General features: G+C 33.4%; 2 protein-coding genes, 3 long non-coding RNA genes and 2 pseudogenes across 5 annotated transcripts; 3 read left to right on the top strand and 4 right to left on the bottom strand.

Moving 5' to 3' along the window:
• Positions 1–18308: 18308 nt before the first annotated feature.
• LOC142618048 (uncharacterized) lies at positions 18309–21687 on the bottom strand. The gene is made up of 2 exons (XR_012841141.1): positions 21147–21687; positions 18309–19558 (listed from the first exon to the last, which is right to left on the bottom strand). It is a non-coding gene; the product is annotated as an uncharacterized LOC142618048 (long non-coding RNA).
• A 10273-nt stretch (positions 21688–31960) lies between these two features.
• LOC142618047 (uncharacterized) lies at positions 31961–37170 on the bottom strand. Its single transcript, XR_012841140.1, has 4 exons — positions 36029–37170; positions 35715–35953; positions 32802–32890; positions 31961–32482 (listed from the first exon to the last, which is right to left on the bottom strand). It is a non-coding gene; the product is annotated as an uncharacterized LOC142618047 (long non-coding RNA).
• A 5448-nt stretch (positions 37171–42618) lies between these two features.
• Positions 42619–47239, bottom strand: LOC142616754 (wall-associated receptor kinase 2-like). The gene is made up of 3 exons (XM_075789542.1): positions 46360–47239; positions 46021–46189; positions 42619–42763 (listed from the first exon to the last, which is right to left on the bottom strand). The coding sequence occupies exons 1-3, from the start codon at positions 47237–47239 to the stop codon at positions 42619–42621; spliced, it is 1194 nt and encodes a 397-aa protein (XP_075645657.1).
• Positions 47240–54717: 7478 nt separating this feature from the next.
• On the bottom strand, positions 54718–55975 carry LOC142616753 (rust resistance kinase Lr10-like; annotated as a pseudogene).
• Positions 55976–59524: 3549 nt separating this feature from the next.
• Positions 59525–60920, top strand: LOC142617597 (putative F-box protein At4g22030). The gene has a single exon (XM_075790504.1). The coding sequence runs from the start codon at positions 59560–59562 to the stop codon at positions 60796–60798; it is 1239 nt and encodes a 412-aa protein (XP_075646619.1). The 5' UTR covers positions 59525–59559; the 3' UTR covers positions 60799–60920.
• Positions 60921–61998: 1078 nt separating this feature from the next.
• On the top strand, positions 61999–64042 carry LOC142615456 (uncharacterized). The gene is made up of 3 exons (XR_012840762.1): positions 61999–62145; positions 62778–62833; positions 63757–64042. It is a non-coding gene; the product is annotated as an uncharacterized LOC142615456 (long non-coding RNA).
• A 3751-nt stretch (positions 64043–67793) lies between these two features.
• LOC142617636 (putative F-box protein At4g22030) lies at positions 67794–69225 on the top strand (annotated as a pseudogene).
• Positions 69226–72089: the final 2864 nt, after the last annotated feature.

Genomic DNA, 72089 nt, shown 5'->3' with positions numbered 1-72089 from the left:
ATACCGGCCCATAAGAACTTCTTTCAACTAAATATTGTTGGTAGACATGTCTTGAAACCTAATTTACAAAATGATTTTTAGCAGTCATAATTGATAAACGATAGGCTATGTTCAATTACATCGCGTCAAATCTGATATTACACTACCAAATTTCTATATATTGGCTAATAACTTTTTTTTTTTAGGGAAAATATTGGCTAATAACTCTGTTGAACTTACTGCTAGTTTAGGGATTTTTTTTTTTTTTTCTATATCCATCATGATCATCAAATACCAAGATAATTAGTGATTAAAAAAAATCATTCTATCAATAAATTATTAATAATTTACTTGTTTTAATTAAGTTAAACCCATGCACTTGTAAATTGAAAAGTAAATGGCATTTGAATGATAAATAATAGCAACATGAAAAATATGTGAAATAACAGTGAATTGACAAAAGATTAGTCTAATATAAAGTTATGGAAAGATGTGGGTGTATCTTAAATCATACAAAGCAAAATAAGTATTGGCAACTCTACCTCACCCCATGCTGAAGGACCATAATTTGTTGCTCTCGTTTATCAAATTAAACCATATCAAGCATTTGGAAACACTAAATGGAGCCATAGAGTCATGATGGTTATTGTGTGTGAATAAAGAGAAATATTTTTAAAAATTAAGAAAATTTTATATTTTGATAAAATATAGTGTAAAATAGATAATCATGTTTTGAAAAATGAGATGCAAAATAGAAAAAATAAGATCTTACGCTAAAATATACATAAATTTTTGGACAAGTTGATACCAATGATCTAGCATTGGAGATGAGATGCACATCTATAAATTTAGGGACAGAGTTACCATTAGACTAGGGGCCCCTCATTTTTTTTAAAATATTATTATATATATGTGCACTAATTTTAGCAATTTTATTCTATAAAATTACATTCTGTTTCCCTTAAACAATATCATTGATTCTTTTAAGTGCAATGCTATACTCACAAACACAACATATTTACAAACTATTTTAGTAGCAAATTCTGATTAGTTCGCATATGGACCCATCACTCACATCAGTAATTTATAAAAAAGTTTGTAACTCTAGCATTTTCCTTATTTTACTGATCAACAAAATATACAAGCCCAAAAAATATAGCTTAACAACAAAAATTATCAATAGTAAAACTAAAAAAAAAATTAAGATCAATTAACCAATTTTATTAAAAATAAACAACCCTGCATTTTTTAAAAAATTAAAAAAAAAAAATTTGTTCTTACCTACAAGAAAAAAAAATCTCAGTGGCTAAGTAATAACAGAGTTAGAGGTTGAAATTGCCGTACACAACTAATAATAACTGCGCCCCTTAGCTCAAAGTTCTGGCTCCATCCTTGCATAAATTGTCCCATTGATTAGTGACATTACCATTTGAATGATCAAAGTTCAATCGTCAAGCATATTTGAAGTCAATAAATTTTGTAGTAACTTAAAGTACTCATTTGTAAAGCCTATACATATAGACATTTCAAAAACAGTGGACGGATTTAATTTATTTATAATTATAAAACTTGACTTAAAAATTAAATATTTTAAAAAAAGATTATTGCTATTTATCAATACTTATTAATTAAGTATTTATCACAAGAGATAGGTTCAAGTTACACGTAGTGTAACTCTAAAGAATTACACATTTTTTAAATCATTAGATTTAAGTAGATCTAACGGTAAAAAATAAACCCTCATTAATATTATTATTCTAATTGATCTCATTTATTATCTCTTATTTAATACATTTCATACTTATTTCTAAAAAGAAAAATAAAATCTCAGTAATAATCATTACTTGAGTTCTTTCTACATTCATAATGGCACAAAATTTTTTTTGGCTTTAGTAATAATCATTTTTGCATTTGAAAAATAATGAATCTAACTATTAAAGTATAAAAACATGTGTGCTGCTCACAAAAAGACACCAACAAAAATGTCTAGAATATTGTTGAAAGAACTACGTTGCCATTATTACTGAGATTTTATTTCATGAAACAAGATTTGGAGTGTTCATGTTGATGAGGCAAGGAGCATGGTGGTGAGATTGAAAATTAAGAGAAATGCAATGAAATTGAGTTGGAGAAAAGCAATGGAGGAGAAAAAGAGAGCAAAGAAAAACGTGATTATGGAGGAGAGAGAGAGAGAGAGAGACGTAGACTTTTTTTGGGTTTAGTGATAGATATAGAATGTAATAAATAAGGGATAATAAATGAGATCAATTAAAATATTAGCATTAATGAGGGTTTTTTTTTTACTGTTGGATCTACTTAAATCCAATGGTTTAAAAAATGTGCAACTCTAACCCATCTCATATATATATAAGAGAGAGACAAACGGAGAGATAAATGGAGAGAAAGAGAAACATAGAGAGAGAGAGAGAGAGTAAGACATCAAATTCTGTTGAGTTTAGAGATAGATTTAAGCTGAGTTTGGATACAGCTTATGCGTCCGCGTCTGCTGCGTTTTGCGTTTTTTTTTTTTTTTTTTTTCTTCTTCTGCTGCTGTACGGGTCAGGGGACAAAGGCTACTGTTCATGCACTGTGCATGAACAGTAGCCAGCTTTTGCTGACTTTTCAGCACATTTGTGGGTCCCGTGTACTGTTCACGGGACCCACAAACTTCACTTTACAGAATTTTTTTTATTAAAAATGGGTCCCACGACACTATTCACACATTTAAAAATTATTTTGGTACATTGTTTTCAGTTTTCAGTTTTCAGTTTTCAGCAATAAGCTCTATCCAAACGGACCCTTAGAATGTAATAAATGACGGTAGTTAATGAGATTCTAATAAAAATATTAGTAATAATGAGAGGCTTTTTTTAACCATTGGATCTACTTAAATTAAGTGGTTTTAAAAAAGTGTAACTCTAAAGAGTTGCATGAAAATCTGCTTATTCTCAAAGAAAGGGAACTTCAATTGATGAATTTGCAAGCAAACTTTTCTAATTTTAGTTCTGCACAGACTTATTCTTTGATTCTTTTGACCCAAAAAAAATTTGTATATCCACGTAACATTGAAAAGGGTTTACTTTGATTCTTTGTAAACTCAATGAAATACTGAAAATGTTTTTAGCCTATCTGATATGGCTGAAGGCCTTCCATTTATAAAGGGATTGTACAGATGGAGGAATTTGAAATATAATAGAGTTTCAAATAAAAATGACTCTATCCTATCTTGAGTTTGAAAATACAAATAACTCTATCCTATCTTATCATAATCTAGAGTTGTTACGATTTGTATTTGGTATATCGTAACTAGAATACTGCTAGTGATTAACTCTAATCCTTATCACGCCCCTGCAAGCTCAACTGTATTGGAAGAACATTGAGGTTGGTCTAAAGAAAAGCAAATCTAGATGAAGATAGGGGCTTGGTAAAGATGTCAACTAGTTGATCTTTACTAGACAGAAAATGAATGACGAGTGAGCCATCAGCTACCATATTCCTGACAAAATGAAAATCAATCTCAACATGCTTTGTACAAGCATGGAAGATAGGATTGGAAGATAAATAAGTTGTGCCAATGTTGTCACACCATAAACTAGAGACCTAGGTATAGGGGTACCAAGCTCATATAAAAGAGCACACAACCATTTAACTTCAGCAGCTGCATTCGCAAGAGCTTTGTACTCGGCCTTAGTGGTGGACCTAGCCACGGTGTTTTACTTTTTACAACTCCAAGAAATAAGATTATCACCAGAAAAACACAAAAGCCCCCAGTTGAGCACTGATCATCACGACAGCCAGCCAAATCAGCATCAAAAAAGGCTTGGAGGGTATTGAACTTAGAGCGTTTGTGCTGAAGACCAAGATGAATCGTTTGTTTAAGATAACACAAAAAGCATTTGGCAGATTGCCAGTGAAGTGATGTGGGGTGATGCATATATTGGGATAGCTTGTTAACAGTGAAATTATTGTCAGGGCGAGTAAGAGAGAGATACTGTAGAGCCCCAACAGTACTTCTATATAAAGTGACATCATCAAGAGGATCCCTTTCAAACGCAGATAAACTTGTGGATTGAGCCATAGAAGAACTAATAGGCTTAGCCTCCAACATCTTGGTTTTATTTAAGAGATCAATCATGTATCTTTTCTGAGATAGGATAAGCCCTTTAGAATTTGGCAAAACTTCTATACCAAGAAAGAAGTTAAGATTGCCCAGGTCCATAATAGCAAAATCAGATTTTAGATGTCAAAAATGATCATCAATGGCTGAAGGTTGAGAGGCAATAACGATAAGATCATCCACATAAATGAGAAAATAAATTGTTGCAATAGCACTATGATAAATGAACAAAGAAGAATCAGACCTCAATCCCCGAAATCCCAAGTTAAGTAAACAAGAGGAGAGGTGAGAAAACCATGCTCTAGGAGACTCCTTTAATCCATAGAGAGCTTTTTTTAACTTGCACACATGATTGGGGAATTGGGGATGTGAAAAACTTGGAGTTTGAGACACATAAGCATTTTCAAATAAATGGCCATATAAGAATGCATTCTGAACATCAAATTGACGAATAACCTAGACTCTTGAAACAACAAGAGATAGAACTATATGTACCATGGTTGGTATAATCATAGCATTGAACGTCTCACCAAAATCCACACCAGGTACTTGATGAAATCCCTTAACCACAAAACGGGCTTTGTAGCATTCAACAGAGCCATTTACGTATCAATTTCTTCGAAATACCCATTTACAGTCGATGAGATTTCGAGCAACACAAGGAGGAACAAAAACCAAAGCTTGGTTTTTGAGTAAGGCATCAAACTCAAGATTCATAGTAGCATGCCAATTTGGGTCTCATAGCCGAAGTGTAACTTGTTGGTTTAGGGCAAGAGACAACATCAACAAATTTGGCAAGCGGTGCACTTGGAAGAAGGTACCGAACAGTGCTATCAGTAAATTTCTTGGGCTTGATTATATGGTTCTTAAATCGAGTAACCATGGGATGAGAAGGTGGTTGGTTGATGGCTGGAGAAGGATTAGGTGTGACTAGGATGATGTGGGTAGAAGCTGGGAAACTTTGTGTGACTTGAACGCTCTCTGTTTGAACAAGTGTAATAGGGGAGGTATGGACCAAACTTGGTGGGCTGAGTGGGGCATCTTCTTGGGCTGAAGTAGTAACTAAATTTGATGTTGAAGAAGGAAGCCCAATAGATAATGGAACTGTTGACCGAGTCTCAATATATTGGTTGTACTTGTAAAATAGATGTATCTGAAAGTGTAGTGAGCTGATTATGTAGTGGAATAGATTGAGTAAAGAGAAATTGTGTTTCATTGAAAAGGACGTCACGAGAGATATAAACACAATTTGAGGGAAGATGCAAACATTTATAGCCTCTGTAAAGCAAACTATAACCAAGAAAAACACATTAAGTTTAGCGTGGCTAGAGTTTATTAGAATTATAAGGCCATAAATTAGGTCAACATTCACATCTAAAAACATGTTAGAAATTATAATCAGGAATTTGGTTAAAGAGTTTTTCAAAAGGAGATAAATTTTTAAGAGTGTAATTAATTATGGTTTAGAGTGTGATACCAATTTGGGTTTGGCTTATATTCATCATTCCGCACATATATTGTTTAGAGTGTGTTACCAATTTGTGTTGGTAATTTTGGAATTGGGGGTCTAAACGTTCATTAGAGTTTTACACGCTATTTGAACTTTCACCACATTTCCCCATTGCGTTACCAAAATAATATTTTTACTACAAAACTTTCGAAAATATCATTTTAGCTCCTAAACCTTTCAAAAATAACATTTTTAACCCCAAAAATTTTCAAATATTATATTTTGACCCCAAAACTTTCTAAAAAAAATTGACCATTGTGTTTCCTTTGTTTTTGTTTCATGTGACTTGGATTGCGTCTCATGTGCATGTCAGAGTGGCCTCAACTTCACTTCTTCAAATTGTTAAGCATGGAGCCAAGTTAAAAAATTGTGTACTATTCTAACACCACTGTGGATAGAACATTTTGATCCTCGCCTTATTTTATCAACTCAATTGCACAATTTCATGGTTTATGATATCGCTTAGTTTTGGTTATCCAAAATATTTTAAAAATGAAATGATTTTTTGTACTACGAAGTATATAAGCCAAATAAATTTCAACATTCATTAAACCTTTTTTTTTTCATTGACATTTGAACAAAAGTTATGTAAGGAACTAAAAGAAATAAGGAGAGAATTTGAATAGCTGACATCGCTAGAAAGTGTTATTCTTGTGAGAAGGCTAACAACTTTGAAATAACATTTAGAGCCTTGTTTCAAGTACACACATTTTATTTCAATCTATATATATAATAATAGGTGAAGCTAAGAGAAACTCAAATTAGAATTCCAATTTTGTGCCATGTGTCATAAATTATTTATTTTAAAGAGTTTTATTTCTTAATTTTAGAATCAAATGTGGGACCACATCATAAATATTCATCCAAATGAGTTATTAAGTACAAAAATCAAAGAGTTTAGAATATATGAATTGCAACAAAAAAAAAAAATTCTTCACAATAATTAAAAAAAAAAACATGAACAATTTACATTTTATACCTAATAATATCCTTACAAAATTTTTTAAAGAGTTAACAAAATATAAAAATGACTATCAATAGTTTTTAATTATATATATAAGAATTATATTATGCATCTTATTGTATATCTTTAAGTATATCCATGCATATGCATTACAAGCTAGTTATTATAGTTATGGTGCTTGCATATTGATTTGGTTCATTTTATCTTTTGGTACTATTTCTTTGTAGATACATATAGGAGCTCAATTAGTGGGATTTCAAAAGGTGAGTTTGAAAAATCCCAGAGATTTTACTGTTATTGGAATCAATATGATTCTAGTAGCTTCTGCATTTTTTGACCACTCACTTGAGATTCCTATACACCCTAATGCTCGAGCAATTGCTTCTTCTTCAAATTGTAACACTAACTCAATTAGATAGGATTAGTTCATGCAATGGTAATTGATTTGTCATTACTAAGGACACAAGATTAACCTACATTAGATCAATATTACTAATTCAACATGATATAAGTGCCTATTGTTAGGATGTGTGCCCTTAAGTCCTATTGTATGATGCAATGTATGACATTGTGTATGACTTAATATTATGATTAATAAAGTTGTTTTATTATTGTAAAGTTATGATTTACAACTGGTTTGTATTGGCTTTAATTCCGTGTCAAATTTGATTGTAATTTTATTTAATCTTTTATACCCTGTATTTTATGTGGGATTTTATTGTAAGGGTTGTGTGTGAGAGAGAGTGTGTGAAGACTCAAGCTTTTGAAGGCAAAAGAATTCTCACAGGTATCTCGCGACTAAGCATCTCGCGAAGTGATGCATGTGCCCTGCACATGACTGGAATGCGAAGAGTCATGACAGATGGTGACAATTGGTTTTCGCGAGTGTCTCGCGAGTAAGGCCTTCCCGCGAGACACCCGTGAAACAGTTTATTTTGCTATTTTGTCCTATCTGCTCCATTACATTCTCAACCACACTATATATACCATCATTACCCACATATTTAGTAGAGTGCTTTTCAGAAGAGAAAACCCTAACCTCCACCCTTGAGAGTGTGAGATTGTCATACCCACAATTCTACACACAATTCTTTGTGGTTTCTACTCTTACCTCTTTATTTCTAAATCCTTTAGAGGTTGATAGCCCAAACACTTACCACACCCTTTCAGAGTGTCAAGTGAGGATTTGGTGCTGCTGGGAAGCATTGGAAGAAGCCAAGCTTTGGCGGATGCAATCGGGCGTATTGTGGGATCTAGAGAGCTAGACAAGACACGGTTCCGAGTAACCTTGTTGGAGTAGGAGCTTGGAGGGCTTAGGTACATCGGGTAGATTAGGCTTGAAAGGTCTCTTGCTAACCCATGTATCCCAACTAATTTTCTAGTGGATCGATTACCGCTTGGAGGGCGGCGAAGAGGTTTTTTGCCGAGTTCTTCGGTTTCCTCTTCGATAACACATCGACGTGTTATCTTGTGTTTGCATCTCTCTTCCCTACTCTTTTACATTCCATTATACTATTGTGTTGCTATGATTATGGATTAGAGTAGCTTGTTTGTTAATTCGTTCGCATTTACACTATTCCGCACTTAGTATTAAGTTAGTGTAAAATCAATCGAGCCGTAACTTTAATTTGGGGGTCTAAATAGCTCTTGTGTTTTAACACAATTCCAAGCTTTCAATTGGTACCAGAGCGGGTGCACTTGCTGTGGTTTTATTACCTAAGTGCGATCCAAGACCCTTTTTGTGATGGATCGGTCACAATCTCTAAATGCTCCACCATACTTTGATGGAAGTAACTATGCATTTTGGAAAGTTCGCATGAGGGCATTTCTTTGTTCTATAGATGAGTTTGTATGGGATTTCGTTGAGTATAGGTATGTTAGACCCACAACAGCCAAGTCTGAATGGGACAAGGCAACTCTTGCTTGGCAAACGCCAATAGCAAAGCAATTAACGCTATATTTTATGGTGTGTCTACTAATGAATTCCACAGGATATCACATGTGAAAATAGCTAAGGAAGCTTGGACGATTCTTAAGACTACCTATGAAGGTACCAAGAAGGTCAAGGACACAAAACTTCAGATGCTTACCACTCGACTTGAAGAGCTTAAGATGAGTGACGATGAATCATTCGACTCATTCTATGGGAAGCTCAATGAAATCATGATTGCCAAGCTCAATCTCGGTGAAAAGATTGAGGATGCTAAGGTGGTGAGAAAGATCTTGAGGTCCTTACCGGAGAGCTATCATGCGAAGGTTACTACTATAGAAGAAAGCAAAGATTTGGATAAGATTAAGATTCAAGAGCTAATTGGATCTCTCCAAACATATGAACTTGGACTACCTTCTCACAAGCCAAGCAAATCTCTTGCACTTAAAACCATCAATGAGAGGATGGACGAAACTTCTGAAGAAGATGATGTGGAGAAAGAAGTAGCATTCCTTGCAAAGAATTTCTAGAAATTTATGAAGATGAAGAACAGTGGGAAGCCCTTTAGCAAAGGAAAGTTCTCATCATCCAAAAGTGGTAGAAAAAAGTTCAAGAAGAAAGATGGGAAGGACTCTCATACCTCCCAAGAAGTTGTGTGCTTTGAATGCAACAGCCATGGATACATCAAGAAAGAATGTCCCAACTACTTGAGAGGGAAGGGCAAGTTGCTCGCCACTACTCTTAGCGATTCCAAAAGTTCAAATTCAGACTCGGAAGAAGAATGTGACAGCGACGGGAACTATAGGGCTTTCATGGCAATTACCTCCATTGAATCTAAAGATGATTTGAGCAATTTGGTAAATGAACTTGGTAAGCACTCTGAGGGTGAGGAAGTTGAAGAATCAGAGGATGAAGATATATGTCAAACTAAAGGAGAGAGCAATCATCAAGAAGCATACGATTCTTTGCTAGAAGATTGCAGAAAATATGCCAAGGTTGTAAATCATGCTGTGAGAAAGATGAAGAAAATTGAAGAAGAGTATAAGTGTACTCTTGTGCAACTCAAGGAGGCAAAATGTGAAGTTGAAGGACTCAAGGGAGAATTAGTGGAAGCTTACTTTAAGATCAAGTTTCTAGAGCTTGAAATAATTCAAGCCAATATCAAGGTTGAGCGTATCTCCACCAAGAAACTTGACAATGTGTTGTCATCACAAAATCTTCACATGACAAGATCGGTTTGGGCTATACTAGAGAAGGAAGCTCCAGCAGCGAACCAAAGAAGGAAGTAAGGTTCGTATCAGCCAAGAGTGTAGAGAAACTTAAAGAAGTGATGACTGAAACTGAGACCCCAACTGCTAAGAAAAGAACCAGTGGTGTTAGAACAAAAGTTAAAGGGAAGTCATTACCCAAAAATCAGAGGGGGCCTCAAGTGAAGCATGTGTGTTATCATTGTGGTGTTCAAGGATATACAAGACCCAACTGTTTCAAGCTACATGCACTCAAGAAAGCTGATTCGATGCGTGGCCAAGAAAGTTCAAAGAAGAAACCAAAGGGAACTCAACCTCAGGGAGAAAATGAAGGACATCTCATTGGAGACGTCATGGAAATGCTAAAAAATATTTCTCTATGCCTTGCTAGCTTCAATCCGAGGCTGGAAAGCTATGTTAGTCATGCACCTCTATCCAAGGCTCTCACCCAAAACACTCGAAAAGTGTGGGTGAAGAAGGGTACCCTTGCATAATTTATCTCCTATGTCCATGCTTTAATTCTTTTAAGGTGTAGGTCATAGGTTCATGCATCATGTCATGCAATATCTTCTTATGTCACTGCTTCCATTTCGTAGCATGTTTCTTTTGCTAGCTATTTTTGCTTGTGTTTTTGTTGATCTTACTTTTCGTGTTATGTTTTGAGTGTGTTGAAAAATTCAAAAAACTCATAAAATTTTGAAAAATCTTCAAAAGGTTTGATCGCTTGTGTTGTGTATGTCACATGTGAGTTTGGCCTAGTACATTCGTACTAATGGCGTAGTGCATTTACGAGCTTAGCTTGTTTTATATGCACATCTATTTTTGTGGGACAAATCTTGAAATCTATGTGTGATTGTTGTAAGTCGATTTTCAAGCTTGTCATAAATGATTAGTCAATAGTCTTGTTGGTCTTGATACATGCATAGACTTGTGCCTATATCTTTTCCCATGTTTTTATGTTTTTGCTTAAAGAGCTCATCAAATGTCAAATCTCGAAAAGAGATATTGAGCTGCAAAAGTTGTCGCACATACTAGTATTTGACTAAGAAAATGGGTAATCGACTTATATTGAAATGTATGGTGCCTCAAAAAGCCAAATGCTTATTCTCTTACAAAGTTGAAATATCAAAAGTTCAGGCATCGATCTCAAAATGAGATGTACTTTGTTCAAAAATGATCATATGTTATGTTTTGTAAATGGAGCCAAATGAAAAGCTTCAAAGTCGTGTAATTATTCTTGTGGGAGATCATATATGTTCATTTCTATAATTGAGATAGTCCACTTGACTTGGTATTAGTGGTGTATGACTTGATTAAATTGATCATTGAAGCTTCACTCTAGACTAAGGACTATACCACATTTGATACTCACACACAACACACAAGACTTTGTTCAATGGATACTTATTTCATTTGTGTGATTGTACATGATCAAATGTGATGTATATACTCAAGTACTTGTCGATCAAAACCAAAAAGATTTTTGAGTATTTTTATATGTTTTTGAAAGTGTTTTTATACTTTTGTGCTTTAAGTTTTTGTTTCAAAATGCATTGTTGTGTTTTTCTTCAAAAATTGTTTCAGAGGCATTTTCGCGAGTATCTCGCGACTCAGAGCTACTCACGAAAAATGGTTAAGGGAAATTAAAAAAAACTCACATTTCCATCCAGAGAGTCTTGCTACTGTCTCGCGCCTATTTCGCGACTAAACACTTCTCGCGAAATGGTTTTAGGTAAAAATTGGAAATTTTCAAGTTTACACAGAAACTTTCGCGAGTATCTCGCGACTATGTCGCTACTAAAAGCTTCTCGCAAAAGCTCCTATGTGTCTCGCGACTAACTTCATGACTCTCTAACCCGCAAAAAACGCGTGTTTTCAGTTTTTATGTAGTAGATGTGACATGTTTTTCAAACATTCTTATTTCCCTCACTTTGCCTCTCGAACTCCTCTCAACCCAAAATTCTTTCTCACTCAAACCCCACTTCTTTCAAGCAAAAATCACTGCAAAATCACTTCAAGGTATGTTATCTAAACATTGTTTTTCATTGCTCTCTTAGATTTCTGCAGTTTTTATCTTAGGGTTTTAACAAAATTGGGGATTTTCGAAAATGGGTTGGGATTCTAATTTTTGTGCAAATTTCTTCAAAATTTTTGATTGAGCTGAGTCCCATTTGCTATGTTTGTGTTTGTGTTGGCCCCTTGTGGCAATTTAACCATGTATTTAGGTAGATTTCACCATGTTCTTGCATTGTTCATTCTTGTAGAACTCGGTTGCATGTTATGTGTTTGTCAAATTGTCCAAGTGACATTTTTGTGCTATCTTGGACTCAAGTGAGTTCCAATTTTTGGGTTCACCCTTGATTAGACATGCTTGACATGTTTTAACCATTGGACACGTGTTTTACACACCTTTCCCATTTTGTGCCTCTCAATGCCATGTCATGCATCACCAAGGCACACATTATGCAACATCTGCTGCACACACATGCATCAGCACATGCACACACATGCACAGTCATTCCTTTTTCTGCATTGCATTCATGTTTACATGTTTTATTTCTTATAACATGTTATTTTGAGTCTATTATACTTTGTTTTAGTTGTGCTTATTTTTGTTTTGGACTAACTTGAATCTAATCAAGTTTTGTGGTTTGTTTTGTGCCTTTTCTTTTCCTTTTGTGTTCTATGTCTGGTTTTGCAGATGTCTCCATTCAAGAAGTCAGCTATGAAAGGAGGAAGTAGCAAAGGGAAAGAACAATCTGTTTCCAAGAAATCATCCAAGCGTGCTCGCACAGATTCAGACAACTTCAAGTCTATTGAAGCAGACATGAAGTACAACGACTTCTACAAAGGAGCAACTATCATCATGGAAAGGGTTGTTCATACCTGAAGTGTTCAAGGAGAGGACATGGATGAAGTTGTTAAATCCAAGTGGAGTAGTATATTCAGAGATCATCCGAGAGTTTTTCTCCAATGCTAGTGTTGAAGGGGATCATATCAATTGCTAGGTACATCACAAGGAATTTGTCATTACACGGGACAGCATTCAAGAATTTTTGGAGATTCGTCCTCCCTCGCAGCCAATGACAATGCAATACGATGAACGTTTGGAATCCATTGAAGAAATGATAAAAACTCTTGATGGTAAACCAACCAAGAGGTCCATGAACACAATTCCATTCAGTCCAGAGATGAGAACTCTTGCTTATGTGATGATTCACAATTTGTATCCCGTCACTAACCTGACAACGTCGTCCGCTCCAAGGACAATCTTCTTGTATGATCTCTTTACGCACAAGGAGATTGATATATGTGGACACATTTTCCATTTGTTAAAGAAGAACATTGTGAAACAAAACTCTAGGACTATCATGCCATTCCCCACTCTCATTATGGGCCTCATTGCAAAAGAAAAGCTCAAACTTCCAAGCGGCCTCTCTATTGTGCATAGAGACTATCCTATTGGTGGTCACACAATGACTCGAAGCACAGCTCACATCAAGCAATTAAAGACTGGCGCCTATCAATTTCCAAGGGCTGCTGTTCAAGACGAAGGCGGAGACACAGAGGAGGAGATTGATAGATTCACTTCTACCCCGGAGACTTCAGCTCAGCCATCATCTTCAGCACCTACACGAGGATCCGATCGTCTTGATCACCCTCTAGAAACAGTAGATCAAATATATGGCTTGCTTGAGTCTCATGTGCAACACACTACAGACCAATTTGCTTACATTCAGGGACAGATCACTGCTTTATCTTCTCAGATCGAAGATATGTCAATGGCTCATTGATCTGACTCCGAATCCGATCAGTGCTAGCTCTTTTGGCCATTTCAATCAAAAAGGGGGAGAAAATTTTAAGGGGGAGCAACCAAGTCTGAAAGATATATGGCTGATAGAGATTGGGACTTTGCTTTCATCCTAGAAAAGTTGCGAGATTCAAAATGTTCTCTTCTCCTTGAAAGATTCTTCGACTCAAACACCCTTCTTCATGTTGCAGCAAGCGTAGGCCATGATCAGATTTTAGAAGCGATCCTCTCTAAAGAACAGTGCCAAGAACTTTTAACGACAAAGAACTCCAGTGGCGACCTTCCTCTTCATGTAGCTGCGAATGCTGGGCATCTGCCTATAGTTCAACAATTGCTCAATTCGTCTTACCAGTGCCAAGAACTTTTAATGGCAAAGAACTCCAGTGGCGACCTTCCTCTTCATGTAGCAGTGAATGCTGGGCATCTACCTATAGTTCAATAGCTGCTCAAGTCGTCTTCTTGTAGCTGTAAACTACTAAAGGAGAAAAATAACGAGGGGAAAACTCCTTTGCACCTGGCCTTGATTAAAGAATGTAGTTGTTCGGAAGACGAGTACTTTGAGGTGGCCGATTTTTTAAAGGATACAGTTCGCGAAGCTGAAGATGGGGGAGCTTATGGAATTCGAGTCTGGATTTGGTAAGTCAACACCCGGATATAAGGCTTGTTTGGTGCTATTATTTAAATAATAATTTCTAGTATTAAACACCATAATATATATTTTTGTAACACTTTATACTTGCACGTATTTTCACAACACTTAAATAACGAATCTCTTATCAAACGGCCAGACACACTGACATTTTTGGTTTTTAATTCGCAAAACGGACATAATTTCCTACTTCAATGTCTTATATTTATTATATACTGGGTAAACAGGGGCCGAGCCACTGGCCCCCTAAAATTTTTCAAATTTCCTCTAGAGTTGGTAAAAAAATTACATTGGCCTCCCAAAGTTAAGATCCGGCCCCCCCAGATTTTTAGTCCAATAAAACTTCAAACTCAACAAAAAAAACTTCGCCCACAAATCTGGCTGTTTATAGCCTTATTCAATTAATTACCACAAATCTTGGCCCACATCCAGCCCCATCAGCCAGGGCCAGTCCCAATTGCCAAACCAAACAAAATTATCATTTTCTAACCATTGCACTTCCAGCCCAGCCCGAATCCAAAGTCTAAAATACCTAATTAAACGCAAGCAAAAACATTCAATCCTCACCATCTGAAAGAAATCAATCCTCACCGTCTAAACAATTAAAAGAGAGAACAAACAAATGAACAATCAATCTTCACGCCTTAGCATCACCTTACCCCTATGCCTGACCTTAGTTTTTTACTTTCTTAGTTCACGCCTCCAACTCAATAGTGTCACGCTCACCGGCTCACGCCTCTGCTGCCTGACTGTCTCAGAAACGCCGCTGCCTCCACCAGCTCACTGTGACGCCACTACCCTGCCTCAAGGTATCTCATTCATTCTTTACTTGACTTCTCTGATCTCTCTCTTTTTCTCTACAAGACTACAACTGAAGTGCAGGTGCTGAACTAAAATACTGATATTGTATTAGTATTTAGTTCAGCACCTGTGATACTTGGATAGAAATATAAAAATAATGAAATATCAAGAGGTCAAGGATATGTTTCAATGTTTGTGATTTCCCTTTCCCAGCAAAGATATTTATACTTATTACTTTGTCCAAGTCTTTTGTCTTTTGTCTTTTTTTGTTTGTTATATTCTTTATTATTTGATCCATCATCCATTGACTTTAAGACTTAGACCAACCTTTTATTTTCCCTTTTGGCTTTTGTGCGTGCTGTTTGTCTTGTCCCTTGAGTGGGGGTCGGGTGGGGCTTGCTGGCTAAGGCTAGCTTGCATTGTGTAACACAAAGTAAATTATAAAATAAAAAAATCTATGGAAGGAAATTGAAGTAGTGGGCCGTGAGTCTGTCACAGAGCTAAGTATTTGATTAATTGGTCTCTCCCAAGTTAGTTTATTATTTGTGAATTGATTTTTTTTTGGGATTAAAATTAGGTGTCAAATAATGAGCAAACGACAAACAATTGATGCGTTCTTTAAGAAAAAGATATTAGTCATTTAGAACTTAGGACTTCTATAGAAACAAATATTGATACTTCAATGCCTAATGAGCATCCCTCCAAATGTTCAAGAATTGAATCTAAAGAGATAGACTGTGATCCAGGATCACGTAAACAAATATATGAATTCCCTGTCAACGAACAAGATGAAATTCGACGTGTTTATCTCATAGCCGGTCCATATCAACCTGAAGACATAAAGTATCCATACAAAGGACCGGAAAATCATCGCTGGTGTTTACCACCCAGCCCCCCCAAGTAATTATTCCTGGCTATGCCCCTGTGGGTAAACTTTGTAATTAAATTATCTTATTTTGTTAGCTGAATGAATGGAATGTGCAATGCAACGAAATTTCGATCTCTTGATTACAGGAAGAATTTTACCTTTCATTTAATTTTCATGTAATTTCGATAGAAATACAATAAAAAATTCATATAATAAAATCTAAATCTACAAAAAGACTAAGAAAATGAGTTAATGAAATGTTGCTTGAGTTAGTAAAATTTCAACCAGAATTCAGAATTGATTTGAGTGACGCTAAAATGAAACCAGATTACGATTCTGAGAGGAAGAAACATAGTCACTATCCGATGAGGATGTACAGAAGCAGAATTGTAAGTGACGCTAAAATAAGGGAAGCTTTCTCTAACTCAAGCAAATCTGAGCTGGAGAGATATCTCTAGAAGTCAAAAGACGAAGTTACAAGTATGGATCCTAATGCCAAATAGAGAGGAGACTTGCGTTCCTCATTTGGATAAAAGGACACCTCTAGACATTTCTCAACCAAGAACTTGGCCACCTTATTGTACTCGGCTTTCAAAGCCAAATTAGGACCCACTTGGAATTTTTTTATCAAGGCTAGGTGCAAAGGAGTATTCTCCTCCTTATTTTTCTCCATTAGTGTTACACTGGCAGCTAAGAGTTCCACTATTTCCATATTCCCAGCACTTGCGGCTACATGAAGAGGAAGATCGCCATTGGAGTTCTTTTCCGTGACAAATGTTTTGCATAGTTCGATTTCTAGGATTTCTTGAACAAATTGTTTATTGTCTGAGCTTGCAGCAGCAAGATGAAGGATTGTATTTAATTCGGGGGTTTTGCCCGAGAGAGGAGAATGTTCTGTATCTTGAGCTTTATTTTTTATGACATCAATATCCTTACTCTTCGCAATAGACGTGTTTGTTTCAGCGGATTATTTAGTTTTTTAAATAATATCTGTGGACTTGGTCGTGTTTCTCAAAAAAAAAAAAAAAAAATTAATTACTCATGGTTCAGCGTAATTAACAATCAACTGCAAATTCAATAAGCATTGTATATATCTCTAAAAAAAATAAGCATTGTTCAAGAGTGCACTGCCAGGGAGCTTAATTACTAGCGATTGATTGGATGATGGATGGATACATGCCTCTTTTTCAAAATGCACAAACAATGATGACTTCCTAGGTCATTGACACAAGTTTTTTTGCTTGTAGAATTGTTATTGCCCTCTATGCATTTGCATTAGTCAAAATCTCTGTGGTGGTAATAAAGCCCATCTTAAGTAACTTAGACGTATAATCGAAAGCAACATGCATATTATTGACACAAAAGGAAAATGAAACGTAAACCCATATATGGCAGTAATTAATAAAGCCCATCTTTAGGTAATTAGACGTATAATCAAAAGCAATGGCATGAATATTATTGACACGGAAGGAAAATGAAAGGTATTTCCAAAAATAATGTAAAAGCACAAAGAAAAGGGCTAACTATAAACTATATTGGTTGAAGTTTCTTATAATTGTTAATATATAAAATACAAATCATCTAGCTAAGGTAGGTAAAATTTTTGAATCTGAGTCATGCCAAAAGGATATGGAATTTGAATTTCTACACCTCCACAACTGTTCAGGCAATTAGGTAGGGCTGATTCATATGCCACAGATTAGGCTGAAGTTACTGATAATAACGCACTAATCCATGCATGTGACTTGCATAATAGCATAAGCATGTTGTCAAAACCCATAGCCCCCAATATTTCTAAGAATAGGAGATTACTGTGTTTGTGCATGAATTACAAACTTCCTATAACCCGCGTGTTTTGTAGTATGAGTCCATGCATGTTGCATAAGCCAACACAACCAGTATATGAACTTAATTAAATTAACACTTAAGTCCATTGTGACGCTATAATGAGTTACATCTCAAATTAATGGGAAAAAAAAAAAAGAGTTACATCTCAAATGAAATCCTATCAACTCCCATGCTTAATTTGGTATGTCTTATTATTATTATTTTTTATTTTATTTTTTGCAAATATATTCCTTTTTTATCTGAGCAAATAATATTAACACAGTAAAAGCCTAAAATTAGTGCCAAAAAATATAGTATTTAAATTCAAAAAGGAATTAATGCAAAACTCCTTATTTGCACCATTCAATAGTAACATGCCACTTTAGCATATTATAATTCAATGAATAAAGACAAACTACGTAGAATACTTACTCATAAAAAACTCGTCCTCTTGCAATTCACGAACAATTTAACGAAAATACCTACAGTTTAAATCATTTCAATCTCAAGCGACTGTAGTCCCACATAGCTCAAAAATAAATGGCTTCTTGCCAAAAAACCATGTTTATTGTTTAGTAACTCCTGTTTGGCTCCAATAAAGTCGTGAGAATAGATTACAAACGTTGCGTTTGAAATTAAATGATCAAGCACTTGATCAAAAGTTATTCTTACATTTGTTGAATACATTTGAAATTAAATTGCAATCTGGCATCCTAATTCGCAAATTCTGCGGGTTATTTTAAATAATCCACAACTACTCTGCTGCAGAATTATTTGAATTCACAACTAAGGAACTAATAAGCTTTTGGCATTATCTACTCATGCTTGTCTTGCTACTGTTTGAATTGTCTGAACTAGAGATCCAACCTCCCTGTAATTCTTATCTAGAATATGGTAAGCGATACGGATACCATGAATTAGAACAACCCACCGGAAGGGTATACCTCAAAAGCACCATTCAAGGTTCCCAGATTGCAGCTCATTATCTCTTGAAAGTTTACACAAGCATGCTAAGTCAAGTTCCAACATCTAACTTTTAATAAATAAATAAAAAAAGTTCCAACCACATTCTCAACGTCTAAGCTAGGAAAGCCACAGATGGCACAAGCAACTGTATCTAATAGAGATCATAAACAGTTTTCAGATTAAACGATTACATTAACTAAAGACAGTGAACAACCACTATACCCTTTTCAAGGAACTCTAGCATGCAAAATGGTTTTCCATAGAAACAGCAATACCAAATGACCCTTTTAGAGGCTCATAATAGGAATAAACTCTGAACTTACCACTCTGTGTTGACTGCCAACTCAAATTTTCATCTTCTATCGCACTCCCCACCCAATTTGAACTGAACTGATTTAGAATAGAACAAATTCTAAGTACTACTCTCACAAATCTTTGGTTGTAAAATTTTATTACTACATCCTTATCCATTGCAATATAAAACAAGTTAGAGAATGTTAATGTTTTTAATATTAAAAAAAATAAAAAGGCAGGATCTCTTTGAACTATACATCACTCTTAAAATAACTCAACTGCAATCAACAAAATTGAACCTTGAAAACCTTAATATAATATTCCCTCCCAAGCATCCAATACATCCTTTTATAAATTCATTTCATTTTTACCACTCACATTGATGTGTTCATATGATATTTACCTTTTTCTCCTACGGTCAGTTTGTAACTCATCCATCCAAATAACCTTACCTTAGCAAATTTAGTACCTCCCTTCTTGGAAGTTGTTTCTACTTTAATTGGTGCAGGAAGAAATGGTTCAAGGGCTGGGCAGCGTTCAACAAAATGGGCAGTCAAAAGTTTAAGGACTCCCCATACATCATCTTCACAAAATCCTGAAAAAAGAGTGCGTGTAGGAAATATTAGATCACCTGAATCACATAGATCAGCATAACAATTTTCTTACTTCAAATTTATACCAACGCATTAATATCATGTCACCATATATCTCAGAAACTATCTAATTATATCATTTAGAAACTTAAGTACATAAGCACCTTGAACTATTCAAGAAAAGCGTAGGATTATTAGAAAAGCAATAATATAGTCAGAGTATGGCACCTCAGTAAATACAGTGGGAATAATCCATAATCATTCTTTCAAAGCTAAGTGCCTTGAACTATTCCAGGATAAAAAGGCCATTACCCATATGTCCTTGAAAGGGTATATGGATATAGTCCTACCATTCAGTATTTTTGCATGAACAAATCAATATCAAGAATTGGACCCCATGCACTTGCACTCGAAAACTAGAGACTTTTACCATTGCACCTGATGATGGCCCCTCTGTAAGCTGTAACTAATCTAGTACAAGTAGAATAATTACTAATAGAAAAACAAACGAATAAGGAATGTGCAGAGTAAAGGATGAACTTCTGAAGAACACATTGTCTGCTCTTACAAATCAACCAATAGCAAAGAGAAGAATCATGCAAATAAGTCAAGCAAAACAGCCACCCAACTGCAGGGAAACATTTCCTATACCTTAGGGAAAATCCATATGGAATTTGAAATAGAAACTTCTAGACTTCAAGCAGCACAACAAAAGACTCAAGGAAAGTAAATAGTTGATAAAAACTTCTAGACCACATAGGAGAAAAAAATAGTAATGAATGAAAGGCTTAAATGATAAATCCATGAGAATGAATTCAATATCTCTTATGTACAATCACAAAAGAAGTTGGTGGTCATTGAACTTGGCATTTGATCAGCTTAGACTTAAAATTTCACAAAAAATATATAGCCACAATATCAGACATCAAAACTGCACAGGATAGCAACATCATCTAACACATTGATGCTTCAATTTTTAAACACAGAAAACATTGATCTAATATGGAAGAAGACAATTTGAATAATTAAGATAGAAAATTGGCTTGAAGATCCTTAAGAATTTCATTCTTTGATCAAGTTTCCAATCCTGAAAAGAAACCAATTGGGCATAAGTCCTAGTGGAAGGAAACAAACAAACGTTCAGTTGTGGCATAATTACATTAGGAAATAATACTGGTTATAATGACCGGTAAGATGTGTATGAGGTATGAATTATAAATACCATAAGATGGAAAGTGCAACAAGGACATAATTCTATCAATATCAACAACTTCAAAAATCTATCCAATCATAGTATTCTTTAATCCACTAAAAAAGGTTTTCAATATTGATGCTTCTAGTATTGCAAATGGTGATACTTCTATTTCAGCTAAGTATGTGCATGGGGCTGCTATGCATCATCTAATTGAAAACTCATTTATTTGAAATTGCTTGAATCCAATGGACAACATGCTCCTACCAACTCGTTTCATATTTGAGAATGATTTTCTAATACACTCCGCACAAATGATAATATTTAGGAGGAATAAGGACGGCTTATAGACTTGTGGAAATAATATGTATCATTTGAAAGTCACACACAAGAATTACCATGACGTAAGGCTAGGACCAACCTCCATTTCTTGTTTTATATGAAACTATAATACCTCAATAACAACATATACCCTCACCACCTATGAAGCACAGACGCGGCAAAACACCTACCGCACCCGCGTCCGACGCAGCCCGAAGCGGCGACGCGTGAGGGATGCCGCTGCCTGCGCGTCGGTGCCGCGTCCAGTTTTTTTTTTTTTTTTTTTTTCATTTCACGACTCGTGCCAACGCGGCTTACTCTCGGCCAGACTCCCGCTGAATCAGTCCGTATCGGTCGAATTCGCCGAAACACACCATACCAGCGCCGAACAAGAAAATGAAAACTGAACAAGAAAATGAAAACTGAACAAGAAAATGAAAACTGAACAAAAAAATGGATAAAAACTTGTGACTGACTGTCTTTTGAGCCAACGAAGATGGAGAGGAAAGAGGATAGAATTATTAGGAGAAGAAGAAAGAACGTTGGAGAAGAAAAGAAAGTGAGACTCGGAGAAGAAAAGAAGTATCTATGACTCTTTGTGTCTCTCTGTGTGCTAACTGAAGGCAAAAGAAGTTTTATCCAAACAAAAGTAACTGAGAGCAAAAAGGGAAAGAAAAAAAAAACGATTTTCAAAGAAAACCCACGTGAAGGGCCAGAGCTTCGTGGGTGGATAAGGCTGACACAATTTTGGAGAGTTTTTTTAGTCTAGAATTTGGTAGAACCCACGTGAAGGTGGCGGGGTATTAAGGATTTAATTTAATTTAATTTAATTTTGTCTTGAAAAAGGTATTAAGTGGATTGTATTTAATTTATGAACATCATATTGAGTTATTATCTATAATTACTTTTAAATTTGGTATATTTTTATATAATGTGAAAAAGATGCTTAGTAATATATTAAAAATATAAATAAAAATATTTTTAATAATTTTTTAATCGCCGCACTCCGCCGCAACCGCATCCTATTTTTCAAAAATTGCCGAATCCTGCACCCGTATCCGCACCCGCACCCGAATTTGAAAACGCACCCGTGCTTCATAGCTCACCACTGACTCATTCATTTACAATAGGATACATATTAAATCTGCTAAGAGGAGAAACTTGCAAGTATGTAATCTGCTAAGAGGTTGGAGGGTTGATGTTTTAAGTCTCCAAGAAACAAAAATGGAGGGATCAATGTTAAGTTCTTGGTAATTCAGAAATGGACGAAAAGAAGAATGGAGATAAGAAGGAAAATGAGAGTTACTTCGAGGGCAACCACCTCCTGAGCAGTAGAGAGAATTAGAGAGGAATAGAAAGAACAAACTTGGTTATAATTTTTTGGATCTCCCTCTTATTCATTCTTAGCCATCTTATATACAATTCTTTCTTTACAACCCTTAATATTTCTCGCCTAAAGAGTATTAACTAACTAACTGAAACTCTAACATCAGCATAACTAACGAACTGACGTTAGCTTCAACTTATCTAACTAACTAAACCAACACATCAGGAAATACTAGCATACATTGCAATACATGTTAACCTTCAGTACATCACATTTGGATGGATTCCTAACATTAACCCCCCCCCCCCCCCCAAATAAAACATTTTGCCCACAAGATGTGGAAATAGTTGCTGAGGCACCTGCAAATCTTCCTAGGTAGCATCATTTGTAGACCCTCCCTAAACTCTCAAATTTTATGGGTGTAATTTGTAAGTTAGCTAGTATTTAATTCTAGTATATATTTTTTATATATACAAGATAAAATTTCTACTTTAGCCTAATCTAAGTATATATATGTGTATAGCTCTCTCCTGGAGACTTGAACCCCGGCTCTTGCCCCCCACAACCTACAAGCATTTATACTTGTGGAGTGACCACCGCACCAAGAGTGCGCAGTGGTAATTCCAGTATTTAAATGTGAATACATTTTCCTTTTTTCATTATAACAAAATGTATTTTCAGTGACGAAAAAATTCGTCACTAAAAATCCAGAATTTCGTCGCTAAAAACCTTTAGCGACGAAATCTACTAATTAGCGATGAAACTCATTTCGTCATTGAAACCCCATCGCTAAAAGTCCTGGCGATGAAAAAATTTTGTCACTAAAAGTCCAATTTGTTTAAAAAAAAAAAAAAAAAACTTTTAGCGATGAAAATGTTTCATTGCTTAATGTTTTCCTCACTAAAAACACTATTCAGTGACGAAAAAATTCGTCACTAAAAACACTTTAGTTTATTAAATTATATTTAGTAACGAAAAATTTCGTCACTAAAACTATGTTCAGGTACATATAGTGACGAAAAAGTTCGTCACTAAAACTATTTTTAAGAAAATCCAGGCACATATAGTGACAAAAATTTTCGTCACTAAAACCATTTCTTACAAAATTTTTCTATATTTAGCGACGAAATATTTCGTCATAAACAATTTTTTGTTGCTGTATTTGTGACGAAAAAATTTGTCGCTAAAACTTATTTTTTGTTTTTATTTTTTTCATAGCTTTGATATTAACCTGTCATTACATTATTAAAACCTCACATTTGAATAACACATTTATTTCAACAACACATTTATAAAAAAAGATCCATACATTCCACAAGTAAAAAATAAAACAAGTATCCAATTCAAACTCCTTCCATACAATAATTGTTTGCAACACATACAATAACTCAAGATGTTTTATAACAATACAAAAAGTGTAGCATAATATAATTAGAATTAACGAAAAATGTCCTCATATGTCTTCAAGTAATGCCAAAAGTAAATCCCCTAAAAGCCACCAATAAGAAATCTGCACAAATATAAAAACAATACTACATTAAAATCGTAAAGTAAAAACATTTACTATGTTACAAAAAACATTTCTAACAATGCATTAAGAGTAGCCACACCAATGAATTAAAATCACAACTCCTAATGTATAAGTTGTAGAAAGCAAATATAGATTTTCAAGTGTAATATAATACAATTAGTTTCAAATAATGCATTAAAAAAAGTAGTCACACCATGTAGTGTGGGTCAATTGCTAAAATAAAATACTAACCAAAAAGTGTTTTAACTTAAAGTTGAACCACCCTCATAGGTAAGAGCATCATCATAACCCTTGCAAGGTGAATGCTATTTTAGTAAAATAAAGACAACTCATGCATAATTTATTCTAACATCTAAGTCTATAAGCTACTTAGATAAAGTTCTATCTCATTCACGAATACACAAGTCTACATTAATACTTAAACAAATATACATTGCACACACAAATATACACTCCCAATATGAATTTAAACCACCTTATAATACCATGCAAGCCACCCGCTTACTCCAACACAACAACCCACCACAAAACTAATCACAATCACAAGTATAGAGTGTTTACAAGTATTGAAATTAATTAAAATATTATTTATCACATCTAATCAACAAGGTCCATTCACATTTGCAAGAAACTAAAAATACTCCCAATATGAATTTAAACCACCTTATAACACTATGCAAACTACCCGCTTGCTCCAACAAAACAACCCACCACAAAACAAATTTCCAACATCACAACTATAATGCTTACAAGTATTGAAATCGATTAAAGTACTATTCATCACATTTAATTAACAAGTTCCATTCACATTTGTAAGAAACTAAAAACACTCACAATATGAATTTAAACCACCTTATAACATCAATACGATTTTATATGCTTATTGCATACAAATATAAGACAAAGTTTCCAATCAAATATAAGACTTAAAGGGAGACCTAAAAAAAAAAAATTTTAAAAAAAAGGCCTCTACTCGCTCAAAACACATGGAGAATCTGACAAGTGATTCCAAGGCATTTCTTTTTTTTATCGAAATTTGCCCCAATTGAATATTAAATGGGCCATCAGCATATTACACCGATTATTTTTATTAATTGAATCATGTATTAGTGTAAGCATATATAGAGTTCAGTAGTCAACAATAAAAGGTTATTGGCTTACAGCTACATAATACAAAATAATTCACAACATGCCAAATGATGATAACAAAATGGAGAGGAGAAGTCAAACTCAAATTCTCTTCTAGGAAAGAATCGGATAATATGAATGATATAAGCTACAATATAAAAGGAAAAGATTCTATTTTTTAAGGCACAAACATGTCATCATGTGAAAAAAAAAAAATTGTTAAATTAATTAAAGGATATGATAGATCTTTCCTTTTTCTTTCTTTTTCTTTTTTTTTCTTTTTCTTTTTTTGTTGGCTAAATGATAAAAGGAATGCAATAGTCAGCATTTGTACAAATTAATCTGAAATTCGAGGAATGTTCGAGGAAAATATCATTATTTCACGCAGGAGAGGTGGGGTGGTCAGTGGTGACACCGTCCCTCTCATTTAAGCTAAAGGCTATAGGTATCAGAGGCCTATTGGGGACCTATATCCCTCTCTTTCATCATTTATACAGATGATAGGGCATGCACTCCCTTTAATACTAGGGTCATTTATCTTAGGAGCAAATTTATATATAATAATTTTTCTTTTTTTTTGGGATTATATACAGGCTACTGTTGTGTACAGTACATACCATATATATAGATAAAGCCACAGTGTTAATAATCTAGGACCACAGCCCCAACCCCCAGACTCTAGCACAACCAGACACTCGATCCCAGTTGGCTAAATATCCCACTGCTTCATAATTCTTGGTTTCTTCTGCTGGCTTTTTGTCACCTTAATTTGGCTTATCAATTTATTACACATTAAGTGATATTTTGAATCTATGATTTACTGTCTAGTCTCCATTTCATTTTTAAGGGAGATAGTACTATTCATTTTATTTTATTGTTTTGTTTGATGGGAAATCTGCCAATTTTATTGATCAATTAAACTGGATACATTCAAAGCAAGGGCAAAAAAAAATTTGTTTCACATACACTAATCCATATATTCTTACACACAAAAGATAAACTAAAACAATGACTTGAAGTAAAGATTTCAAGCATTTTTCCTAAAAGAAAACTAGGGGTTTCAACTCAGTGGCGCAGCCAATAATTTTTTTATTGGGGGGCCAAACAAAAAAATGTCATAACTATTTTTTTTTTATCTGATTTCATCCTATGTATTGGTTGAATAGTTTCACATTTGAGTGCATAATCATGGATCTCGTTTTAAAGTTCTAACATTATTTTCATTGGAAGTAAGTGGTGAAAATTTTAAATGAATTTTGGTCTAGAATGATTTTTTTTCCTTTTAGGTTAAATACTTCGAGATTTAGAAGGATGCTTAACATCATAATCCAAAAGTGTACTAGTTTTTTAATTATTATTTTCCGTTTTTTTCTTAAAAATGAGTCAGTACTCCAAAACTTGCCCAAGGATCTAGATTTTTCAAATTAAATTATCACCCATTTATATTTATATGGGTGGGTGGGTGGGGACCACGCCATAATTATTATCTCTAAATTAGATGTTTGATTTTAGAGAAGTGTTACGTTTACAATATTTTTACAATATTTTCACAACAAATCATAGGTAGTTAGTTTTTATTGGTTCAAATTTGAATCTAACACTAAGATTACTTTTTTGCCCCAACAACAACAATAAGTAACAACCTGCAACTTAGGATTTATTGTGAAAATGTTGTGAACATATCATTTCTATTGATTTTATGCCACCTATCCAATTTAACTTTTATTAACTTGTTCAAAAAGGGAAATTATTATGCACTCTTGGAGTACCATAAATGCGTACTCCCTCATCTCACATGAATGGTGGGTCTTACTTATTAAATTCATGGTGAGACTCATCATCCATGTGAGAAGAAGAAGTACATATTTATGGTACTCCGGCAGTGTCTAATAATTTTCCGAATAAAAAACCCTCCCAACCTCGTTAATAACATATTTTAGAGAGGGTCTGCTATAGTTTCGCCTATTTTAGTCAAATCCAACTAAAAATTTGGAACAATTTCTAATAGACATATTTTAGGGAGGAATTTCATGTCTTTTTTTAAAAAAAAATTACCTTAAATGGTTGATATCTTTTAGAATCATCTATTGTATTTTTATTACTTGATTTTTTTTTTTTTTTAAATGGCTGAACTGATTGGCCTGTTGTGTATACTGTATACACAATTCACCTCAAAGTTTTTTGATAAACACAATTCACCTCAAAGTTTGGGATTAAAATTTGATTTTTCTTTTTATATTATTATACACACCCCATGATATATTTGCATTATACTAGGAAACGAATAGTGGGACTTGATATCCAAAGTGAAGTCAATCAGATTTAAAATTTTACAGAAATTAGTCTTTTTTAAATGATATTAATATAAGGCCAAAAGCTTATATTCAAAGTGAAATAATTAAAGAGGGATGCATTAAGAAACAGACATAGGAATAGGGTTTTTACCAACAAAAAAAAAAAAAAAAAAAACATAGGAATAGGGGGAACCCACGAATTAAAGAGCCAATAGGACTATGATGACAATGGGAAAATTTTAATATTTTATATCACATCAGATTCTCAAGCACTTACTGAAATCAGCGTCTTATCAAGCCAAAAGGGCTGCCTATGACCTGAATGAGAAGTGAGCGGATCAGATTGTGCAAGTGTAACAGCAAACTCAGCGTGTTGTCCTTGTCCTTTCAATCAAGTAGATTAAAAAATATAACTTAAAATGAATGACTGAGAATCAAGATTCAATGCGTTGTCCTTGTTCTTTCAATTAAGTATATTTAAATATAACTTAAAATGAATGATTAAGAGCAATTGCAGCAGTTGGTGTATAAGTGTGTATAATAAAAGAAATGTTTAAATTTATACATTTTTTATCAAAAACAGCCCATATCAGTTAGTGCATAAGTGTGGATATTTTACATTTTCGTTCAAATTGCTACAGTACCATGTAAATATACACGGTTACTGTAATTGTGTAAATTATTATTTTATATTTTTTTCTCTCACCTCTCTTCTTTCTCCATCTGACTTCTCTCTCTTTGCCTCTCTCTCTCTCTCCCTCTCCCTCTTCCTTTGAACGGGACAAAACCCATCAACAACCAAGCATCGACCATTTGTTCAACCACCACCACAACAACACCACCCACCACCGCAACCTAGCAACACCCACCATCACCACCAAATTCAAAAACAAAAACCCAAAAAAAAAAAAAAAATCAACCAAAAATAAACAAAATAAACAGAAAATTAAACTAAAATCAACAAAAAAATCAACCCAAAATAAACAAAAACAAAAACCAAATTCAAGGATCGGATCGGAGCTCGGTCAGATTGAGAAACAAAGGACGGAGCTGGGATCGGATCGGAGCTGGATCGGATCGAGAAATAGAGGACGGAGCTGGGATCGAATCGAAGCTGGATCGGATCGAGAAACAGAGACGGAGCTCAGATCGGATCGGAGCTAGATCGGATCGAGAAACAGAGATAGAGCTCGGATCGAATTGAAGCTGGATCGGATCGGAGCTGGATCGGATCGAGAAACAGAGACGGAGGGTTGATCTGAAATGGGTAGAGAGAGAGAGAGAGAGAGAGAGAGAGAGAGAGAGATGAATAAAAAATGAATAGAAGGAGAGAGAGATGAATCAGAAATGAACAGAAGAGAGAGACTGTGCGCCAGACAGTTGAGATAAATAATAAAAAATGATGAGAAAATTGATTATTTAATTAATAGAAGTAGTAGAATAGATGAACTGATGTGAGTGTTTTGTAAAAATGAATGTGTAAAATCTTAAAAGTAGGTTTTTTGTGTAAAATAGACGTAATTTTTTAAAGGAGCTGATGTGGTTGCTCTAAGCTTAAAGAAAAAGATCAAGAATCAAGAATTAGCATGTTGTCTTTGTCCTATCAATCCAGTACATTAAAAAATATAACTTAAAATAAAAGACTAACCATCCACAGCCGGGCATGGGTATGCCAAATGCAAGATGAATTTGCCAAATGCAAGATGAATTTAGCAATAAAGGCACCAAAAATCTCCACAATTGGGCTTGTAAAAAGTAAGTATTGTAAAATTTTTGCAATACTGCTACAGTGTAATTCTATCTTTAGAATTGCACTGTAACAGTATTGTAAAAAGAAAAATAATATTTAATTCTACCCATGCCTGAATTTTCTCTCTCCTCTCCCTTATTATTTCTGTTCTCTTCTCTCTCTTCCTTCTTTCTTTCTCATTTGATCTCTCCTCTCTTCGGACCCAATCACCATCCTCCTCCCAACATCAACATCACACATCACACATCACACATCACAGTGGTTCATTTTTTTTGGCGGGTTGCGATCCAGCGGGTTTTGTGGTTGTTTTTTTTTTTTTTTGCTGTGACCGGTGCTTAAAGGAAGAGGTGGGTATGGCTGAAGTGGGTTGCGGGTTACAAAGATCGGAGATCGAAGTGGGCTGAACTGGGTTGCGGGTATCGCTGAAGTGGGTCACGGAGATCAGTGTGGGTCACGAAGATCGGCGTGGGTCATGGCGAGGTCAATGTTTTTGGGTTTCTGTTGTGAGGCTGGGTTTCTGTTGGCGAGTCCGGTGTTGCTGGGTTTCTGTTGTGACACTGATTGTTTTTTTTTTTTTTAATATGAATTTTTGTTCCGGTGGGATTTTGGTGGGCAGTGGTGGCGTGGTGGGCATGGTGGAGGCGCGATGGTGGCGACTGGGCAGTAGAGGCATAGTGATAGAGGTTGAGGGAAGGTGGAGGAGAAAATTGGAAAAAAATAAAAAATGAAAAATATATTTTATTATGTAGATATATTATTTTAATGAGTAGAATAGGAAAATTAAAGTTGGGTTGCTAAAAGTATTGTAAAATGGTATGGTATTAATGATAAAGTGGCTTTTTGAGATGGTAAAATAGAATAGAATTAGAATTCTGGCTGTGGATGCTCTTATAGAAAAAGATCAAAAATCAAGACGAAGAAAATAAAAGAAAAAATATACATAAGAGAGATAGAAAGATGTGAGATTTTTTCATTTAATTTAGAAATTTATAATATCTAGTTAAGTATATTTCAAGATAATTATATTGTATTATTAACTATATTTCAAGATAAAGCAAAATGCAGTTGGTAGAATTGTTAACTTATTGTAAAGAATAGAATTCGCTACAAGGTAAAAAGCATTATGAAAAGAATCTAAAATTGTTCAACAGTTTGATTTGCTAAAATTTTGCCTTCGCCTCAGTATATAAGTTTCATGGTCAGATAATATTTTTGTTTTTTATTTTTATTTTATTTTAATAATTCATAATTCTTAGAGATTTCACGTTATGAAAATCATGAGAAGAATAATTCTTAGAGTTTAATGGTCATAAATTTTTTCTTAAGTTTTTTTTAATTAATGGTTGAGATTGAAAGTTGTTTTTTTGCAACGGTCAATCTCAACCATTTTTAGTAATTGCATCAGTGATCTCAATCCATGCTGGCCACCAAGAAGCTAATTCCAATCATGAAGCTTACGACAACTTTCCTCAACTCTTCAACTTAACACTAATAGTTTTCCTCTTCAATTATTGTCTCTCTGTTTTTCTTTTCTTCCCAAATCACAATGTCAAGCTCTTTTTTCTTAATCACATAGGGGTCTAAATCTAGTCGTTTATCATATTTTTAAAATCAATTAATAATCATTTCTCTCTTGAAGCCACTCAATCAATCCAAAAATAACAATTAAAAATTAAATACAATCTTATAAAATAAAGTGACTAGGGTCTTATAAAACTGAGTCTTATAAACGAATCTAGCTTAAGGCAAGCATTGCCTTGCGGTATCTTCATCATATATTGTCATAGTGAAAGATATGAACTTTGTACAAAAGGGAAAAGATTAATGGCAACATCACTCACAAAAATCAAAAATTAACAAACGATGCAGTTATATAGATACTCTGCAGTCTGCAAAGAAATAAGCCCAATATAATCCTACTTGGTGAATTTTTTACTTTTTACCTCATATAAGTGTAAAAGTTTTTTCTCTAAAATTTGAAAAATCAACAAACAATTCAGTGGAAAAAAAAAAATGGAACCAATGACGACACTTCATGCAAAGGCATGGAATAGATTAATTTGCTATTACCAATCTGGATTTTTTGGACACCCTTTCGATAATTGGCATGTTCAGTCTTTTAAAGAACAATTACTTTTTTTACTGAGTAACCCCATTATTCATTTTAAAGAAGCATAGTCATTAATTTGAAGGGGTTAAAGAAGCAACTCTAATATCACTGATCTTGATGTGATTATGAACTTTGCTTTCTCCTAGTTCTCACTTTTTTTTTTCTCACATTATTTGTTCTTAAATAAATGTATAAGCCCTCTATATGTGTACTCGGCCTAGCCCGACCTTAATGGGCTGGGTTTTACCCGACCCGATAAACAATAGGGTCAGCTTTGGATTTATAAAATAAAACCACGGATCCAGGTTAGGTATGAGTTTTTGCTAAACCCGAACATGACCCGCTTAATACAAAAATTACTAAAAAACACTATCTATATATATATATAGACATATATAGACACACACACACTAGCGTGAGCTGCACGTGCTTGCCTATGCATTGGGTATTTGTAAATACACCCTGAGCTTTGAAATTTAAAGTTGACAACTTATTTTAGTGTTAAATTTTCAATTTCCATCCCATTGTCTATATTAGAGTAAAAATTTAAAAGTGTAATGGACAACTAACCAATCCTTAAAATCCCATATTAATCTATGTTGTAAACCCAAAACTAGCAATACATTTAGTAAAAACAAGTCCTTAAAATCCTATAATAATCTATGTTGTAAATCCATAAGACCCCATAAAAGAAGAAGAAAACAAGATTCTAGCTGATCATTGATGAAATTTAAAACACCTTGACAAAGTATCACTACCAAATATGGTTTTTTTTTTTTTTAATATGAAATAAAAATGTAACCAAGAGTATCGTCTAACTACCAAATATAGTTAAACACATTCGCTACCAAGCACTATGTCTACCTTGTAATCATAGTTGACTTTAGCCAATGGTTATTTACAAAATCAAAAAACAAGGCATGTTTTCTAGCTAAATTCAACCACTCTAGAAACTAAGCTTTTAGATATAGCTCTATGCTAGAAGGTGATAGTATGTAGTACACATTCACATTCTAATGAGTTTGTTTACATCTCGAACCTTCAATAGCACAACACTATGATTTTCTACCATTGTGAACCACTTGATTTTATTGCACTTCATCTTCCACTCTTGTAGAAAACCAAACCTTAGTATCAAGCCAAGGAAGGGTGCTTCCACATCTAATGTGAGAGGAATCTCCTTGATCCTGCATAACCTCTGTGGTATGCTTCATACATCAACCTCTTCGCTACCTGTTCCAGCTCCTAGATTGGTTTTAACCAAAGCGACAGCCTAGAAAGGGGGAAAGAATTAGAGAGTTGAAGCTTTAAAGGTTAAGAGTAATAGCATGTTTGATTAATTCAAAAGTCAAGCAACACCTGACACCCATTCAAAAATTTATAAAATAATAAATAACATTTTTTCCCCTGTAAATGATAAAAATACTAGATTAATCTCCATTGTGTTAGTAATGACTGCAATAAACAGTTCTTTGAATCAAGAAACAATAACCACTTTTGGCCTTTCACAATACACAAGGATCTCAATAAGACGGGAAAACTTAAAAACAACAACAAAAATAATAATTACAGAATCAGAAAGCATGACAAACCTCATATGTGACAGCATCCCACAATTCGTCATTAGCAAGGATAAGATAAGAACCTCAAGGGAAGCATCAATCTTTTCCTCCTGCAAGTTCTATAAGGATGTCAGTAGCTAATTATTCACAATGCCAACTGAAAAAAAGAAGCATGAAAGGGGCACTCTTAACCAGACTAAATATACCAACCAAAGCTCTCTTAAAGAGAGACTTGTACTACTATTGACAGGTGTCAATAAACAATATTCCTCAAGCAGAAAGTTAATTCACACATGTAGGTACATTGAGAAATGCCAGTATAAATTTTGTACATTTTCAAATTAAAAAAGATTATTAGTACGTATAATTATTCTAGCACACACGAAGATAATTACGATGCAGGCATAATAATATCAGCAACTTCATTTGTTTTCCTTCTTAATAATAATAAATAAATAAAGGTGATCTTAAGTTTTCATTTGAATCACCATTTACCATAGTAATAAAGTAAACTTCCTTTACATAGTAAGCATCAAAAGTCAATGTTAAGAAAAACCCGCACCTAAAATTCTGGATCAGCAGCAACATATTACATCGAGAGTCTATCACCAAATGCACAAGAAAGAAAGAAAGAACTCCTTCAACTCTCCTAGTTGGTGTGGTATAATTTTATTCACCAAGACACATGCAATTTACTAAATCACCAAAAATCTTGAAAATTAATGTATGATGAGCCTAACAGCCCACATAACAAATTCACCAGCATTCCTTAATCCATTATGGCTCATTAGTTTGGTCTAGCTTGTGATCTAAAGAAACAAAAATAGTTGCAGAATCACAAGATGATAAACAAATGAGATAACAAGTTAGCAGAATAGGAAACACATAACATTTTAATTGAATCCTCTCGCATTAAAATTTTTTATATATTATATATTGTTTGCTACTCTCCATTATTAAATGGTCAATACATCATCTACAGTGGCACACTTATCAAAGAAACTCATACAATTAAATCAACAAAGTCTCTAAGATAATGAGAAACAAATCCTTGAAGAAATTTCACAGTAGCAACAAATAGCACTCAACTATTCAGAAGTGAATAAAAAAGAAATGACACAATTGAGTATTTTTCCTATAGCAAGACAGTCCTTTGGTGGTGGAAGTAGCTCCAAAAAAAATTGGAAATTTGGTAGTGTATCTCTTGACATAATTCAAAATGAATAAACTCAACTCAAGGGATCAGAATGCATTTTTTGTTTTATCCTTTTTTTGTTCTTTCCATTTGAATAGATAATGAGGGTCGATTTTTTTTGTTTGTTAAACATTACCTAAAGCATTCAAACACATATGTTGAAGTATTTTTATAGTTGATCAATCTTGATATAGGGTTGCATAGATGGAAGCTCCAAACTAATTTATTCTCTAAAAGCTAGTTTCAAAGTGGTCTGCATCACTTAAGTCCCAATATTGCTAGAAAAAACATTCACATGGATTATAAATCCAAACACAGAGAGATATGATTATATAGAGTGTTCCCCAAATAATAGAATGAGACAGAATAATTAGTTGATAAGGAATACCGTCATCCATTTCTTGGTGGGATAATGTCAGCAAAGATGGTTTAAACACGGTAAAAGCTGCTGATTCTAGTTTTTTTTTTTTTTTTTTGCCCCTATTTGCTTTCGGCTGGGATGGTAAAAATAATAATAAAGGCACATTAAACTTTAATTAATTCTTTAAATCATAAGAAATATATAACCATTCCATATCACATTAGACATCATACTATCATACGGCCTTTTCACTTCAAGTTATATAAAAGTCATGCAATTTTCTCTACATATTGGTAAACTTATAAAATCTTTAATCCCAAAACCATGGGGTTTGTATGAAAATACATAATTTTCAAATGGGTAAAATCAAGAACAATTACCATATGTGGAGCTATATAATTGGGCACAAATTTTCTCCCTAAACGTGACCATGAACTCATCTAAAAATTCATGCAAGACAAAAAAATTAGCTCATTAACAATAAAATAAGCTAATACACATCTATTTTTCTAAGATAAAATAATTTAAGTCAAACATTCGGACTCACTATAAAAATAAAATCTTGAAATGTCAAATGCCAAAATTTTAAGGAACTAATTTTAAAGCTCACACAACTCAGCATGAGATTTGATTCCGTGCACTGTGAATAATGGTCGATCACCCTGTCTCTAGTGTCAATCGCATTTGAGTTTCATCTAATTTTTCACCATTTCCATAGCTCAAAGAACAAAGTCTCCTATTTTAACAAATATGTGCTTTGAGGCACGTTGTTTCATTGCGCCTTTAATTGTGTTAACACCAAAAGTGAGAAACTTTTTCACATCTTGAACAAAGAGATGAGCAAGAAAGAAATATAGGATAGGAAAAGAAATACACATTATAACAATAATTTGAGGAGAGAAAGAAGAAGTACGCCATTGACATCTTAGAGATATTTATGAAGATCTTTTCCTCTGTGTTCTCTGGGGAATTTTGTGAAACATATATAGGACTGGGGTGTTAATTTGGAGGGTTCCCTGGGTTAATCAAGAATTGCAAACTGTGTACCAAAATCTTTGGGCTATAAATATAAAAATGGAACCACCCGTTGGTTCATATTACTCTACTATTTCTTCACAGATCAGCAATGGAACCATGGCAAAGCTAGAAGGAAGTGAAATTGAATGACAAAACTTTAGGCAAAATTCAAATACCAACACAAATTAGAGAAGGATATCTAAAACAAGAATGAAAAACCCACTGAAATTTCAGAGAATTGGGTTTTGGCGAAATTCCCAGCCTTGAGACACTACCAGTTTTGTGAAATCAGTACCTCAGTATAATATACAAAAGAAAAAGAGAGATAGAAATCAATCAAACTATTAAGAAATTTAGAGATAGAAAATACCTGTCATGTGAGCTGAAAGAAAACCACCGAAGCCACAAATCAGTCCTCTGCTTTTCTATTTCCTTCTCTCAACCTTCAAAAAAACCATCATTAATATCTGGTGAAAGAAAATTGGCAATTTTGCCCCACTCGGTCTTGTTGCTTCATACGCTTGGCTGTGATCTTGGAAGGGACAGAAGAGGGTATGAGAAGTCTTGGGAGGGTCCTTTCCACACCAACCCATAACACATATCAAAAATCTGGAAGAAAGAAAGAAAGAAATAAATAAAAGCAAAGTATATAGAAGCAAAGAGGAAGAAAGCAAAAGATCATACCTTTCAACTCAAAGCCTTCCCTCACTCCGATCTACCCATCCCCCTTTGCTCTATTCAGATCGGCCGATATACCACCATAGACGTCCAAAAAAAGCCATCGGCAACCATGGCTTGCTCTCTCGGTCCAAAAATTCTCTAGATATTGAGAAAGAGTGAAAAATAGAGGTTGAGAGGCAGAGAGAGTTCCAGATTCCAGATCTCTCTCTCTCTCTCTCTGCCTTCTTTTTCTTTTCTTTTTTTATTTGGTTTTCACATTTCAGCCAAACGAACCATTTTGGCATCACAAAAAGACAAAAAACTATATATCAAACCAAAAAAACCAGGCATTGCCCTCTTTTTATATTGTTAATAGCAATAGAAATAGATATACACACACTTATACACACGCTTTCCTCTCCCTCTCGCTCACTCTCCTCTCCCACTGACTCTCACTCTCCTCTCCTCTGACCACCACAGCCACAACGAAACCTCACTTACTCTCCTCTCTTCTCACCACCACAGCCCCAACCAAGCCCCGAAAACAAGATCCAAGAAAAAACATTCTTCACCGACGAATCATCTCAAGTCCTCGCCGCCGACAAGTCAAAACTCTCACTATCGCCGATCCCACACCGCTCCGCCAACAGCAATCGCCGATCTGACAATTTGTTAGGTTCTTTTTTCTTTTGTGTTTTGTTGGTGGGTTTTTTTAGATTTGCTACTGGGTTTACAAAATTTCTGGGATTTGTTGGATTTCGGGTATGGATTGGTTTGTTAGATGATTTAGATTTTGGCATCCGTTTAGATGGCAAGAAAATAGTCAAGAAAATGTTGTAATGATATCTATGATTTGTGTTTGCGATTTCGGGATTTTTGTGTTTGTGGGTTTGAGTTTGTGAATCATGATGAGGCTGTGTTTGTGATTCTGACAGAGTGTTTGTGAATTGTGATTCTGGGCTGGACGGGGCTCGCCGGGCCCACGGGACCCAACGGGTGGGTCTGGGTGCAAATAAAAAAACCAGTTTATTAGATGGGCCGGATTCGGATATAGACCCGAGGGTTGGGTTTCGGGTATAAAGAAACCCGGTCTGAAACCCGGTCCGTTGTCATATTTAATTGTGCATAATTATTGGATGTATTAGTCCTAACGTTACATATTCCACTAAGCATTTAAATAAAAATAACTTTATAGTTTTTCAAAAAGCAATCAAAGCAAGACTTTCAAGAAATTATGCAGAATGTGTAGGAGTGTAATTATCATCAAAAAGTAATTAGAGCAGGACTTTGAGGAAATTACGCAGAATGGGTAGCAGTTTTAAAATTTTTTTTTGAACGTACTTAGTGTATAAAATTGTGGTTCTAAGATTTATTAGTATATATTATGATTTATTCTTTTGTGATTTGGACTTGATGGTGGTCTGAAGATAGGTATGCGTTATTTCCCTTGTAATCTGCTTGTGTTTATTTCCCTTACGTAATCTTGTGTCCTCGGTGCTAATGGCGGACTGTTCTGCTGAAATGAATACACAACATGATGATGCAATGCAGGAATATCCTGAAAGATATATGGCTGATAGAGATTGGGACTTTGCTTTCATCCTAGAAAAGTTGCGAGATTCAAAATGTTCTCTTCTCCTTGAAAGATTCTTCGACTCAAACACCCTTCTTCATGTTGCAGCAAGCGTAGGCCATGATCAGATTGTAGAAGCGATCCTCTCTAAAGAACAGTGCCAAGAACTTTTAACGGCAAAGAACTCCAGTGGCGACCTTCCTCTTCATGTAACTGCGAATGCTGGGCATCTGGACCTTCCTCTTCATGTAACTGCGAATGCTGGGCATCTGCCTATAGTTCAACAGTTGCTCAATTCGTCTTACCAGTGCCAAGAACTTTTAATGGCCAAGAACTCCAGTGGCAACCTTCCTCTTCATGTAGCTGTGAATGCTGGGCATCTGCCTATAGTTCAATAGCTGCTCAAGTCGCCTTCTTGTAGCTGTAAACTACTAAAGGAGAAAAATAACGAGGGGAAAACTCCTCTGCACCTGGCCTTGATTAAAGAATGTAGTTGTTTAGAAGACGAGCACTTTGAGGTGGCCGATTTTTTAAAGGATACAGTTCGCGAAGCTGAAGATGGGGGAGCTTATGGAATTCGAGTCTGGATTTGGTAAGTCAACACCCGGATATAAGGCTTGTTTGGTACTATTATTTAAATAATAATTTCTAGTATTAAACACCACAATATGTATTTTTGTAACACTTTTTACTTACACATATTTTCACAACACTTAAATAACGAATCTCTTATCAAACGGCCAGACACACTGACATTTTTGGTTTTTAATTCGCAAAACGGACATAATTTCCTACTTCAATGTCTTATATTTATTATATACTGGGTAAACAGGGGCGGAGCCACTAGCCCCCCAAAATTTTTCAAATTTCCTCTAGAGTTGGTAAAAAAATTACATTGGCCCCCTCAAAGTTAAGATCCGGACCCCCCCAGATTTTTAGTCCAATAAAATTTCAAACTCAACAAAAAAAACTTGGCCCACAAATCTAGCTGTTTATAGCCTTATTCAATTAATTACCACAAATCTTGGTCCACATCCAGCCCTATCAGCCAGGGCTAGTCCCAATTGCCAAACCAAACAAAATTATCATTTTCTAACCATTGCACTTCCAGCCCAGCCCGAATCCAAAGTCTAAAATACCTAATTAAACGCAAGCAAAAACATTCAATCCTCACCGTCTAAAAGAAATCAATCCTCACAGTCTAAACAATTAAAAGAGAGAACAAACAAATGAACAATCAATCTTCACGCCTCAACCTCACCTTACCCCTCTGCCTGACCTTAGTTTTTTACCTTCTTAGTTCACGCCTCCAACTCAATAGTGTCACGCTCACCGGCTCACGCCTCTGCTGCCTGACTGCCTTAGAAACGCTGCTGCCTCCACCAGCTCACTGTGACGCCGCTGCCCTGCCTCAAGGTATCTCATTCATTCTTTACTTGACTTCTCTAATCTCTCTCTTTTTCTCTACAAGACTACAACTGAAGTGCAGGTGCTGAACTAAAATACTGATATTGTATCAGTATTTAGTTCAGCACCTATGATACTTGGATAGAAATATAAAAATAATAAAATATCAAGAGGTCAAGGATATGTTTCAATGTTTGTGATTTCCCTTTCCTAGCAAAGATATTTATACTTATCACTTTGTCCAAGTCTTTTGTCTTTTTGTGTTTGTTGTATTCTTTATTATTTGATCCATCATCCATTGACTTTAAGACTTAGACCAACCTTTTCTTTTCCCTTTTGGCTTCTGTGCGTGCTGTTTGTCTTGTCCCTTGAGTGGGGGCCAGGTGGGGCTTGTTGGCTAAGGCTGGCTTGCATTGTGTAACAAAAAGTAAATTATAAAATAAAAAAAATAAAAAAATCTATGGAAGGAAATTGAAATAGTGGGCCATGAGTCCGTCACAGAGCTAAGTATTTGGTTAATTGGTTTATGTTGTTTGTTTTATTGTCTGTACTTTTAATTGATTTGTTTTATTATCTGTCTCTCCCAAGTTAGTTTATTATTTGTTGAATTGATTTTTTTTGGGATTAAAATTTGGTGTCAAATAATGAGCAAACGACAAACAATTGATACGTTCTTTAAGAAAAAGATATTAGTCATTCAGAACTTAGGACTTCTGTAGAAACAAATATTGATACTTCAATGCCTAATAAGCGTCCCTCCAAATGTTCAAGAATTGAATCTAAAGAGATAAACCGTGATCCAGGATCACGTAAACAAATATATGAATTCCCTGTCAACAAACAAGATGAAATTCGACGTGTTTATCTCATAGCCGGTCCATATCAACCTGAAGACATAAAGTATCCATACAAAGGACCGGAAAATCATCGCCGGTGTTTACAACCCAGCCCCCCCCCCCCCAAGTAATTATTCCTGGCTACGCCCCTGTGGGTAAACTTTGTAATTAGGTTATCTTATTTTGTTAGCTGAATGAATGGTATGTGCAATGCAACGAAATTTCGATCTCTTGATTACAGGAAGAATTTTACCTTTTATTTAATTTTCATGTAATTTCGATAGAAATACAATAAAAAAATTCATATAATAAAATCTAAATCTACAAAAAGACTAAGAAAATGAGTTAATGAAATGTTGCTTGAGTTAGTAAAATTTCAACCAGAATTCAGAATTGATCTAAGTGACGCTGAAATGAAACCAGATTACGATTCTGAGAGGAAGAAACATGGTCACTATCCGATGAGGATGTACGGAAGCAGAATTGTTAGTGACGCTAAAATAAGGGAAGCTTTCTCTAACTCAAGCAAATTTGAGCTGGAGAGATGTCTCTAGAAGTCAAAAGACGAAGTTACAAGTATGGATCCTAATGCCAAATAGAGAGGAGACTTGCGTTCCTCATTTGGATAAAAGGACACCTCTAGACATTTCTCAACCAAGAACTTGGCCACCTTATTGTACTCGGCTTTCAAAGCCAAATTAGGACCCACTTGGAATTTTTTTTATCAAGGCGAGGTGCAAAGGAGTATTCTCCTCCTTATTTTTCTCCATTAGTGTTACACTGGCAGCTAAGAGTTCCACTATTTCCATATTCCCAGCACTTGCAGCTACATGAAGAGGAAGATCGCCATTGGAGTTCTTTTCCGTGACAAATGTTTTGCATAGTTCGATTTCTAGGATTTATTGTACAAATTGTTTATTGTCTGAGCTTGCAGCAGCAAGATGAAGGATTGTATTTAATTCGGGGGTTTTGCCCGAGAGAGGAGAATGTTCCGTATCTTGAGCTTTATTTTTTATGACATCAATATCCTTACTCTTCGCAATAGATGTGTTTGTTTCAGCGGATAATTTAGTTTCTTAAATAATATCTGTGGACTTGGTCGTGTTTCTCAACAAAAAAAAAAAAAAAAAAAATTAATTACTCATGGTGCAGCGTAATTAACAATCAACTGCAAATTCAATAAGCATTGTATATATCTCTAAAAAAAATAAGCATTGTTCAAGAGTGCACCGCCAGGGAGCTTAATTACTAGCGATTGATTGGATGATGGATGGATACATGCCTCTTTTTCAAAATGCACAAACAATGATGACTTCCTAGGTCATTGACACAAGTTTTTTTGCTCGTAGAATTGTTATTGCCCTCTATGCATTTGCATTAGTCAAAATCTCTGTGGTGGTAATAAAGCCCATCTTAAGTAACTTAGATGTATAATCGAAAGCAACATGCATATTATTGACACAAAAGGAAAATGAAACGTAAACCCATATATGGCAGTAATTAATAAAGCCCATCTTTAGGTAATTAGACGTATAATCAAAAGCAATGGCATGAATATTATTGACACGGAAGGAAAATGAAAGGTACTTCCAAAAATAATGTAAAAACACAAAGAAAAGGGCTAACTATAAACTATATTGGTTGAAGTTTCTTATAATTGTTAATATATAAAATACAAATTATCTAGCTAAGGTAGGTAAAATCTTTGAGTCTGAGTCATGCCAAAAGGATATGGAATTTGAATTTCTACACCTCCACAACTATTCAGGCAATTAGGTAGGGCTGATTCATATGCCACAGATTAGGCTGAAGTTACTGATAATAACGCACTAATCCATGCATGTGACTTGCATAACAGCATAAGCATATTGTCAAAACCCATAGCCCCCAATATTTCTAAGAATAGGAGATTACTGTGTTTGTGCATGAATTACAAACTTCCTATATGTTTTGTAGTATGAGTCCATGCATGTTGCATAAGCCAACACAACCAGCGAATGAACTTAATTAAATTAACACTTAAGTCCATTGCGACGCTATAATGAGTTACATCTCAAATTAATGGGAAAAAAAAAAAGAGTTACATCTCAAATGAAATCCTATCAACTCCCATGCTTAATTTTGTATGTCTTATTATTATTATTATTATTTTTTTTTTTTTTTGTGCAAATATATTCCTTTTTTATCTGAGCAAATAATATTAACACAGTAAAAGCCTAAAATTAGTGCCAAAAAATATAGTATTTAAATTCAAAAAGGAATTAATGCAAAACTCCTTATTTGCACCTTTCAATAGTAACATGCCACTTTAGCATATTATAATTCAATGAATAAAGACAAACTACGTAGAATACTTACTCATAAAAAACTCATCCTCTTGCAATTCACAAACAATTTAACGGAAATATCTTTAGTTTAAATCATTTCAATCTCAAGCGACTGTAGTCCCACATTATTTTTCTTTGAAAATAGTGTCGCAAAGCTGTCCCATGCTACCCTTGGTGTGTTTGCACGCCCGTCTAATGTACTCCAGCATCTCTTCCTTGACACTTGTCTTAATTGCAAACATAGCATTCCGAGTTTTAATCTTCCACTTCCACAATGCTTCAGCATTCTCAGGAGGTGTGGTTTTGCCACCAACCACAATCTCCCACATATCTTGGCCTCGCAAGTATGACTCCATGCAAGTCGACCATGTGTTGTAATTCTGGTTGTTGAGCCTTCTAATGCTACCAATAACTTGGAGGTCTGCCATCACGGCTTAGCGAAATCTCTCACACAATCGAGTAAGGTTATTCCTAGTTCACAAGCTTCACAATTCTAGATTGTATACGAGCAAAATGAGCACCTCCAAATATACTCATAGACAACACAAACACAGTCTTTGATCTCCTTGTTCTGATACCAGATTGTTGAACTAATGGAAGCTCTAATACTAAATTGCTGAACAAAAAGAGCACAACATGAAACAGAACAAACAACCTTTTATTTCAAAATAATGATAACACGCTTGTACATAGACACAATCTACATTCACTTAGACACACACGCCAACTTATATACTTAATGGACACCACTCCACCATACACACTTCACTTTGTAAGACACATGGATTCTCTTAACAAAGGCTTGGTGATTATGCTAAAATACAGGTGGGAACTCCTTGGCTCCTATTTATACTTGCTGGAGGTCAGTTAAGTAATCGACATTATTGAAGCTCCTAGCTGGCATCATTTATTTTCTATCAGTTTCTACAAGTTTTCAATTTCTGTACTTCTCCCCTTTTCTTATTTCTTTCTCAAGGCAGCTTCTAGAACTCTAGGCAAATTGTGGCTGAAATTTAATCGTCAAGGGGAGCTTTTAGACGAAGTACGAGAAGTGTTTTGAAGATATTTCCGGAGTGAGCAAGAGAGAGAAAACCCTACTATATTCTTCACGGAAAACTTAAAAAGAAGTGTTCTCATGGAAAACTTAGCCAATGATCTACCTATTGGGACTATATTCTTCAAATGCAGAATACTCACGGTTAAATTGGATCCAACAACTTCTTATCCTATCCTACAACTTCAAGATGGGAGGGCTATTAAAGCCAACGCATAAATCTAAAGTAACTTATTTAGCTTGACCATGATTGTTGAATGGCATGTAAAAGTAATTGCACGCGTTGGTAAATCATGTATGGAAAACTTTTTTTTTTAGTTACAATATACTGTCAATCCTGTAAGTCGAACCATTTTTTCTTAGATCTCCAAACACTTAGTCCATGGGAATTGCCAATTAAGCTACAAAGCATTTGGCCTTATATGGCAAACTTAGTTTGATTGAAAAAGAAAAGAAAAGAAAAAAACAGAGAGAAAAAAAACGAAGAAAAAGAAAGAAAAGATAGAATCAGCGTGACATATTACAACATTAAAAATAATAATAAATAAATGGCAAAGGTAGCTAATCCCATTCATATGAAATTTTGGTTACAATCAAAAACTCAAAATAATCTACAAAATAATTATCAAATGAATTATAAAAAACTTTCTAGTCATTGTTTTACTATGTAACTAAGGTTGATTTATATATATATAAAATAAAAACTAAGATTGATTCTTAAAACCTATATATGACTTAAAAATATAATCTATTGTTCAAAATCTACCAAGAGTGATAAGAAAAAGCATAATTTCCCGACTGGAGGAGCCGAGTTTTGCTAAGGCATTAAAAAGGTTAAATTTCAATAATGAATAATGTTAGTGTCTTCAAATGAAACTCTTTATCAAATACCTACAACCATTGACAATGGAAAATGGGGGTTAAAATACTATTTTCTTAAGCCTCAACAGTGTGGCAGCTAGTCACTTGGTTCTTGTCCACCATTTCCTTTCTTATCCTTCCTAATGAAGATGACTTACTGCCCATGTAAAAAAAATATAAAAAAGTAATTAGAAAATCCATCTTCAAGTCTCGTGAAGATTATCCCAAGCTAAATCGTCATAAGACAAAGCAACATTGGAATTGAAACTCAATCTTCCTCTGGTTCATTCTCTACATATCTGAAACAATAAATAGCACAAATTAGGAAAGAAATTTCATGTCTTCTTCAATTTATATATTGTCTCTATTTGTTTTTGAAGAAAAGGGGGGAAAATCTCATTACATAAATGAAATCCATTTCTCATGACATTGATGGTAACAAAGAATTATTAAAGGAAAACTTAGATACAAGAAAAAAAAAAAATGTCTAATAATTGTATTGTATCTAAATAATGAAGTTGTACAATATGTGGTTAATACAAAATGGAACAAGCATTTAAATGGGTAAGATGCAGTCAGTTAAATACTTTCAAAGTAATCATTTATAGAACATATAAAAAGAAAACAAAATGCATATGCTCTGTAATTTTTTTTTTCAAAGTAATCAATAATGGTTTGTAATTGACCTTCAAATCAAGTCAAAAGATTGCAATGGAAAACTTGTAGGAAGGGGTAGATGGGCAAAAATCAAAGACCAGATTTCCAAATTAAAGATAACTTGCCACATCTATGATAGTAAGTATATTAGTATAATGACAGTAGGCTTTATGAATTCTTTTTTCCCAATTACCAAGGTAACTTAGCAAAGGATAAACATGAAGAACAAGAAGAATCTTAAGAGATTACTAACTTAGGATTCCATGCTAGAAAGTTTGCAAAGAAAATGCACATAAAATCATGTAAATTCAAGGGAAAAGAAACATCTAGTTCGTACTTACAATGAACTAAACTAATAGTTCTTGGTAGTGTAAATTTTACCCATGTGGTAATTTATAAGCCTCTCTCTCTCTCTCTCTCATATGTTAGATACACAACTGCCCCTAATATGGAGTTTTCAAGACCTTATAATGCTAAAATGTGAGATAAGGCAGGATCAATGTTATCTTAATAAGACCTACAAAAATAAAATTTGTGTTAATAAGTATTGCATTGAAAGAGATCTCAAATAAATATCTCAACCAAGAGGATTTAACAACTCCACTTTAAATTTGTAATCTAATTACATATAGGCCAGCTATTTAATACCAAGTTAAGGTCATCAATTCCTAAAAATTAAAAAAAGAAAAGAAAAGAAAACATCATCAAAAATGCTGAATGCTTAAAAATAACTTTGCCTAATTGGGCCTTAGAGCATCCACAGCAGTGGAGCTAAAAATTTAGCTTTTTAGCTCCACAAAAAGTTACTTTATTTATTTTACCTATTCACTTTACAAAACATGCTGCAGCAGTAGATCTATTTTAGCTTTCAAAATAATAAAATAATATAAACATCGCAATAAAATAATATATCTACTATAATAAAATAATATATTCAATACAATAAAATAATATATCCACTACAATAAACAACAATCATAAAGATGTACTCTTGAAGTACAAATTAATAAATTAATTATATATATATATATATATATATATATATATATATATATATATATATATATGGTACAGTCGTAATTGACAATCAACTGCAAACTCAATAAGCATTTTTCAAGAATGCACCAAAATATATATTAGTAATTAAAGGGTTGTATTTAATACATACAAATTGTTTTACGCAACCAAAAATACCTATAAAACGATGATTTAAAGTCACAATTTTAGTTAGTTTTTGGAGTATATATAATATTGTGTAAAATAGTATATACACAACAAGAATTTTCCATAATTAAATATACTTACCAATGGCGAGCTTAATTGCTAGATTAGATGATGGATGGACACATGCCCCTCCGTCATCAAAATGGTACCCCACGCTGCACAAACAATAATAACTTCCTGGGTCATTAACACAATTGGTGTTTTTGCCGGTGCAGTTGTTATTGCCCTCTTTGCATTCGTCAATATCTGGTGGTAATAAAGCCCATATTTAAGTAACTTTGAAGAAATATAAATACAAGCAAGGGTTATAAGAAAGATCGTGAACACAATTTTTATATCACAATTCTGGTATAGTTAGTGAAAGTGATTCTCTGCCACTTATAGTTGACTATATCAAAATTATACAAGAAGAATACCTTGGCAACCGTCTTTATGGTATGGGTTCCCACGGTAACCATCCAAGCAGAGGCAAAAGTATCCTCCATTTTCGGAACCCGTACAAGTGCTATTCCCTCCACATGAATAATTCTGTGTGTTCACAGTACATGTTTCATTACCGACCGCCCATGTTTGATTTCCGACAGCCCAATCAAGAACCATTGGCATCTTTTCTGGAAGATTTTGAAGGGAATCAGTTGAGAAATCGAACTTGTCCTTTTGCACAATAAAGGAATAGCTGCATGGATTAAAATTCCATACTTTTAAATGACTATTAAAGCTATGTGCTTCCAATGTAATATTTTTCATTCCTTTTGGAATTTCCGTCTGGCAGCACCCGATCCCAGAGCAAGAGCCATTGACCACGTTGCTAGCGTCTACACATACCGACGTGCAGCCTCGGGAGAAAGATTCATTGTTCTTAAAACCATCATGGTATGCGTAAGTGTCACACCCAACGGCCATGAACATGTTTTGAGTGTCAGAAATTGTGAAATAAAGTGACCAGAGAGTGGGGTGATTGCTATTATTCACAAGTGCACCAGTGTTGTTGTAACAGTCCCTGGCTGTATAGGCCAAGATCTCTATATTGTGGTCTTCGATGGAAATGTTTTTAACAATGACATTCCCATACATAGGTTGGCTTGTCGAGTTATCACAAGTGATGGAAAAACTTTCATCTAGGTAACATCCTTGATTCATTCCAAAAGGATATGGAATTTCTACACCTCCACAACTGTTCTGACAATTAGGTAGGGCTGATGGATATGATAGTACAGCTGAGGCTGTAGTAGTCACTGATAATAACACAGCAACCCATGTGACTTGCAAAAGCATCTTGTGGAATTGGAAACCCATACAGCACCCAATATTTTGTGGGAAGAGGAGTTTACTGTGTTTCTGTACAAAACAAATTCCTATATATAGATGCTAATTTTATTTATTTATTTATTTATTTTATGACAGAGCTCATGTCTAGTGCAGTACACAGTGGGATTTTAGTAGATGCTGGAATTTTATGTGCATTAGAAAATTAAGATTGACCCGTTCAAATCATATACCGGACGTTACTTACATTTGTATAATATTTGCCACAGTTATCTATGATGTCAAGTTCTAGAGTCCATGATGCTGAGACTTTGATAAAGTCATCAGAACGAGTCAATGACTAAATGGACTGAATCAATAATACAATGAAGGTGGACTTTGAGACACCAGCCTCCCCATATATATTTAACTAAAAAAGAACAAAGCGGTGAAGTCAATTGCAGACACCTCCATTTCCTCAAAAAAAAAAAAAAAAAAAAAAAAAATTGCAGACACCCCCTTAGTTACATCTCAATTCTCAAGTAACTCAAATGAGAAAATAGTATTAATCAGACAAAAAGCTTCATCAGTTATAACCATCAAATATCAAGTGCCTTATAGCATATATATAGTGGCGTTACTCATTTTGAATTCCACCATCAATGTCCATTATTTAACTATCGAATTATTAACATATTAACATAGGCACAAGTAAAACAAAATTATAACCAGCAGCTGCTCCTGTGATTGTTACACTCAAAATATACAAAACAGGTTTTTTCTTTTTTCTTTAAATTATTGAAAGCACTTCAGCTCAGTATTATGAGTTTTGGACATTCCCAAAATTATAATCTCATAATAATACAATTAATTACATTAAATGATATGCAACTTTGTATAAATCGCAATCTCTCAACAACATAAATATATTCTTTAAGACTACTTGTTCAAATTTTAATTGGTCTACGCAGTCTTGGAGATTAAGCCAAGGCCGAGCTGCCAAAGTCGCTGACGTATAATGATTGAACCTCTCAGTCTTGGAGACTAGGCCAAGGCCACCAAACTGCCATAGTCCCTTGTGTATAATGATTGGACCTTTATCTCTCTCTTTCTATGGGTTGCGCAAGTTCCAGTAACGCTTGATGTAACTTTAAAAAATATTACACCACTTAATAATTTGTTATTGAATTTATATTTCAAAAATTCAACTTGTAGATTCATGTTCTATATATTTTTAACATACATATAAATTTTCATGTCAATCGAATGCTATTTACCATTTGATCTATAAACTCATCTTTTATACATTATTTTAAGTTACAATTGAATTTAAAAAATTAATTGATAACACAACTATTAATCTTTAATTACCTTGAAATTTTGCAAGTATGTAGAATATACAAAGATATTGTAATCTAACAATGATAACTTTTAAGAAATAAATTCAATAACAAATTATTAAGTGTTGTAATATTGTTTAGAGTTACACTAAGTGTGTAACTTGAACTCATCCCTCCTTATATATAAAAGTTATAACTAACATATATGTCTCCAATCAAGTGTGAAGACAATAAGATACACGTTATATACGCCCACACATTATATGCAAGACCATTCTACATAATAAAATAAAATAAAACACCGGCACTCTTGTGAATACAAAATGGCATTTTAATATTACCTATAAAATAACATAAGCATTATATTGTGTGTTTTTTTTTTTTAATGATTTTTATAATCCTTGTTATAATTTCTTCATTGTCGAAATTTCACTTGATTCTCATGTAATGAATTTTAGTAATTAAAAAAAATCCCATGTACAATATGTGTCAATTTTTGTCAAACTTATAAAATGATCAAATTATAATCATTTTAAGTCATATTGTAAGTTTGTAACCATTTGTGCATCTAAAATTTAGAGTTCAACTTTAAATGATATTCTATATTCCACTTATAATATATTTTTTAAATCCTATATTTCTCTTATAACTTTTTTCCAAAATGGCATTTTAATATTACCTATAAAATAACATAAGCATTATATTGTGTGTTTTTTTTTTAATGATTTTTATAATCCTTGTTATAATTTCTTCATTGTCGAAATTTCACTTGATTCTCATGTAATGAATTTTAGTAATTAAAAAAAATCCCATGTACAATATGTGTCAATTTTTGTCAAACTTATAAAATGATCAAATTATAATCATTTTAAGTCATATTGTAAGTTTGTAACCATTTGTGCATCTAAAATTTAGAGTTCAACTTTAAATGATATTCTATATTCCACTTATAATATATTTTTTAAATCCTATATTTCTCTTATAACTTTTTTCCAAAATGGCATTTTAATATTACCTATAAAATAACATAAGCATTATATTGTGTGTTTTTTTTTTTTTAATGATTTTTATAATCCTTGTTATAATTTCTTCATTGTCGAAATTTCACTTGATTCTCATGTAATGAATTTTAGTAATTAAAAAAAATCCCATGTACAATATGTGTCAATTTTTGTCAAACTTATAAAATGATCAAATTATAATCATTTTAAGTCATATTGTAAGTTTGTAACCATTTGTGCATCTAAAATTTAGAGTTCAACTTTAAATGATATTCTATATTCCACTTATAATATATTTTTTAAATCCTATATTTCTCTTATAACTTTTTTCCATTACAAAACATTGATAAAATATGGAAAAAAAAATTATATTATATAACTAAATTTGATATAAAAAAATATTTAAAGAAAACACCAAAAAAATAAAAAAATAAAAAAAAACGTGAGGGAGTAATTTTCTCCTCTGGCCTGCTCCTTACAATTAATATATATATATATATATATATATATATATATATATAATTTTAAATAGAATTCATTATCAAATGAATGTTTTTGTAGGGTACACGTACGTATATTTGTATGTATAGAGAGGACATGAACAAGTTGTTCCAGTATTTTAGTAACCGTTTCTCAAAAAAAGTATTTTAGTAACCAAAAAAAAAAAAAAAAAATTCATGAGTCTAGTAACTACGTACTCTTATAAAGACCTAAAATTTATTTAATGTGTTAGTTGGTAAACATTTTCCTTTCAAGATGATGCCAGCCTCCGTGAACTGTGATGGAATTAAAACCACATGAATTGATGACATTTTCTAAACCCATGTCTAGGTCTTTTGTTGGGGTGGCAAAATCAACCCAAACTCATTTACCCACCCAAACTCACCCATTTAAATAAGACCCAAACCTATCAAATTATTAATTGAGTTAAATAAGTTTTAACCAAATTAAACCTAATTAACATGAATTTTTATTGGGTTTTAACTGGGTACCCAATTAAACCCAATTATGACAAAGTATTATTTTTATAAATCACCTAATTCTAAAATACCCGAAAACCACAACCGTACACCCTTGGTGCGTTGATCACTTTATAAGTATAAGTGTTTGTGAGGTGTGGAGGGCAAAGACCAGGGTTCAAGACTCTAGGAGAAAGTTTCATACACATATATACTTAGATTAGGTTAGAGTATAATTTCTATCTTGTAAAAAAAAAATAATAAATAAAAAAAACTCCAAAACCACTAAAAAGACCAAAATACATGTTAACCCTAAAAAATTACCAAAATACCTCCTAAACCTAAAAAATGACATAAATACTCCCGAAACCTAATTAAATTTATAACCAATCAAATTTGGAGATATTAATAACAAGTGTGCTAGTGTGTGGTTTTTTTGTTTTCTTTTATTGAGAAATGCTAGTGTGTGATTAATTTAACTAAAAAAACCTTAATAATTGTCAAATTATTATCATGATGACTTATGTGCTAACGCCAGATATTGTTGTTGTGATATTGATATTGATATTGTTCCACTACCATGAAATTGTGCTTCATCTTCTTTCAGTGGAAAAGCTAATTTCTATATCCTTGTTGAAGATATTTTCAACACCACATAAAGAAGCGTTTATTATATATTTTTATGTACTAGGGGCAAAATTCCTCTCTATCTCTCAAGTGACAAGCAATCACTCCATGCATTAATCTGAGTTACAAGTTTCTTAATATTCTTGTGACTAAGGAATAAAGAATTGATGAACTTTTCTTACGCGGTATGACCGTTGTAGTTTTCATTGATGTCCTAGTGAGATATTTAATTTAATTAAGCGTGTTGAACTTTTCACTGAGCTATTTAATTTAACGTGTTAAGAGGATATATAAATTGTATTTTTAATAAGAGACTTAAATCGAATCATGCTTACATTGAATCAAATTCGTGTCTTTTTAATGAATCTATAGTATCTATCATTGAAAAAAAAAATTATATTTAATAAATCCATCTTCAATTTTGGTTCATATCAAGTTTGGGACTTATAAAAAGGTAAGGAAGTTTCATTTATTCAATTATGATAACGTTGTTTCAAGGGAAACCAAGAGCTAGTATATATGAAATTCCACTAGGAAGAAAAAAAGAAGAGAAGAAAGAGAGCTAGTATTAAAAATGACAGTTGCCAAAATATTCCTCGCTCCTTCAACATACCTTAAATTATCATAGACTCCGTAAAGTCTAGTTACTGCCATGCACATCATGGGGTTTAGTGAAATTTTAAGGTACCACATATTGTTAAGGAAATTGATAGTTATCTGAAAAAGAAGGTAACTTTGAGGCATGTTAAAAACCATTTCTTTAAATTGATAATTGTCATAGCTAGTCAAAGGAGTTTGGTATCCAAATATATATATATATATATATATATATATATATATATCACACACTCATGTTCAAGTACACCACACACGCTAACATGTTCTGGAATGTACATAAATTTTCTAAGATAAAAAGTGTTCTAGAAAACATATGTGCATAAATTTTCAAAATTATTTTATTTATCAGTTTTTGTGCTACTTTATGGTTTCAAAAGAGTTTGTAAACTTTCAAGATGAAACCAGTCTTAAAACACAAATTCACACCCCTTCTCACGTATACAATCTACACAAAATATTTTAACAATTATTACCTGTTTTTTTAAAAAAAAAAACTTAATTAGCCAATGCAATTGAAGCAGAACATATAGGATAATTCCTTCTTTCTTTTCACGGTTCCTATATATCCTCTTTTAGTTGCTGACTTTGCCCTAGATAACTAGGTCATATACAGAGCATTTATAATCTAGTTGGGCATGAAAACAACCAATTTGACAGTGCTGACAGGTGTCCAATTGCAATATTCAAAGAATAGAGAAAATATATAAGGTGTATGGGACAAAAGATTTATGCTCTACTTTACCAAGACTAGTAAATTTACTACAAAAAGATTTACAAGTTGTCATTTCTTTTATTCTAATAAGTAATAACTGAACAAGATGTAGTTCTACGCCAACGGTGAAGATGGTGAGATGTTTCACTTACTAGCTAGTTGCTAATTGATTGAAGGAGATATGGTCATCAGTGACCACAATGCCTTTAAAGTTTGAGATAATATAAACCAGAATTTAAGTAAAAACTAAAAAACTATTGTATAATAATTATGATAGGAAAATGTACAATAGACTGATTGATTAGAATTTAGAAAGAACCACCCTCCAAAATCAAAAAGAAAAATTATTTGTTGACTAGAAAAATCAGCACCACCCTATAGCTAGCAAGTCAGTTTTCTATTTAATTTTGCACATGGTATAATTTTTTTTTAGGCGGTGGTATGGTATAATTATATTAGTAGAAATTGGGTTTATATCTCGATCAATAGTTAATTTCATGATGCAATTATAATGGAATTGCAAGATCTGATGTAGAAGTTTGAAAAGTAGAGAGGTAAAAATATTTTGATTTAAAGACTAAAATTAAAAGTGATTTTTAATTTTCAATCTCGTCCATTGATTTACTAGCATCAAATCTAGATCCAAGAGAAATATGGGTTGAAGTGATAGTCAATTAATATTTTGTGGTGTTTCATAGTGGTGATTCGAACCCCACGTCTTATAATATAGTAGGAATTACTCTAGGAATTATGAATATTTACTACCATTGAGACCACAACAAGTAACATGAAAATAGGAATGCTTTCAGAAAGTCATATGAACTAATGTAGCTTCATAAGATCAACCTTAGAGAACCTTTGAGAGGTTGCATACATGTAAAACTTCGATGAAAATAGGATTTTATATTTGTTATTCTAGTGCACTCATTCAATTGATCTTTGGATTACTCTTTCAATTGATCTTTGTTCTAGTGAGATATTTAATTTTATTTAACATGTAGAACTTTTCATTGAGCTATTTAATTTAACGTGTTGGGACAACAACTTGTATGTTTCATTGATGTTCTAGTGAGATATTTAATTTCATTTAACGTGTTGAACTTTTGATTGAGCTATTTAATTTAATGTGTTGGAACGACAAATTGTATTTTCCATTAATATTGATGATCCAGTGAGATATGTAATTTCAATTAATGTGTTGAACTTTCCACTGAACTATTTCAGTTAATGTGTTGGGATGACAAGTTGTGTTTTTCATTGATATTCCAATGAGATTTTTTTTTAGAGAGTTTCAACCTATGACATCTACTTCTGATGATGATATTCCAATGAGATATTTAATTTCATTTAACGTGTTGAAATTTCTACTAAGTTATTTAATATAATGTGTTGGGATGATAAGTTGTATTTTTTTTTAATGCTTCAGTGAGAGAGAGATATTCAATTTCATTTCACATGTTGAACTTTCTACTAAGCTATTTAAATTAATGTGTTGGGACGATAAGTTGCATTTATCATTGATGTTCCAATGGGATATTTAATTTCATTTAACTTGTTGAACTTTCCACTTGTTTATTTAATTTAATAACTAGTACTTTTCATTGAAGTTCCAATGAGAAAGCAACAAAGATAGGGATGGAAAGTTATTTTTTGACTCATGAGTCATGTCTTCAATTGGATATGAAGGTGCAGGGAACATCATGCCCAGCACCCACACCAAAGTTGTCCATATTGTCGGTGAGCCTTTTGCTATCGAACAAGGCCTTTTCCCCTTGAATAGCTTTTCAAATGGTTAATATATTCACAAAAAACATGTGATAGTAATTGATATTTTTTTGGTATTTCCAATAAAAATGTCCGGGTTTAAATTCTTTCCTCCAAATCCTACTATCAAATTATTATTATTATTATTATTATTATTATTATTATTATTATTAACTAGAAATTTAGGAGTAGGGGAATTTGAATCTTGAATGTCTCCATTAGAACTACTAGGAAGTGCCAGTTGAATTACATGCTCTTGACCCCATTGTCAAATTATCAAAAGAATGAAATAGTTAATAAATTCATGAGTTCCAATTAACTCAAATGTATATAAACAAAAAACTATTCTCATATAAGAGACTTAAATTCAAATCTTGCTTACACCAAAATTTAGTAAATTATAAAAATAAAAACAATAAATTAATAAAGAGGTACTTTCTTTATAAGAATCGCCATGCTCATACAATCGTACTTAAAAAAACTTGAAGTCCCTAAAGTGAGTGCAAGATTAATAATTCTTGAGTACACCATGATTGCAACCCATAATATCATCGAGAACCTCTAGTTTGAAAATACTTAATCTAATTCAGGGATGACTTCTCACTCTAGGTTTAGATTCCTTGTAGGCATGCGTTGATTCTTGTAGGGCCTATAGAGGCAATGGGGTTTGGAGCCATTGTTATCTCTATCACCCTTCACCCCAACTTTCATGGAAGAGTGATCCACTGGGTGCCATTGGATGCATCAGAGTCCCACAATCTCTAGTTTCTTTGCAATTTTAGTATCTCCATTATCCTCAACATAGGCTCGTAGGTCTTCCTTTTTCTCTAACATATTGTATATCCATTCTAAAAAATATATTTGGCTAGTATTCTCCATGGTTACACCAACATTTTTCCTACATTCGACCATTTCAAGCAACAATATTTTGAAATTGTAAATATCTAATTTTTAAGACATGCTCCCAAAGTTCCTAGAGAACACTTCGGGTGCAATGTAACCCACGGCCCCCTAGTTGTAGTCATGGTCATTGCACTCTGATCCTTTGCACACAACTTGGCTAGACCAAATCAGAAATTTTTGGATTAAAATTTCCGTCTAGCAAAATATTATGAGGTTTGATATCAAAATGGAGAATTTGTTGATTACATCCTTGGTGAAGATATTCAATTCCTTTTGCTATGCCCAAAGCAATGTCTCGTATTTTTTCCCAGCCAAGGAAACAGTTAAAATCTATTGAGGAAATGAACTTCTCTAGTGAATTATTTGCTAAGAACTCACAAACTAATGCCCTTCTAAATCCATCGGCATAGTAGCCAACCAAGAGAACTACATTAACATGGTGGATTCTGCCCATTGTTCCCACTTCATTTATGAATTCTTCCCCATTGCCCTTAGAACTGTTTAGGATCTTCCTGGCAACATGGATTTCATTCGAAAGCTTTCCTTTGAACACTGTTCCATAGGCTCCTTGTCCTAACCTCTCAATAAATTGATTTATAATCCTTTTAACATCGTTATATGAGTACTTTGTGGCCTTAGAGAGCTCTATAATCCTTCAAAAACCTTTCAATCCTTGCTTGATTTTCTTTTTCTATTTTTTCATAGCAATAGACACAATAGAGTACATATATCACTAGTTCCAAAAGAAATGACCCCAAGGTGGAAATTGCATGTTAAACATATTCGTGAGTCTAGAAAAAAAAATTTACAATAAATTTTCAAAAATGGCCAACAAAAAACTCACCAATAATCACTATTGTTGTTGATCAACCTGTAATATATTTTAATATAATTAGGTTCTAGTTGCACCTATGAAAATAAAAGATAATTGCTTGTATTTATATCTTTAATAGCAATAAAATTATTTGGTATTCTCAAACAATTATTTTGGTTAATTTTTAGGTTTCGGGGGTATTTTGGTCATTTTTAGGTTTAGGGGGGTATTTATGTCATTTTTTTAGGTTTAGGGGTTATTTTGGTCATTTTTAAACTTCAGTAATATCTTTATCATTTTTTAAGTTTTGGGGGTATTTCAGTCATTTTTTAGGCTTCAATGGTATTTTGGTCATTTTAGGTTTTAGGGGTTTATTGGTAATTTTTAGTGATTTTTGAGCATATTTGGTCTTTTTTATGTTTATGGGGTATTTTGGTAATTTTAAAGGATTTTAGGAGTAATTTGGTTATTTTCAAGTTTTAGGGGCATTTTAGTAATTTTGATTATTGGATAATTGGGTAGGTTGGGGTTTACCTATAATAATTAGGTTGGGTTGGGTTGGGTTTGGGTTTGAGTTAAAAGTAATTAATTAAATAAGTAATAAATGAGTAAATGAGTTGAGTTATGTACTCAACTCAATTATGTCAACCCATACCCACTCATTTGACGCCCCTAGTCTTTTATATACTCGTGAAAGATAAGGTTAAAGCTTACGTGGATTGTAGCTTTGTATAATACTCTTTCCAAGCCCAATGGGCTCAGACCCAATTTACTTTACTTATTGTGCTATATTTTGCATGTACAACACCCTCATGCCTGTATATAAAGGCCCTCTATTGAACAATTATAGGGAGAAATTATTCATTTGTTTTTTGTTTTTATTTCCTCAACAGTCACAACATAATTCTGCTGTTTATCCTCACAAAAAAAAAAAAAAATTCACAACATAATTTGGCCCGTTGCATATGCGTCATATTAAGGTTGGCAATGATTTGCTTTAACTAAGTGATCTCTCATGTTTTCCTAAAAATAAAAAGTGATCTCACATGTGGTTGATATTGGTCTGCACTCTGTATTCTGCCTCGGCTGATTAGAATGTAATAGTTGTTTGTTTCTTAGTTTTCCATGACATAAATTATTGACGGAGTAAAAATATGCATCTTGCCGAGGTGTTTACTCATGCAAATGAATGATGCTAGTAGCTAAATAAATATTTCTTGGCCAAGTGTTTACTTGATGTATCATAATTGTATTTATTAGAAAGCATTATTGTATTTATTTTGTGTCGATCAATGCATTTTATAGAATGGTTTTGGAATAATATTCAATAATTAATTTTGTACTAGCTTCCAAATTGAAAGTGATTCTAGCAAGCTAGCTCTGTAAAAACGAACGAGTTAACGTGCAAATTGCACAATGGCACAAGTGAATTTGCTTTAAAAAAAAAATCTGATGGACTCAATTTTGATGTAGACATTAATCAAGTTAAAGAATGTCCACCCAATTCAATTTAAGGCCAAAGGGAACAACTACTCAGAGCAAAATGATATTAAAGCTAAATCAAATTTGGATTTGAATTTCAACCAGCGCAGGCTTTATTTGTTTTGTATGACTGAGGAAAAACAAGTAGCATTAGAAAGCTAATCCAAAAGGACTACAAAGGTGGTCAATCAAAGCGAGAACATCAACAAATCACTTGAAAATGCATGAACATATTAGAATTTGCATTGAAAGGTGCACGGCGCAGATGTATTTATACATAAAGAATAAACATATTTCACATATTATCATAAGAATTTAGATTAGATCTCAAATCTCTATCATAGGAGGATTCTAAGCAATGAAAATTAGAATTATGATTGTGACACATACTATCATAATTCATAAGTGTATGGATCTACAAATCTACTTCAGAGATATGCACCAAAAACATAATTATACGATTAAATCTGCCATCTCAATGAAAGAATCTCTTCTTCTTTTTTTCGTGGGGGGGGGGGGGGGGGGGAGAGTGAATGAATCAACACAAAGATCAAATCTATCAAGTCTAAAAGAAGAATATACTGAATTAAACAATAAGCTATATTAACAAGAACACCCTATATATTAATCTTAACACATGTTTTTGTACTTTTTTTATTTTATAAAGTCAAAACATAATTATTCTAACATATTTATGCAAAAGAATCATAATTAGCTATTGGACTCAAAACTAACGTCCATGCACCCTAACCAAATTCTAGTCCACTTCGAGTCGTAGTTCTCACCATGGTCCATGGGTCAATTTCTTATGCTAGGGTGAACTTTTGGATCCTTTTTCTATTTCAGATACAAAGAGGTTTTTTCCCTTGAAGGTGTACCTTGATCAACCCTGAGCCTCCTCTTTTTTTCTTTTTTCTTTTTTAATTTATTTATATTTTATTAGACTCTCTTCAAAACAAGAACATTTCAAATCATGAAGTTAGAATTGATCAAATTACTATTGCATAGTAAATACTTACTTTTTTTTTAAGCTTCAAAATATAAAAATTTCAATTACTATTATTTATTACCATTTACGTAATACTTTGTTTAAATATTTAGAGCAAGTAAAGAGATAAATATTTTAGTATGAATTTGTATCATTTATGTCTTTAAGCTTTTAGTATAATTTAAGTCTTTAAGCTTTTATAGGCTCTTTATTTTCTTTCACAGTTAACAATTTTCTTTACTTAATCAAGATACATAAATAATCCAACAAGATAATAATAATAAAAAAAAGGTATGTGAAATAATTAAAGAAATTATGCATTATCCATTGGGAATCATCTGGTATTTAAATGTCCATCATAAATAAAAAGCTCAACCAATATGAACTGATCTTTGTATTCATTTTAAATTAATCCTTTAGGAATTAACAAGCTTAGAATGATCGTGTGAATGCATGTCTATGGTAAGAATCTTTATGGAAAAATCAAAATTAAGCCTTCATACAACCTTGGTCAATGCATCATTTTGCATATATACGAAAAAGAAAAAGATCAATTTAGTGATTATCCCTTAATTGCGCATGACAACCACATACATATATATGATGTGAATTTAAAGGTCAATGTTAATTATGAAATTTTCACCCATATGAAATTACTGTTTTTCCTTTAGTATTAAGATGACATAAAATAAATTCTAATGGCTGCAAAAAGGGTGTTGTTGATGCGCGGAAAATGCACGTCAATCTAAATTAATGATATGTTTAAAACAAATTTGAATTCATCGTTTGTGATGTTTAATGTGATGCTGGACTAAAGGGATATGGTAATTCTAGTGGCATTTTTGTTCTTTTGACTTGTAGAAATTGACCAGGCAGCATTGGTCAAATAACAACTACGTTTGAAGAAATAGCTTTTTACTGGGTGGTATGAGAGACGACCCAAGCAAAGAGAGCAAACATTGAATTTGAAAAATATGAAGAGGGAATGGGTCAGCCAATTGGGCTAAGTCAAGCCAGTTGCTAGTCAATATTTCCCACATATGACCCCTTCTTATCAGTCATATTTCGTTTGTATAAATAAGACTCCACATGCCTATCTACCTCCATTCTCAACCTCGCATCCTCCAGAGACAGCAAATAACCAAAGAGACAACCTCAATCAAATGGCTTCCCTACAAGCTTCACCTCTCATACTCTCTTCTTCTTCAAAGAAAATCAGCGCTGCTATTCCTGTCCCAAAACTTCCAAGAGTCTCTATGTCAGTTCCGAAAATGCCAACAAGAACTGTGGTTGAGGAATTGAACATAAGGGCTGGGTTTACAAAAACAGTCCCAATTGATGTTGAATCATACAACTCCACCAGTATTGCAAATACCCAACTCTATGCTCTATTAGAAGCTGTAGCTGATAGGGTAGAGATGCACAATAACATTGGAAAGCAGCGTGACAATTGGAACACCCTTCTTTTGAACTCTATCAACATGATAACTCTTACTGCTGCAACCTTAACTGGTGTTGGAGCAATTGGAGGCGCTGGAATGCCTCTACTGGCTTTGAAATTATCGTCCGCGCTATTGTACTCTGCAGCCACAGGATTGTTGCTTATAATGAACAAAATTCAGCCCTCACAACTCGCTGAGGAACAACGTAATGCTACAAGATTGTTCAAGCAACTCCAAAGCCAGATCGAAACTATCCTCACTCTTGGCACTCCAACTCAAGAGGATGTGAAAATTGTGATGGAAAAGACCTTGGCTCTTGATAAAGCCTTCCCACTTCCCTTGCTAGGAGCAATGCTCGAAAAGTTTCCTTCAAAGTTTGAACCTGCTGTTTGGTGGCCATCAAAACAATCACAGAACAAAACCAAAGCACAAGAAGGTAAATTTCATAAGATGGCGAAGAATGGTTGGAGTGAGGAGCTGGAAGTTGAAATGAGAGATATTATTGAAGTGGTGAAGAGAAAAGACATTAAAGACTATGCAAGGCTAGGCAACTTGGTGTTGAAGATCAACAAGATTTTGGCTATCTCAGGCCCATTACTCACTGGCATTGCTGCCATCGGTTCCACTTTTGTGGGTAATGGATCATGGGCAGCGATAATAGCAGTGGCTGCTGGGGCATTAGGAAGTGCTGTTAATGCTTTTGAGCATGGTGCACAAGTTGGAATGGTGTTTGAGATGTATAGAAACAACGCTGGCTTCTTTCGCCTATTGGAAGAATCAATTGAAGGCACACTTGAAGAAAAAGATTTGGAAAAAAGAGAGAACGGGGAACTGTTTGAGATGAAATTGGCTTTGAAGTTTGGAAGAAGCTTGTCACAGCTAAAAGAACTTGCACGAAAATCTGCTTACTCCCGAAGAGAGGGAACTTCAATTGATGAATTTGCAAGCAAGCTTTTCTAATTTTAGTTTTGACAACAAGATTTTTTATGATTAGGTAACATTGAAATGGGCTAACTTTGATTCTTTTTAACGATTTTACTCTTTGTATAACAATATAACATACAATACAAACACAAATTTTGTTTCCATTAAGTTTGTAGAGGATTGTATCAAATGAGTTAATTTAATTATTTTGTCCAAATACATTAGTACATGAAGTCATTTAAGCTCAATTCTTAAAAAAAAGAAAGGTCACTTAAGTTTTTTTTTTAATTAAAATTAATCAAACAATAAAATATTTCAAATAATGCGTTTTATAAATGCATGTGTTCATTTAATTTTTAATAGTAAAATGATATTATTTACTAACTAAAATTTTTACAAAGTGATATGATTGACTGATTTCACATCAGCAATATAATAAACATATTACTAATTAATTATTTTTCGGTGATATTGTAGTTAGTACAAATTTTAGTACAAGTAATTCTTAAATATAACAATAATTTCTAAAGTCTAAAACGTATCATCTATTATTGTTATGCTCTTTTTGAGCCACACAAACGTAGCATTTGGTCTAAGTCAGTCCACTTCGGGCCATTTGGTCCAATTCGGTTCAATTAAATCCAATTCAGTACATTCAGTCCTTTCTATCCACTTCGGTCCAATTAGTCTACTTTGGTCCATTTAATCCACTTTGATACAGTCTTTCCACTTCGGTTCATTTGGTTTACGTCAATCCATTTGGCCCACTTTGGTCCCCTTCAGTTCATTTTGGACTAATTAGGCCTTAAATTGATTTTTTTTTTTTTAATTTCCTCATTTTTTTATGCTCAATTTTTTCCCCCTACGTGCATGACATAGATTTAGCTGTGTGCCCAAGAGGGGCTGCTAGAGCCTAAGCAGCATATATGCCACGGCTTTGGTTGCATGCCCACACTAGGCTGCCATGACCTTGGCTACGTGCCCATGCAAGGCTGCTAGGGCCTAGAAAAATCTGCCATTGAAGCTCTAACGCCCCAATTCAATTCAAAAGTAAAGACAAAAAAGAAGAAGAGGGAAGTCAAATATTTTAAGGAGCCACACGTGTGACCCCACCTACCCCACTCCCCTCAACCACACATCTCACAAATATCCTCACTCTCTTGCCCGGCCACTCATTTGCTTCTTTCCTTTTCTTCTTCTTCTTCTTCTTTTTTATTTTTTTTTTTTTTTTTTTTTTTTTTTTTTTTTTTTTTTTTTTTTTTCTCTATACAACAAACACTCCTCTCTATCACCCTCTCATCCTCTTCCATGGTACCTACTCCATAGCACCACCTCCACCATCATTTTCCGGCAAGGATCACTGGAAAACTCCGTAGGAAAAAGGTAAGGTTCACTCATCTCTATTTATTTGTCATAAAAATTCCTTATCTTTTGGTGGGTTTATATGCTTTTGCTTGAGGCCCTTTAATCTATGTCTTGATAATGATATCCATGTGATTTATGAGCTTTGGAAGTGAAATTCATGTGTTTATATGTATGGGTTTTGTGTTGGTGGAATGATTTTATGAGTGGGTTTATAGTTTTGCAATGGTGGTTATCTAGGTGGTGAAGATTTGTGGGTTTTGGCTTTCTAATGTGAAATAGTTGATGAATTTAATTTTTATTGTTTATTTGGAGCTAGTGGAGGATTTACTTGTGGGGTTTGTAATAGTGGGTATTGTTATATATGTTGTTTCATGGGTCTCTTTAAAATGGTATGTATATATGGTGGATGAAATTCATAAAGTGCTAGGATCTCTTATGGTAAAGGAGATGATTTGAATGACATGATGATAAATTGGAGTCTATGCCTTGTAATGAAATTGTTAAGAAACTTTGGAAGTGAAACACTTTATTTGTGAGGTTAAATACTAGGCTTGCCTAATCAAAGTGTTTATTTGGCAATTCCTAATTTGTAGCTGGATACAATTTCAAGCTTTATGCTTATTATGATAGGATTGCTTGATATTGTTTAGGTTCTAGCTAATCTCCTTTGAAGCTTGGAGAATTACGCTTTTTTGTGGGTTGCAAGGTAAGTAGTTTTTAATGGGATTTGGAAAATAACAATGTTGCATAAACTTTGTTTTTGGGTCAAACACATTTTGGAAAATTATTTGTGAAACTATGTTTTCTTAAAAATTATTATGTTGTGACCTTATTATATATGATTATATATAAAAAGCATATCATGTTTAATATTGCATATGGGGAAATGTATGATTTGTTAGTATGGAAGAGATAAGCATCTTTGATATATTTCTTGGGAATGGATTTTATGGATTTATTGCTTTAATTTTAAATTCTATAGATGTTTTATCTTGACTTGTGATATTTAGGAAATTGATAGAAAATCTTATTGACAAGAAATGATTTTGGAAAATTTGAGAACCTTGTGAATATATTGGGTATTTCAAAGGTTTTTGTGAAACTACTTGAAATTAAACTGTTTTTGATTTCATGTAAACTATGAGCTCTTTATGGTTTTACCCTTGGGCCATGACATGTGATTACCTGGTGATTACCAAGCTTGATGCCGTAGTCTTTGTGACATTGGTATCTTGGCACCTCATCTTTGTGGCGGATTGATGTCTTTGAGGCATAACTGATCTCTTCGTGGCATAATTGATGTCTTTGTGGCATACCTAACGTCTTTATGGCGACTTGTCATGTGGCCTTGGGTTGGATTTTCAGGTTTTAAAAGGGTGTTTTGATAGCTCACAGTAAATAATATGTAGTTTCATGTTGAAATACTTTGAAAAAGTTTGGTGCTACATTCTTTTAATCATTATTGTTATTTTATTAAGAAAAATGGATTTGCTGGATTTTCATGGAAATTCCCAAATTATAACATATTTTGTAAAATTTCCATTATCATAAAACTTGCATTTCCCCTACCCCATTAATTGTGCTACTTACTGGGTTCTGTCTCATCCCATTATTTTATAAACTTTTCAGAGTAGGCAACAATCTTTTGAGACAGTTTTTTGGTGGCTAATAGTAGTTAGACTAACTACTGATGGAGGCTAAATTTTTGTAATGGATATATTAGATGATGTATATCTTAGAATAAACTTGACTCATTCTTTTGTATATTATGGTGGTTGTGACGTAATTCCCACTTATGGGACAAGCTAATGATATGTAATTATTTATTCAGACCTCTATTCTTTTATGGCCAATAGTCCTTGTAATTATTGCTTAGAGCTCTGACTTACTTTGAGAGTATATTCAATGGAATTATTATGATAATTCTTGATGTTGGTACTTGATATGATTTATATGAATTGAATGGTCAAGAATGAAAAATCTACAGGTACTTTGAGACGTCTTTCTCATGCTTTGGACTCTTTGGGGTTTGGGGCGTGACAGAAGCTATAAAAATTTCATGGCCAAATTCAACATATATATATATATATATATATATATATATATATATATGATTTTCGAAAGCTGAAAAATAGGAAAAATCATAAAAATTCGAAAAATGCTCGGAATGCCAAATCAATTGCTGAAAACCCTCTCTAAAATCATGGAATGAATTTATCTTTTGGGTTGAAAAATATGAAGTTTTATTTTATCTAGGTCAAAATCTTTAGTTTAAGGCTAAAAAATACAAACAAAATATGCCGTATAAATTAGATATATGGGCCACAAAAAAGCAATAAAAATGATACAATTCTAAACTTTAAATTCAAATTTCAATAATATAGGTATTATACTTATATTCAGATAGGAAAAAAGTGCTACAATTCTAAACTCATATAACCATTAAAATTATTGTAACATGTTACATGTGCTTCATGGAATAAGGTTGTACTTCTTTTAATTTTAACATTCTTGGATATGTTAAAATTAGTTAATCGATTATGAAAATTTTTTATTAAAAAAAAAATACCTTTACAACATCTTGTCCATTTATATAAAATAATATTATAATTATGTAATTTAACTATTTTATTAAATTAGTTTTTCACACACACACACACACATATGTGTGTGTGTATTGTTGTTGAATGTAAAATACATTATATGTTCTATTACATAAAACTTACAAAAATAGAAAATAATTTTAAACAACACATGCCCTACAAATTTTACATTATATATATCTTAAATAATTATATAACATTTTCCGGAAACACATAAAAAACACATATTCACATCAACATAGCACAATATCAATGTCATTATTAAAACCAAGCCCATGACTAGACCAGCTCATTGCCAAAACCCATTTAATTTAAAAAAAACCCTACTTGCCCATACCTATTAGAACTAAGCAAAATGTTGAACCAAACCCACTTGCCCCAAACACCTAAACAAAAGCCCATAGATAGTTTAAGTTAGAAGCCCACTAACTTAAACCAATGTTTGGCCCAATAATTAAAGTCAATCCCTAAGTAAAAGCACATCAACTGTTGAAGCCCACTAACTTTAAAGTTTAAACCAAAGTTTGGCCCCAGCCTTAAGGCCAACCCTTAAACGAATGTCAAATGCCTAGCTTTCCAAATTTTTGAAAAGACCCCTAAAGTTTAATAAAATTATATAATTAGACACATATTTTTTAAATTATCAAAATACCCTAATTAAAAAAAGAAAAAAAAAAAAAGAAAACCCTAAAACCCCTTAATTCCACCAAATATCTTTCAAATCACAAAAACACAACATAAACTTCTAATTATACAAAATGACTAAAATACTTCCAAGACTATTGAAAACTAACCCCAAATTGGAACTTCTTTCAACTAAATATTGTTGGTAGACGTCTCAGAAACTAATTTATACAATAAATTATATTATTCATTATTTGATAAATGGTAGCCCAAATTCAGTTACATCATGTAACTTCTAGATGATGTTACACTATCAAATTTCTTTATATTGGCTAATAACTTTGTTGAATTACTAGTTAAAAAAGAAAAAAGAAAAAAAAATTTTACTTTAACTTCATCTAAGTGTATATATGTATGAAGTCCCCTTCTAGAAACTTAAACTATGTCCCTTTCCCCACCCCCTCCCCCTCCCCCACCCCCACTGTACAAGAATTTTATACTTGTGGAGTGACAATCACACCAAGAGTGAGCGCACGGTGGCTTGTTGACTTAATGTTAGCTTAGGTATTTTTGTTTCTATATCCATCATGGTCATCAAATATCAAGGTAATTAGTGATTAAAAAAAATCATTCCATCTATAAATAATTAATAATTTACTTGTTTTAAATAAGTTAAACCCATGCACTTACAAATTGGAAAGTAAATAACATTTGAGCGACATATAACATTTGACGTGCATAATAACAACATGAAAAGTATGTGAAATATAAAAGTATGGTGACAAAAAGAAAATCTAATATATGGAAATCATACAAAGCAAAATACCTATTTGCAACTCTGCCACACCCAATGCCGAACGACCATAATTTATTGGTTTAATTCAAAAAATTAAACCATATCAAGCACTTGGAAACACTAAATGGGGTCATGATGGTTGTTCTGTGTGAAAAATTAAGAAAGAATTAAAAAAAAATAAAGAAAAATTATATTCTAATAAAATGTAGAGTAAAATAGATAATATATCTAATGTGAGGTATTTTGAAAAAATGTATATGTAAAACAGAAAAATTTGGGTTTTATGCTAAAATGGAAAGAAATTTTTGCATGAGCTGATATGAATGCACTAGTGTTGGAAATGGGATGCACATCTATAAATTGTCCCACTGATTAGTGACGTTACCATTTGAATGATTGAAGCTCAGGCGTCAAGCATATTTGAAGTCTATAAATTTTGTAGTAACTGAAAGTACTAGGCCTATACACATAGACCTTTCAAAAACAATACGTGGACAAATTTAATTTATATAAAGAAAGAAATCGACTTAAAAATTAATGATTTAAAAATAATATTATTTATTAATACTTAATAATTAAGTACATATCACATATAAATATTTTTTTTTCAACTTTTTGGCAAGTTGAAAGGATTAGTTACCAGTTATATTCTCAAAATAACTCATTTTTGGTCTCAAGGAGTATGTATAGTAGTTCTAGCGGCATTTTTGTTATGACTTGTAGATGTATAAGATATTGACCTCGCAGCCTTTGTCAAATAAAATTGCAAGATGCAACCGTTATCAAATTACACGATCCAATAAAAGTAAGAAACCAAGTTTGACGAAATAACATTTTTTTTCCTACTTTAGTAAGGTACGGGCATGTGATGTGAGAGTAGGAGTGGCAATTTGTGTTTGCATGTCGAGTTTGTGTCATGTCGACTCATAAGTATCCGACTATATGAATCAATACTAACCCAACATTTTATTAAACGAGTTAAGATTCATCAATCCTAACACTACCTATTTATTAAACAGGTCAATCATGTTACCCTATTTATCAGATTTTATTAAAATGAAAAAAAAATAGTATTAACCAAATTGAATTATGAAAAACCAAAAAAAAAAAAAAATATAAAATTCAGAACGAACTAGTAATTGTATTACAAATAATAATTTAAGATTAAAGCATATTTCAATATCACAAATAATCAATCATAATATGTTAAAAAAATAAACCACAACAAATAATAAGTTTATGTACTTAGGATTTAAATGATTTATTGGTAAATTTTCATTTAATTAAACGGGTCAAACAAGTCAAACGGGTTCTATAAATTAGACATTAACCTAACCTATTTATTAAACAGATTAGTCATATCAATCCGAGTTAGTTATTAAACTTCAACTCATAACTTGCTAATTTCGTAGAGTATTATATTGAGTTCGTGGACCGTGTGGCACGAGGGTGACCAAGCCAAGCGAAAAGAGCAAACTTTGAATTGAAAATGATGAAGAGGGAATGGGTCAGCGAATAGGCGTAGTCAAGTCAGTTACAAGAAGTCAATAATTACCACATCTGACCCCTTCTTATCAATCGTGCTATAAATAAGACTCCACAAGCCTCTCTATTCCTTCATTCTCAACCTCTCATCACAAAGAAAATAACCAAAGATCAATCAAATGGCTTCCCTACAAGCTTCACCTTTCATACTCTCTTCTTCAAACAAAATCAGTGCTGCTATTCCTGTCCCAAAACTTCCAAGAGTCCCTTTGTCAGTTCCAAAAATGCCAAAAAAATCTGTGGTTGAGGAATTGAACATAAGGCTGGGTTTACAAAAACAGTCCCAATTGATGTTGAATCATACAACTCTACTAGTATTGCAAGTACCCAACTCTATGCTCTTTTAGAAGCTGTAGCTGATAGGGTAGAGATGCACAATAACATTGGAAAGCAACGTGACAATTGGAACACCCTTCTTTTGAACTCCATCAACATGATAACTCTTACTGCTGCAACCTTAACGGGTGTTGGAGCAATTGGAGGCGCTGGAATGCCTCTACTGGCTTTGAAATTATCGTCCGCGCTATTGTACTCTGCAGCCACAGGATTGTTGCTTATAATGAACAAAATTCAGCCCTCACAACTTGCTGAGGAACAACGTAATGCTACCAGATTGTTCAAGCAACTCCAAAGCCAAATCCAAACTATCCTCACTCTTGGCAATCCAACTCAGGAGGATGTGAAAATTGTGATGGAAAAGACCTTGGCTCTTGATAAAGCCTTCCCACTTCCCTTGCTAGGAGCAATGCTCGAAAAGTTTCCTTCAAAGTTTGAACCTGCTGTTTGGTGGCCATCAAAACAATCACAGGACAAAACCAAAGCACAAGAAGGTAAATTTCATAAGATGGCGAAGAATGGTTGGAGTGAGGAGCTGGAAGTTGAAATGAGAGATATTATTGAAGTGGTGAAGAGAAAAGACGTTAAAGACTATGCAAGGCTAGGCAACTTGATGTTGAAGATCAACAAGATTTTGGCTATCTCAGGTCCATTACTCACTGCCATTGCTGCCATTGGTTCCACTTTTGTGGGTAATGGATCATGGGCAGCGATAATAGCGGTCGCTGCTGGGGCATTAGGAAGTGCTGTTAATGCTTTTGAGCATGGTGGGCAAGTTGGAATGGTGTTTGAGATGTACAGAAACAACGCTGGCTTCTTTCGCCTATTGGAAGAATCAATTGAAGGCACACTTGAAGAAAGTGATTTGGAAAAAAGAGAGAACGGGGAGTTGTTTGAGATGAAGGTAGCTTTGAAGTTTGGAAGAAGCTTGTCACAGCTAAAAGAACTTGCACGAAAATCTGCTTATTCCCTAAGAGAGGGAACTTCAATTGATGAATTTGCAAGCAAGCTTTTCTAATTTTAGTTCTGCAAATAGTTTTTCTTTGACTGTTTGATTCTTCTGACAAACAAAATTTTTGTATAACCATGTAACATTGAAAAGGGTTAACTTTGATTCTTTGATTCTTTCTAACAATTGTACTCTTTGTATAACTACATAACATACAATACAAAAAGGTTGACCCAAAAATTTTACACTGCATCTAGCTAGTCTTCTAAATAAAATTTCTTAGTTTCTGGATTTCAACAACCCGTAATGATGAAGTTGTTGAACAGCAAGTTGCAAATATATAATAGTATTATTTAGTATGTTATGCGCTTGATGAAAGTGAGATTTCTGGAATATGTAGTTAACCAGAAAATTATGGACCAATTGTTGAATAGTCAAGCAAACTATTCAAGAAATATGAGCAGAATTTGGTGGCTTGAAAAGTTAAACTTGTTACTGTTTTACGTAGTTTTATAAATACCCAAAAAAACCATTAAAACTAAAACTTTATAAACTAATAAACATTATATCTAAAATTGACTTTTCAAACACAAGAATTTACGACATTGTTAAAGAGAATAGAAGCCATATATATAATTAGAATCAAAGATCAAAATTAAAGTGCATTTTTATCATCATATATGTTGTTGTTTTTAATATCTGTCTCTATAAGATTTTTTTTTTTTTTTAATTTTTTTCAAGTTTAGTATGGAAAAATTCAAAAGTTGAAAATCAAAATATATCATTTGAGCCAAAGATACAAGAAGCCCCTGTCAATCATATTTGGAAAAAAAAAAAAAAATAGTATTTGTTGCATACATTGACTTAAAGTAATGTTTTCAATTATAATTGGTTGTATGTTTACACGCTATATATGCAACAAGATTTTTTCTTTGAAAAAAAACCTAAAGTTCAATGGTCCATTGGTGACGAGCTCTTACACTGTTTCAATATGTTCTCTTTGCATAACCAAAGCATCGCTCGATCTGCCTCCTTCATCGTCTTCCTTGTCATCAACCCAAAAAAGTAAAAATAAAATAATATAAAACCGAGGCAAGCTAATACACAGAAAAGCACCATTTAAGAACATGAAAACCACTCACATATAAGACCATTCATCATCATAACTCCCTCACAATGGACTTAGAAAATCCCAAAAATTCAAAAGAACCCCACACACACAAAACTAGTTCTATCAAGCCAACCATAACAACAACAACAATAACATAGAGCAGTAGAGGTGGTATGCAAATAAGGAGAAAGATATAATAAAAAAGAGCGGATATAGAAAAGAAGCATCAAAGTGGAAGTGGGCAATAAGAACAAGCAACACAGAGACTACTTCCATCTTCTTCGATCAAGCATGTAACACTGATGAATTGTTTTTCCTTCCCTGCAACTCTGCAAGCATTGCCATATTCGAATAATACGCTTGTGCACAAACATTGCACAATATCAACATCATTTTCCACATTAAAACAAAGCCCATAAGTTCATTTTCCATATTAAAACAAAACCCATAAGTGGCCCATAATCCATTTCAGTTTAAAAATTCCCTCTTAGCCCATACATATTAAACCCAAACAAAACTTTGAACCAAACCCACTTGCCCCAAACACCTAAACAAAAGCCCATCGATAGTAGTCATAAGCCCACTAACTGAAACCAATGTTTGGCCCAAGCCTTAAAGCCAACCTCTAAACAAAACCACATCTAATTTAGAATCTTAAGATCATTCGCATTAGATTATTATTTATATTTTTAGCATAAAATCTACTTTTTTTTTTTTTTTTTACATACTCACTTTTCAAAAAACTCTTTTTTTTTTTTTTTTTTTTTTTAAATTCAAAACACTTCATATCAGATTATCTATTTTACATTACATTTTTATTAAAATATTAATTTTTCTTAATTTTTTAATTTTTCTCTTTCTTCATATACAACCACTACCCACTCTCTGCCTTGATCCTTGAGATACATAAAGAAAGAATAAAAACTAAATGCAAAATGAATAAAGCCAGATTGTCAATGTAAATTTACACGATTATTGTAGCAATCTTATATTTTTACACAAACTTTCATAACCTAATGTGTATGAATTTTTGGTTTGGTTGGCTAAAATGTGATATTTTTCCTGTTATACAAGCATTTGCAATGATACATGTGCTCTAAAGCCAATCCCAATACAAATGCCCATCAACTTCCAACTTTCCAAAATTATGCAAAGACCCCTAAAGTTTATTAAAATTATGTAACTAACCACATATTTATATATATTATCAAAGTACCCTAAGCTTCAAAAAAATTACCTAAAGGCTAAAACCCCATAATTCCACCAGAATTAATGAAAGCCCTCAGACTATATAGAACTTACAAAAATAAGCATTAATTCCATTTAAAAAAAAAAAAATCTATCCCTACACATGACAAAAATTATGAAAATGCCCTTGAAACATTTGAATCTAAGGGTCGTCAATGGGCCGGGTCAAGTTGGCCCGGCCCATTTTTACTTGGCCTAGGGGCATAATGGGCTATTAAAAGCATCCATAGCAGATGCTGCAAAAAAAATTCCATTTTGACACACCAAAAGCCTACTTTATTATTTTACCACATCATTTTATAACATTCCATTTATCAGATGTTTTATTCTTCAATTTTATACATTAAAATAATATTTACAACACATTAAAATAATATATTAAATTCCTCCCCATCATCATCATCAACAACACCAACAACAACAACTACAACAACAACTAGAAAAATTGTTGACCTAAAACCATAACGAGCATGATCCTCAACCAAACTCAACCAACGATCTGCCTAAAACCTCATCCCAACCGTCCCACAACCTACACAACGCTAATCCAAAACGCCAACCCAAAACCCACATCGAAACTCATCCCAAATCTCACACCCACAACCCGATTAAAAAAGATCTGAAGGCTGACGGTGAGGGCTGTGGGTGTCGGTGGCGAGGGCTGGAGCATGAGGCGGCAAGATCGGCGGCAACTTTCTTGAGAGTGATCTTGAGCAACTTTCTTGAGTAGGGAGGAGAGGGAAGAGATAG

This window comes from Castanea sativa, chromosome 11, assembly GCF_040712315.1.
Source record: "Castanea sativa cultivar Marrone di Chiusa Pesio chromosome 11, ASM4071231v1".
Classification (NCBI taxonomy): Eukaryota; Viridiplantae; Streptophyta; class Magnoliopsida; order Fagales; family Fagaceae; genus Castanea; species Castanea sativa.
The sequence above is the reverse complement of the archived record's forward strand: the minus strand, read 5'-3'. Positions and strand labels throughout refer to the sequence as shown.

Bases quoted from the DNA above. Each gene is read 5' to 3' on its own strand.
- LOC142616754 (XM_075789542.1), bottom strand. From the start codon at position 47,239: ATGGGTTTCCAATTCCACAAGATGCTTTTGCAAGTCACATGGGTTGCT. The intron at 46,190-46,359 runs GTATTCTTCTTG...TATTACCACCAG, and splicing joins CCATAAAGACGGTTGCCAAG to ATATTGACGAATGCAAAGAG. The intron at 42,764-46,020 runs GTATATTTAATT...CTTTTTGTTCAG, and splicing joins ATTAAGCTCGCCATTGGTAA to CAATTTAGTATTAGAGCTTC.
- LOC142617597 (XM_075790504.1), top strand. From the start codon at position 59,560: ATGGCTTCCCTACAAGCTTCACCTCTCATACTCTCTTCTTCTTCAAAG.